This window comes from Phalacrocorax carbo, chromosome 3 (assembly GCF_963921805.1).
Source record: "Phalacrocorax carbo chromosome 3, bPhaCar2.1, whole genome shotgun sequence".
NCBI lineage: Eukaryota > Metazoa > Chordata > Aves > Suliformes > Phalacrocoracidae > Phalacrocorax > Phalacrocorax carbo.
The window spans coordinates 44,175,387-44,246,175 of record NC_087515.1 but is presented as its reverse complement, the minus strand read 5'-3'; the positions used below and the strand labels follow the sequence as shown (position 1 = coordinate 44,246,175).

The window sequence follows — 70,789 nt, the reverse complement described above, 5'->3', positions numbered from 1 at the left end:
TACATAGGAAGTTCATCAAACAATTGTTATTTGTTCAGCCAATTGCATAAAGGAATTCTTTATATCATTCCCTTCATCCCCAAAGTCTCTGAGGGGATAACTAACTAATCCAGGGGTCACGGGCCACACAACACACCGAAACAACAAAACTGACCTTTTGCTCTCAAATGTTCATCTCGCCACATTCTGTCCGGTTCCCACAGAGGTCGCCTGTGAAATGAAACAAAGTTTCAACAAAGTGTTGACTCGCCCTGCTTGGGCTTTGCACAGTTAAGATGAGGGGACAGTCCAGCGAGTGTTAATTTTGTGCTCCTTTGCCCAGGCATCTTTAGCCTTCCAGGCATGCCTGTTAAGGGGTTCAGCGAGTATGAGGGGAGCAGCCCCAATGGTTGGCATTTCTACCAACACTGTCTGTCCAGGGAGAAAGGTTGGTTCTCCAGGAACATTAGGAGCTTAAGGTTTTGGAATTAAAACTGGAGGTTTAGGGTAAAAGGCATTTAGTCGGGGGCATCCATTTATTCCCCACCGGTCATTGACACAGGTAACTGTGTCCCGGAGACGCTCCGCCCAATGTGGCTTACGAGGTTTCAGAAATTGTTTTAAGAGCCCATTAGTCCGCTCCACTAGCCCATTGCCTTGGGGGTAATCTGGGGTGTGGAATACCCACTTGATTCCCTCTCCCCGTGCCCACTCCTGTACTCTGGCAGCGGTAGAACGGCTGCCATTCTCCGACTGAATGGAACTAGGCTTTGGGAGGGAGCTAAACCAAACTTTCAGGGCCCGCACTGTGTTTTCTCCCGTTGCTCATGGAAATGCTTCGGCTTAGACTAGGCCAGAAATTACTTCCGCGCCGACTAGTACATATTGTTTTCCTTCCGACTTTCGGAAAGGCCCAATGTAATCTATTTGCTAAACTTCCCAGAGGGTCTTATTATCTCTCAAATGGAGTGGGGATTCTTCCATGGGGTGTCGCTCCAGCCGGAGTCCGTGTTGTTCACAAGCCGAGATACAGGTCCTGCAAGCTTCCCGAGTGACAGGCCAGCCTCCGGCACGCGCCTCCTCGTATAAATCATTGGGCCCTGCGTGGCCACATTTAACATGTAACAGGTCTAAGAGCCTACCCCAATTTTCTCCCGTTTGATTCTCCTCCTGCAGGGGGCAATTCTGGCCAACTCGCCCACCCTATTATTCCAATCACTTGTCGGAGCACTCCCTTCCTGGTGGGAGGGCACCCACGCTATTGTGAAATCCCCATGCTTGGCAATACCTAAGATCTCTTGCCACCTCTCCTTTTGCCACACTGGCACCCGATTCACCTCCCAGTTGTTCCGTTCCCAAAGAGGGAGCCATTCTGTGCACCCGCTGAATACTGCAAATGAGTCAGTGTGGCTACACACCGGAGTTCCCGCTCTTCCCTCGCTGTTGAACACACTGCATACTGCCACTAGCTCTCCCACTTGGGCACTGCCCTCGCCTTTGGTTATGATTTCCCTCTTGGTAGCCACATTAATAGCCACAGCCCGATACTTCCACTGTTTACCCTCTCGTTTGGCAGAGGCATCTGTGAACCACACATTTCGCAGCTCCTCTGGAAACGGTGGGGCAATTTTAACAGCAGGAGGCGGGGTATCCTCCTCCAAAAGGTTTGTCACTTCTTCCTTCATGCTTAACACCTTAGGGGCACCTTCAGTGACGGAAAAAAACAGCTACAATAATATTCACTTTTAGCATACCATTTTCTCACAGTATCCCTTTGGGCCACCCCGTCAGGGGTTAGCAGGAGTCCCTGCTAACACAGGCTTAATTACCTTAAAAGGTCCCCTGAAAACTATAGGTTGTTGGCGTATGGTTTGTTCAGCTTCTCTAAGGGCTAAACTCACTACAAACCAACCCTTTTTCCCAACTGGAGTATCGCTTTTCAGCATCCTTAGACCTTCTAGAATAAAACCCAGTCGGTCGAATAGGTCCTTCTGGTCCCTTCTGCCAGAGATGACTTGACAGTCCCCGTTCACTCTGAATCGGGTCGGTGGGGTGGATAGGGCCCAAAACTTGATGGGTGCTTACTTCAAACACCAGAAGGTGCAATACCTCATCACGGGCTAGAGCCCGTTCCCAAATCGCCCTCTTTCACGACAGGTCCTGTAAGAGGCGTGCAATTATTGCAAAGTCCAGGATACGTTTTCTCCAAAAGACCAACAACCCCAAGGCACGTTGCAGTTTCTTTTTACTTTCTGGGGTCTTTACCTGATCCAATGCTGAGAGGGCATCCCGAGGAATACAAACTGACCCTCCTTTCAACCAGATGCCCAAGAACTGAACTTCACTGGCAGGGGTTTGTATTTTTTCTTTTGGTATTTGGAGGCCTATTCCTCCCAGACAGTTAACAATTCAGTCCTGCATAACTTGCACCCAGATCTATGGTGTGTCCCCCTACTAGTATGTCATCAATATACTGGTAGACTTTAACTTCTTTCTGATGGGATTATTGACAATTCCTGTGCTAGGGCATGGTGGGCTAGGGTAGGTGAGTGTTTATATCCCTGAGGCAGGCGAGCGAAGTTATATTGTTGTCCTTCCCAAGTAAAAGCAAATTGATCTCAATCACGCTCCTGCAGTGGAACCATAAAGAACATGTCCTTCACATCAAGGGTTGCCAAGATAGGGCGGGCCTGCTCTTGAACGGTTGCAATTAATTTGGCTACGTTGGGTACTGCTGTACTCAGGGGACCAGTGTTTGCATTCAAACACCGATAGTCAATGATCAGCTGCCATTTTCCATTACGTGTGCGCACTGGCCACACCAGTGAATTGTACGGGAAATGGGTAGGCAGTAAAATACCCCGTTGTTTGAGATCCTCAATTCCTGGGACTACCCCTTCTCTCACCCCTAATGGCAACAGATAAGGTTTCACATTGTGTGCTGGTTTTGGCTGAGAAGGGGTTAATTCTCCTCACTGTGGGGGTCGGCTACCTTTCCGGCTTCCCGCGCTCTGCCGGGTGGCGGGGGTGGCTGGGAGGGGCAGGGCCATGGTGGGGGCGGCTGACCCTGACTGGCCAATGGCAGGTTCATTCCATACCATGTGACACCATGACCAATATATTGAGGTGGGGGCAGTTGCATCGTCAAGTGCGGAGGCGGCGCGGCGTCGGGTCGGCGGGCGGCGCGCGGCTGCGGCGCGGGCAGTTTGTTCCGGCGGTTCGTTCCCCCTCTCCCCTCCCTTCCCCCCCCCCCCCCGGGGCTTTGCGCCTCTCGCTGTTACATTGAATTTCTACTGTTGTTTTCTTTTAATTTTAATTATTAAACTGTTCTTATCCCAACCCACGAGCGTTACCCTCCTGATTCTCTCCCCCATCTACCGGTGGGGAGTGAGCGAGCGACTGTGTGGGGCTGAGCTGCCGGCTAAACCACGACAGTCTTTTTGGCGCCCAACGTGGGGCTCAAGGGTTGGAGATAACAACAGCTGCTGGTCACAGCACCATGTTGTCCTTTTTGCAGTTGGTGTTACAGATTGGTGTCTATTTGTTGAGTCTGCTGTGTTCTGCTGTGATTAGTAATGTTTTGCCTACAAGATTTGTTATACAAACACTCGTTTTCAGCTTTATCTGGTATTTGGGGTTTTTGTTGAAACCGTTACTGTACTTCGGATACCACCTTGTTGAGGCAATTAGTAATTATACCTCCTCCTCTGAGAGATTTTATATGGAGGAAATACAGAATAATACCTTTGCAACTTTGTTCTATGATGTCTGTGCCTTTGTTACAACAACGTCTTTGTATCTTGAACATCCTTGGGTGGTTAAGGTGCACTTATTGTTAGTTTTCGGGCAGGTTGTTTTGGTTTTGACTAAGCAACTTAAGAATATCACCCAGAAATCTGCCCCGAGGCTTGATAGTTACGAGTGGCAGGGCATGTGGGATAGCATGGGCAAATACCTAGGGCAGTGGGCACCCCCAGTGTTTTGGAGTTTCACCCCCGAACAAGTGCAGAATCCTAAAAAACTAGTAGAATATTTGGAGAAAGTATGTTGTTACGCTGGGAACTCCAGAGAGACACAGATAACTGCAGCATGCTGGGGTCTGGCCCATGCATACTGAGCCCTGCTCAACAGCATTCAATGCCCCCAGGGGGAAGAGAATGTCTCTGGATTGAAATGCAAAGTGACTGGCACTGTAGACAATCCAGCCCTTACGACAGGCACTGCAGCCACTCAAACCCCCACAACAAGTACCGGAGCTAGCTCAGAAAATAAACCCGTCCCAGTATCAGTTGCCCCCATACACAAGACAAAATATTGGAAGCAGACATCAACTCGTTTAGAACGGGATGATGAAGAACCAGGGCCATCGCGGGGAGAGGAGGGAGAAGTAATAAATGACAGGGATCGGGTGGTCTCTATTTCCTTAAGTGAGTTGCGAGATATGTGAAAAGATTATAGCCGTCGTTCAGGTGAGCACATTGCCACCTGGCTGCTCCGATGCTGGGATAATGGGGCCAGTAGCCTGGAACTAGAGGGAAAAGAAGCCAAACAATTGGGATCCCTTTCTGGGGAAGGGGGCATTGACAAAGCAATAGGAAAAAAGCCACAAGCCCTCAGCCTCTGGAGGCAACTCCTGTCTGGAGTGAAGGAAAGGTATCCCTTTAAAGAAGATGTTACATATCGCCCAGGAAAATGGACAACTATGGAGAAAGGCATCCAGTATCTAAGGGAATTAGCTGTGTTTGAGGTGATTTATGGTGACCTGGACGATCAACGGTCATCCAAAGATCCAGATGAAGCCGAGTGCACACGACCCATGTGGCGGAAGTTTGTACGGAGCGCACCATCTTCGCATGCAAACTCATTGGCAGTGATGTCCTGGAAAGATGATGAGACACCAACGGTGGCAGAGGTGATAGATAAACTCCGAGATTACGACACAAATATCTCTTCCTCGCTTGTCTCTGCTGTGGAGAAACTATCCCAAGAGGTCCAGCAACTCAAAGAAGATCTGTCCTACTCCCCACCTCGACAGAGCAGTGTCTCAGCTGTTAGGAATAAGCATCCTTTGGCTCAAAGAAGGGGATACACACCACGGGCCACCCTATGGTTCTACCTGCGTGACCACGGAGAGGACATGATGAGGTGGGATGGCAAGCCTACCTCGACCCTACAGGCACGAGTGCATGAACTGCAAGGAAGAACAGTCACTCAGGGGGGCTCTTCCAGGAAAGCCGCTGCTCCAATTTCCAGTGAACAAGTCCCCAGACAGAGGAGTAGAAGCGCAGATTTTATTTCTAAGTGTAATAGAAGGACTCCTGATTCACATTTACAGGAAGTGAGTTGTGACTGCCATGATCAGGACTAGAGGGGCCCTGCCTCCAGCCGGGTGGAGGAAAGGGATAACCGGGCTTACTGGACTGTGTGGATCCGATGGCCTGGCACGTCCGACCCACAGGAGTATAAAGCTTTAGTGGACACCGGCGCACAGTGCACCTTAATGCCATCGAACTATATAGGGGCAGAACCCATCAGCATTGCTGGAGTGACAGGGGGATCCCAAGAGCTAACTGTATTGGAGGCCGAAGTGAGCCTAACTGGCAATGAGTGGCAGAAGCACAGAGGCTCCGTGCATCCTTGGCATAGACTACCTCAGGAAAGGGTATTTCAAGGACCCAAAAGGTTACAAGTGGGCTTTTGGTGTAGCTGCCTTGGAGACGGAGGAAACTGAACAGCTGTCTACCTTGCCCGGTCTCTCAAAGGACCCTTCTGTGGTGGGGTTGCTGAAGGTCAAAGAACAACAGGTGCCAATCGCCACCACAACGGTGCACCGGCGGCAATATCGCACCAACAGAGACTCTCTGATCCCCATCCATAAACTCATTCACCAACTGAGGAGCCAAGGAGTCATCAGTAAGACCCACTCACCCTTTAACAGCCCCATATGGCCAGTCCGGAAGTCTAATGGAGAGTGGAGACTAACAGTAGACTATCGTGGCCTGAATGAAGTCACTCCACCGTTGAGTGCTGCTGTGCCAGACATGCTAGAACTTCAATACGAACTGGAGTCAAAGGCGGCCAAGTGGTATGCCACAATTGATATTGCTAATGCATTCTTCTCAATCCCTCTGGCAGCAGAGTGCAGGCCACAGTTTGCTTTCACATGGAGGGGCGTCCAGTATACCTGGAATCGACTGCCCCAGGGTGGAAACACAGTCCTACCATTTGCCATGGACTGATTCAGACTGTACTGGAACAGGGAGAAGCTCCAGAACACCTTCAGTACATTGATGACATCATTGTGTGGGGCAGCACAGCGGAAGAAGTTTTTGAGAAAGGAGAGAAAATAGTCCAAATCCTTCTGAAAGCTGGTTTTGCCATAAAACAAAGTAAGGTGAAGGGACCTGCACGAGAAATCCAGTTCTTAGGAATCAAATGGCAAGATGGTCGTCGTCATATTCCAATGGATGTGATCAACAAAATAGCAGCCATGTCTCCACCAACTAGCAAAAAGGAAACACAAGCTTTCTTGGGCGTTGTGGGTTTTTGGAGAATGCATATTCCAAATTACAGTCTGATTGTAAGCCCTCTCTATCAAGTGACCCGGAAAAAGAATGATTTCAAATGGGGCCCTGAGCAACGACAAGCCTTTGAACAGATTAAACGAGAAATAGTCCATGCAGTAGCTCTTGGGCCAGTCCGGGCAGGACAAGATGTAAAAAATGTGCTCTACACTGCAGCCGGGGAGAATGGCCCTACCTGGAGCCTCTGGCAGAAAGCACATGGGGAGACCCGGGGTCGACCCCTAGGGTTTTGGAGTCGGGGATACAGAGGGTCCGAAGCCCACTATACTCCAACTGAAAAAGAGATATTGGCAGCATATGAAGGGGTTCGAGCTGCTTCAGAAGTGGTTGGTACTGAGGCACAGCTGCTCCTGGCACCCCGACTGCCAGTGCTGGGCTGGATGTTCAAAGGAAACATCCCCTCTACACACCATGCAACTGATGCTACGTGGAGTAAATGGGTTGCACTGATTACCCAGCGGGCTCGAGTAGGAAACCCCAGTCGCCCAGGAATCTTGGAAGTGATTATGGACTGGCCAGAAGGCAAAGATTTTGGATTATCACCAGAGGAGGAGGTGACACGTGCTGAAGAAGCCCCGCTGTATAACCAACTGCCAGAAAATGAGAAGCAATACGCCCTGTTCACTGACGGGTCCTGTCGCCTTGTGGGAAAGCACCGGAGATGGAAGGCTGCTGTATGGAGTCCTACACGACAAGTAGCAGAAACTGCTGAAGGAGAAGGTGAATCGAGCCAGTTTGCAGAGGTAAAGGCCATCCAGCTGGCCTTAGACATCGCTGAACGGGAAAAGTGGCCAGTGCTCTATCTCTATACTGATTCCTGGATGGAGGCAAATGCCTTGTGGGGCTGGCTGCAGCAATGGAAGCAAAACAACTGGCAGCGCAGAGGCAAACCCATCTGGGCTGCCGCACTGTGGCAAGATATTGCTGCCCGGGTAGAGAACCTGGTTGTAAAGGTACGTCATGTGGATGCTCACGTCCCCAAGAGTCGGGCCACTGAAGAACATCGAAACAACCAGCAGGTAGATCAGGCTGCCAAGATTGAAGTGGCTGAGGTGGATCTGGACTGGCAGCATAAGGGTGAACTATTTCTAGCTCGGTGGGCCCATGACACCTCAGGTCATCAAGGGAGGGATGCAACATACAGGTGGGCTCGTGATCGAGGGGTGGACTTGACCATGGATATTATTGCACAGGTTATCCACGAATGTGACACATGCGCTGCAATCAAGCAAGCGAAGCGGGTAAAGCCTCTGTGGTATGGGGGACGATGGCTGAAATATAAATATGGGGAGGCCTGGCAAATTGACTATATCACACTCCCACAGACCCGCCAAGGCAAGCGCCATGTGCTTACAATGGTAGAAACAATGACTGGCTGGCTGGAAACATATCCTGTCCCCCACGCCACTGCCCGGAACACTATCCTGGGTCTTGAGAAACAAGTCCTGTGGCGACATGGCACCCCAGAGAGAACTGAGTCAGACAACGGGACTCATTTCCAAAATAGCCTCATAGACACCTGGGCCAAAGAGCATGGCATTGAGTGGGTGTATCACATCCCCTATCACGCACCAGCCTCTGGGAAAATTGAACGGTACAATGGACTGTTAAAAACTACACTGAGAGCAATGGGGGGTGGAACATTCAAGCACTGGGATACACATTTAGCAAAAGCCAGGTGGTTAGTCAACACGAGGGGATCTGCCAACCGAGCTGGCCCTGCCCAGTCAGAAATCCTACATACTGTGGAAGGGGATAGAGTCCCTGTAGTGCACACAAAAAGTATGCTGGGCAAAACAGTCTGGGTTCTTCCTGCCTCCGGCAAAGGCAAACCCATTCGTGGGATTGCTTTTGCTCGAGGACCTGGGTGCACTTGGTGGGTGATGCGGGAGGATGGAGAAATCCGATGTGTGCCTCAAGGGGATTTGATTTTGGGTGAAAACAGTCAATGAACTGAATGGCACAATGTGAACTGCTATATAATACTGTGTGTCACCTCTGTGTTGTATCAATGATATCAGAGTACGAGCCTCCCAACCCATGGAAGATCAACTATGAAACAAGCCATGCAGCAGTGATGGAACGATGACTGACTCGGTATGCAGCAACCCAACGCCACACACCATCTCTCCCACCCGGAAAGACTGATACAACAGATGGAGCCCAGAGTCATGGACTGGGTGAACTCAATGGACATTTTAATGGACATTTTACAGGGAAGGTCCATGAACTAAGGGAATGATGTCTGTGTATTATGTTAAAGGATGGGAAGGGGAGGGGTGGTGGTTGGTACGGTTGTATTGCATCATATGGGACCTGGGCATGGTGTAAATGGTATGGAATAAGGGGTGGAAAATGTGCTGGTTTTGGCTGAGAAGGGGTTAATTCTCCTCACTGTGGGGGTCGGCTACCTTTCCAGTTTCCCGCGCTCTGCCGCGTGGCGGGGGGGGCGGCTGACCCCGACTGGCCAATGGCAGGTTCATTCCATACCATGTGACACCATGACCAATATATTGAGGTGGGGGCAGTTGCAGCGTCAGCGCGGAGGCGGCGCGGCGTCGGGTCGGCGGGCGGCGCGCGGCTGCGGCGCGGGCAGTTTGTTCCGGCGGTTCGTTCCCCCTCTCCCCTCCCTTCCCCCCCCCCACCGGGGCTTTGCGCCTCTCGCTGTTCTCCTTTACATTGCATTTCTACTGTTGTTTTCTTTTAATTTTAATTATTAAACTGTTCTTATCCCAACCCACGAGCGTTACCCTCCTGATTCTCTCCCCCATCTACCGGTGGGGAGTGAGCGAGCGACTGTGTGGGGCTGAGCTGCCGGCTAAACCACGACACATTGGTAGTCTTGGAGGGGGCAAGGGCAGGTGCTGTTTGCAATAGGTGTACCTCCACCCAAGGCATCTCAGCTAATTGCCTGATCTGGGGGATACCAGAAGTCCACGAGTTCCCCTGGCTATCACACCACTGCCTTCCCTTTAAATACATCTACGCCTACAAGGTTCGCCTGGAAAGGTCCTATGGCCACCACGGTATTTATTGATGGGGGCTCCCTCTCCCGGTAACCATAGTGTCACTAAAGTCATGGGTGTCGACTGTGTTTTTCCCAGAGCATTTAAGATAACTAGATTTCTAGATGGGATCGAGGTCCCACACCGCTCTCCTTCGGGCCGTATCAATGCGGTGATTCGTGTCCCAGTATCAATGAGAAAAATTACTGGTCTTTTCCTTGGTCCTACAGCTACTGTGATTAATAAATCCCCCCCTTACATTCAAGGTGAGTTGTCTTAAAAACATCCATCCTCTGCACCCCCGCCTTCAGGGAACGGAGGTTCTAGTTTCCCACCTTTTCCCCAGTCGGCTCCCTCTCGATGTCAATCAGGTGTGGAGCATCGGGAACCGGCTCGAGAGCGGCTTTCCTCCCTGACCATTTCTGTGCAAGCTTTTCCAATTTTGGGGTCGGGAGTTCATCCATCAGGTCTCATGGAATACCCTTCTGAATTCCTAAAATGCCAAAACCCCTGTCGGCTTAGGGGTTTCTCTCTCCCCGAATAATTGCCCCAGAGTGGCTTCAAGTCTTGGTCCTTCCCTGTTGTCAGCTGCAGACTGTTTACTTGCTCAGCAGACCGTACGACCCTAGTTTTGTTTTTTCTGGAACGCTCCACCAGCAGGGCCGTATCTTCTCCCAAAATTCATTAACTCCTGCGCTACCTCCCCCCACGTCCACACATTCCTTCCCGACCACCAATGGTCGGGGGTTGTTATCCCTTCTAGAGCAGCCGTGGTTCTTTCTACCTCAGAGGTGTTTTGAATTTTCCCCTGTAATTGGATCCCAATGGGTTTCAGGGAATCAGAGAGTCCCTGCATCAGGGGAGTCATCCTCTCCAGGTCCACCGGCATCATCATCGGGGAACTCTGGTTAGGCTTGAGCTCCCGATCCTCCATCATTTGGACACAGGCCGCCTTCTGCACACTTTCCACTAACTGATCCACCGTACCTGTTAGGGCAAGGGGATCACCCCCTCTAAAGGGTTCAGCCCCCCAGCCCCAATATGCAGCCCTCTGAGTTAATGACCATGGGGATCGGTGATTACCTGTAGTTAGGAAGACACCCAAACCCCACTATCCTTCTGCTTCTTTCTCTGACCACAAAATTCCATCCCGCTGACAGGGACACTCTCCACACATATTCCGTCTCTGATTCCCTTGGAGCGCTCACCAAGTCCTTTCTCAACTTTGCTAGTTCAGTTGCTGTAAATGGGACTTCTTTGGTGAGAACTTGAGGACGGTCATCGTTATTGTCCTCACAAAAGTGCTCTGTTTTAACCAGTGGATACACGTGAGGGAAGCTTTCTACAGTTTCCCTTGCCTTCTGCAAGTCCCACCAAGGGGGAGACTACCTCTGCCACTGCATCCGCTTCCCTCAAGAATTGACTCCCCAATTCTTCCTTTAATGCGGAATATAGATTTCTCTCCTCCTCCAACAACTGCTTATTTTCCTTCAGTTGTTCCTGCAGTGACCTTATGGCCACCTGCAGTGAGCCTATTACGGCGTTGGCTTGACAAAGCCTCCGTTTCGTATCTTCAATTGCCACTGCCAGACTTGCTCCCAATACTGCACAAATCACAGCTTTTCCTTTCCCCGATCTAACCTTCGCTTCTTTCTGCAGCTCCCTTATCCTGTCTACTACACACTGTGGTTGAAACCAATGGCTTTTTGCCCGATCTTGCCCCTGGGGTGAGGGACGAGATCGGTGTGCCTCCAAAAGATCATATAGTGTATTTATCCCTTCCACTGGTGAAGGGACGTAATCGTGGGCAGCCCACTGCCTTCTGAGCGGCCATCTTATTTAACACAACGGGGCTGTATCATCCTGACGGGGCCACACCTTAGCATTCGAAATTGCCCCTATTCACCCCCAAGAGGTTACACGTTAAGATTGCACTTTCTGTTCTCTGAGAATCCTGCTGGCTACGCCAATTTAAAATGTCACGATCCACTGTTGGGATGAACAAGTTGGCAGAGGTTAAACCCCCTTGCTTTCCAACCGACCTCAGATAATTCTGGGAGGTGGGGGGCGGCTGGGTTTAACTTCTGATTGACTCCAATATTTTAGCGTGACTAGGTTCCGTCTACATTCTCGGGAGCCAAATTAAGTCAAGTGCCAAATCACTTTATTTGTCCAACAATAAATACGCGAGTGAAAAGGGGAAAAAAAAAGAAAATAGTGAGAAAGGGAAAGAGAGAGAACGAGCACGACAGTGTTGCAACAGATACCACCACGGATCTGCGGCGGTCCGTCCCTTTTGCTGTCCTTCCGGTCCGTCGGTCGGTCGGTGGGTGCGGTCCATGCATCTGCTGTAACTTCGAACCCAGTGCTGGAACGTTCCGGAATACGCCTGGTGGTCGCCGCTGGTTTCCCCTTTTTATAGGATTGTCGTGCTGCATAGTCAATGACTGTTTTCCATACCCACGCCTCCCACTCGGCGCTGGGGCGCATGCCCAGTACCGCCACTAGAGGGTGCCGGAAAGTTCTAGAGGGTCCGAGTCGCCCCCCCTCAGTCGCCCCTGGGCCCGGGCACGTGCGCAGAGGGCATGTACTCCAGAGGTACCAGGACACACACACTCCTGCCGGGCAGGACTCAACAGGCTGCCCCTGCGACCAAACTGTGCCGCTCAGTTGCCGTGGTGATTAAGCTTTGGTAGTGAAGCTTATCCTGCCAACAATGGTGAGACAAGTTTCTAGTCCCTTACAGATTGGTGATTGCCCAGCTCTCCAGCCTGTCCACGTCCCTCTGCAGGGCCTCTCTGCCCTTGAGAGTGTCAACAGCTCCTCCCAATTTTGTATCATCAGCAAACTTAATTGGTATTCTTTCAAGTCCTGCATCCAAGTCATTAACAAAGAGATTCAAGAGTACCGGCCCCAAGATGGATCCCTGCAGAACCCCACTAGTGCCTGGCCGCCGGCCTGATGTAACCCCATTTACTACAACCCCTTGAGCCCGACCCATTAGCCAATTGCTCACCCACTGCATTACGTGATTATCGAGCTGTATGCTGGACATTTGTCCAGGAGGAAACTGTGAGAGAAAGTATTGAAAGCTTTACTGAAATCCAAAAAGATCACACCGACAGGCTTCCCTTTGTCAGCTAGGTGGGTGACCTTGTCATAGAAGGAAAGTTGTTTTGTCAGGCACCGAAGTGAGACTAATAGGATTGTAGTTACCGGGGTCATCCCTGTTGCCCTTTCTTGAGGACTGGGACAACATTTGCCAGCCTCCAGCCGACCGGGGGACCTCTCCAGGAAGTGCGGAGGCGCCTTCCCTGACCTTTGCTCCCCGGTAGGGGCTGCCCTCGCTCGGGCTGCGGGTGTGCAGGGGCCAGCGGCGCTAATAACTGATCAGGCAGGGGCAGAGACCCCGGCTCCCCGCAGCGCCAGCCCGGCAGATACCGACACGGCGCCTATTTGCGAACCGACCGCGGCAGCCGTTTCCCCGCCGTCCACGGTTGCGTTGCCCGTTCCGCCGCGGCGACAGGAGAAACCCGGGAGAGGATCGGGGCGGGTTCTTTGCGTCCGTCCTGCCGGCCGCGGCCCCGCCGCCGTCGCTTAGCAACAGGCTCCCGCCCTCCCGGCCAATCGGCGGCGCCCTCGGTACCGACCGGCAACCCGGAAGCAGAGGGTGCTCATGCCCCCGCCCCCGCCGAGGAGGCGGGTCGGACGGCGGCGGGTCGGGACGGGACGGGACGGGGCGGGGCGCCAGTTCCGCCCCCCCCCCCCCCCGCGGGGACACCTGGCGAAGCGCCGCCACCGCGCAGCGCGGGCACTGTGTTACCCAAGCACCCGCCACACCTGTCCGCCCCGGCGGCCCCCCTTGTCCCCTCAATCCCCACACCCCTGTCCGCCGCGCCGCCGCGCTCAGTCTCCTCCCGGGCCGTGCGTCCTCCCGGCCCGGTCCGCCGGCGGCGGGCGGAGGAGGGGGCTGCTGAGTGGCGTCTGCCGGAGCCAACGGGCGGCGGGGAGGGGGGCGGGCCCTGCGGGGGTGTCGGGTTCGAACGAGGCGTGACCCAGCTGACGAGCGCTGTGCGGAGCCGGGCAGCAGGCGCGGAGCCGGAGGGTAACGGTGGCAGCAGACGGTGGCGCACGGCGTCGGTTCGCGGTCGGCTCTGGCGCGGCGTCTCGCCCACGCCCTCGTGAGCCTGGGGAACCTGCAGCTCAAAGCCGCCACCAGCCACACCGCCATGAACCCCGGCAACAAGCGGAAAAAGCTCTGGCGGGAGGAGAAAGGTATTACCGCCCTTCCCGGGCCCGGGCCCGCTTCTCCCGCATGTACCTCAGGGTCTTCCGTGAGGGAGGGCGCGGGGGGTGGTTCCGTCCCCTCAGAACCGCCGCCGCTTCCCGGCCCCAGGGGCTGAGGTGACGGGGTGGGGGAGGGGGGTGCTCCGCGCTCTCTGCCGTTGCCGCCTGGGTCTCCCACCTGAAACACCCCCAAATCTCGCACACCCGGGGTTCCCCCCACCCAGTCTTTCTCAGCCCTGAGGGCTGCCGAAAGGGGGGGGGGGGGGGGCGGCACACCGGGTGTGCGCAGTTTTCCTGTGTTCCCTCCCCATCTCAGTTATCGCTGACTAGCTTTCCCTGTGAGGAGAGGGGCCCTGGGGCTGAGGGGAGGGTGAGGGAACAGCCCCTCTCCCGAGGGCTTCCCGCCCCCAAGTCACCCTGTGGAAGTGTTTAAGGCCGAAAAGTTAAGCACGTGCCGTCGAAACGTGCCTGTGCTTATTTTAATGCGTGTGTTTCCCAGGAAAATGAAGGTTTATTGGTATCGGTGGTGTGATGCACCGAGTTTAGTTTCTAGGGTTGATCAGCCGGGGTGAAATGTTTTGGGGGTATGGGGGCTCTCAGAGTTCCCCCCCCTCCAATTTTTCGTCCTCTTTTTTTTAAAGTTTTCTGCACCCTGTGTAGTCTAGATTTGTAACACCCCGGTGTCAAACTCTAGAGCGTGAAAACCACGGGACAATCATTTTATGCAGATCTTGCCATTTTGATGCTTCATCACGTGGAGAGCAATGTAAAAATTAAGAGAAATGCACACAGTGGTAGTGTTACCAGAAAATGCGGTAAAATCAGAAACAACTGTTTAACACCAACTTAGTATTAAAGAGCAGGCATTCTTTATTCACGGCGCCGGATGCACGGGGGATCGCTCCTCCTAACGTGCATACCTTACATGCTTTTCCCATACAATTTATAGATCAAAAATTTACCTATTCATAGATATTCATTATTGTCCTTTCTACTGATCGGTACAAACTTGCTCGTTCCACACGTAAATTACTGTGCAAACTCAGTTGTCTTCTTCTATTGTTCTCTTTTGAGTAGGTGGTATTACTTGGGTCGGTGGTCCGTGAGTCAGTGGTCGCGATCTCCCCCTGCCGGAATTACCTTTTACCCTTTTGACTCTCAGTCCCGGCAATCCTGGCCAGTTTCCTCAGTCTACTACACAAAACTGCACTTTATCATTCCTTTTGACAGAAGTGCATTCTTCTAGTAACAAAACACATTGTCTATATATAAATGATTAGAAACACAAATTGTTCTTGATCACTACACAGATCGATGGATACGCTAATTCCTATACTCTGTGTTCTCATATAACAATTCTAGTTGATTTGGCTACATTTTCCCCCCTTTGGAAGTTTTGAAATAATCATTCTTTCAATACTTCCATATCAAATCATCCTTTCTTCCTCTCAATTTCTTTTCTTAAATAGTAATAGACTAGCATTATTACCAAAAATACTATCAACAAAAGGATTCCATTATTTATCAAGGATTTTATCCAGGAACTCACATTCCATCCCAGTTTGCCAAAAATCTTATCAAGCTAATTCTCCTGTATGTCGTGTTGTATTTTCGGAGTGTCTTTTTCTATTTGATCTAGTAATTCTAAATCATGTTCTACATCTTGGGTGACATTTGGAATATGGATACAACAATGATCTACTCTGTCTTTTAAATATCCACAGACTCCATGTTCCTTTAACAAGAGCAGATCTAAGGCCATTCTATTCTGCAATGTCATCGTAGAAGTCGCCTGTAATTACAAATTCAGTTAAGTCCTTTTCTTGTAACATTAGCTAGCCGTTCAACTTGGCCTGTTAGTTTATACAGCCAAGCTCTATTTCTACACGTAGATAATGGAGCTAGCAATGATTCTAGGGCCCAACCTATTTTTACTCCGGTCGATGGTTCATTCCAATTTTCATCTCCAGTGTGGGACTTGTTAACTCTTTTTAGTTTTAAATTCTCTAAGTTTCCTTTAAAAGGGGCCTCTTTCCAAATGGGACATAATGTAGGCATTCCTAATGTAATTTGTTCAATTTTGTCATCCAACTGTAAATGTGTGGTCCAAGTTCCATCACTCATTGCCCAAACTAAATGTCCTGGGCTAGGAATTGTAGATTTTTCACTACTCACTGTTATTCCTTTCTTAGGTTCATATTTGCCTAAGGTGTCCCGTTATGTTAATTTCCTTCCCCCCCTTTTCTTTGAAAGATTCCACTACAATTTTTGTACAAAAATCTTATTTTTACTCCTATATCCTTTTCTGCTCTTGTGGTATTATGCTCTAAGAATGCAAACAGGCTGTCCCTGAGGCATGTACTTACTGTGTAAATCCACAATAACTGTCCTTTTTAACAAATTAAATATTCCTGGATGTCACTTCATCCTGGTGCCAAAAATGCTTCAAGCATCTGGAAGGCAGATAACGACAATTAGCCAACTTCCAAATAACCCATGGGAACAGAGCTCGGGGTGTGTCTGTGCGTGTTGAGGAGAGGGAGGTTGTTCAGTCCCTCTGCCCCTTTCCTCTCAGCTCTTTTAACACGTTTTATTCATCCTGCAGGCATTTCCTGACAGAAGGCATTTCTGTGGACCGAATGGGTTATGTGAGAAAAATAGTTTCAGATAATATTGCAAAACTAAAGCCACAACATGTGCAATACCACCCCTACTGCCTCGCCAGCTCCCTCTACCTTTATGGTTTTCAGCTGCTTTCTTCAAGGTGCAATATGGATTTAGGGAGCAAGGCTTCCTGCTGGTGGTGAATTTAGCAGCAGTCTAAAATAAGTGGGGTATGCCCTGAATTGTGACTCTGAAAAAAATTGTTTCCCTCCAAGCCTGCTTGCCTGCTGCCTCTGCTTACTTAAAGTCTGGATGGTATGACATGATGGTCTCATGGCTTAGGTGGGTCTGATGTAATGACACTGGTCCTGACTGCAGTGTCCAGGGTCTAGTGGAAAACCAGAATAGATTAGTCCACTAGTCACGGAGCTTATTCTGCTGACTTTTAGGCTTCTTCAAGTATGTTGTTTTTATAGAGCAGCCAATCCCAAATACAGAAATAAGCAGTGAAAGCCTCAGTAAGGCTTGAAAAATAAATTGTGTCATATTTATAGTATCAGCTAAGCAGTAAATACTAAATTTCCTCTGCATTATTAGTAAACATAGGGAAGAATATGTCACTATTTGTGTCATGCAGTAACTTAAATCTGAAGTAGATAAAGGAGTTGCATTTTCAGAATGGGTGTGATATGTATGTCTATATACCTGAAATACCTTGAGCAGCAGTTCATCACTACTGACCTCAGGTGTTCATTCACTTCTTACCTGTTAACGAATCTTACTGGCCCAGCTCTAAGACAAGAAGGCATGTGCTAGCGTGCTTGTGAGTGAGCTTTTACTAGGAGCAAGACTGAGGGGAAACGATTATGTGGTGAGAAAACGATTATCCTTATTTGATTGGGAGGAAGAGGAAGACTTGCGGAACACGAGAAGAAACAACATTTCTTCTAAGCTTTGAAAAATGTTCTTGGATATCTGTATAAAGGTACGGTGCTGAGAACAGAAACCTTTAACCTACAGGAAAAAGGAAGGTGATCAGTTCTATTCAGGTAGGTATTTCTGGTCAAAAGTCTGTGGTGTTGCTAATTGCATTTAGGTGGTTGCTACAGTTATAGCAGCTAGCTGGCTCCCTTTAAACTGTACTTGAGTGCTGGAATCATCTCCTAATCCTCCCAAATTTGGGGACACACTGTCACTTTTTAAGGGGAATAATTTTTTTGTATGAGAAAACAAATGGGAAGTAAAACCTTACTCTGATAAATAGAGAAAAGAATTAGTGAAGAAGATAATTAATCAACTTTTTATGTCCCTTTTTTACTAACCTCTGATGCTCGGATTTAGTTACTGAACCTCACACTGCTCAAGAAGAGGTTTCCTGTATAGGAAACCATCTACATACCTGCAGTGAGTCGCTTCAGCTGGGATGCTGGTTTGGCAGGCACACGCTGCACAGGTTTCTTAGCTTCCTTGGCATGTTGTGCAGGGCCAGCCAAGTGAAGGTATGCAGAGGGGAAGATCTCTTAGTTGCTGTAAGAGGCAAGGGTGTTTTTAGGGAGAGAATTACTCCTCAGGCTTTTTAACAAATTTCTAAGAGTTTGAAACAGTTGTCCTGCTGTACCTCCCTGTCCTGGTACTGTAAGTGTATGGAATTGGAAAATGTTCTGTTTCAAATACACCGTGTTTGGTTCGCTTGTTGCAGGACTGGTTTCAACTGGAGCCTGTGCATGACTTGACTTAAAGGACAAAATAGTTGTTTTCATATTAATTCTCAACTTTCGCTCATGAAGTATGCCTCTCCTCCCTCAGGCTTCTGACTTCACAACTGTGGTGGAGTATTTTAGTGTAACAGCACTCTCTTTCTCCAGTTTTATTAGCTGGAGATAGCAACAGATTTTCTTCTGGACTGTTCTGTTCCTGGCCTTGACCTCAAAGTATAATCTGATTGTTTAATTTTATGAGGCATCCCGTTTTTCTCAAGTCCAAAATTACACATCAGGGTAGAAGTACTATGTATTGAAACTGGGAACTGAATATATTATCAGTGAATTATGCTTAAATGAGTGTGTAAGTGTAGATAGCGGCTGAACTATGCCTTTCCACGTAAACAGCTTGTTAATGCGCAATCAGTCTCTGCAGTTGCCTTGAACTTGGTGCTTAATGAACAGGTGGGGAAAAAGGATGGATTCTAATCTGGAACAGATCTGGATCTAATCTGGAACAGATTGCTAATCCGTTTTGTTTGGCAACTGAATTTATCACACACATTTTTCATTTTGTAGGGTCTGAAGTAGAAATCACTTCAGAAGTGGCCTATCTGAATATTATGGAGGTATTTGAGTCAGTTGCTGGGCCTAAACTAGTATTGTGCTTATACTTATTCTCTCCCTTTTTATTTTACAGTGATGAGTAGTTCTTACTCTGGAGCTCCTCGTTCACTATAAAAATAAGACACTTAACTCAAATGTTCCTGCTAGGGAAAGCGGAATCAACAAAACGTAAAATCTGCCCTTACGTTGCGTATAGGATTTTTGCATGGCATGTTTGCATTTATTAACATAGATTTTTTTTGTGTGTGTGTTGTTTTTTTTTTTTCCAGCTGAGCTAAACACAAATGGTTGCTTATGCTGGAAGCTTCTTAGTGAGTTTGATGTCTAGTAGCATGTTTTAAATGTTTTATCTCCAGTGTACAGACAGGGAAACTGAAAGCTTGTGTTGAAATCTCTTGCATGGAGTCATCTGGCATCTGCCTGTGTAACTTACACTGTTGTAATTTCCACTAGGAATAGCATTATTGGTTCTAACAAATTGTTAATTTGGTTTTCATCTTTAGTGTGAGCAGGCTGTGGTGTTAATCAAAGGTTTCTTCAGTTAATTTACAGTTGGTGCAGTAACACTTGTGTGTCAAGCCCCAGACTAATTTATATACAGTCCCCACTTACTCATCAGAAAAGTCAATGTTAATAGTTGAGGGAATCGGCCATTCTCAACCACAACATCTGTGAGTGGTGTTATTACTGCTTCTTGTGGAAAACACTTTAAGCGCAAGCTGGTGAGTAGTAGACATAGTTAAACTTGCCATCTGCTTTTGGTCTAATCTGATTTCATTGTAGTTCTTACCTTTAGTGCAATACTCATTTGGATGAAAACTAAAAATCTGTAAAGTGACAGTGGTCAAGAGAATGAAATCATGGTTTGAGAATCTCTGTATCAGCTCTGGGACTCCAGCACCCCTTCCCCTTTCACTAGAGTACTGACATGTACTTTTTTCTCTTCATCATCTGTGTTCATGTTCTACATTTAGAAGAACTGATCCAACTCTTCTTATGAGGCTGCACATACAGAACTGGCCTGACACTAGCCACATCCTGACATAGATTACAAGTGTGATTATCTAGTCATAATACCATGTTAAAAAAGGAAAAAAACCCTAATACTAACCCAGACAAAAAAAAGTAAGTTTTTTTTCTTGAAGTAACTTTCAACTCTGCTGCCATCCCTGTTTGAGCCAGTACTCTCAAAGCTACTTTTACTGAACGGCTTTGATATTTTACAGCAATGCATTTTGTCAAGGAAGCAGCCAACGGGAGCAAGTTCCTGTACAGACTCCTAACATAGCTTGCCACATTGTTGCTAGTATTTTCAATGTCCACACAACAAGAAATTGTTGTCGTGGTTTAGCCGGCAGCTCAGCCCCACACAGTCGCTCGCTCACTCCCCCACCGGTAGATGGGGGAGAGAATCAGAAGGGTAACGCTCGTGGGTTGGGACAAGAACAGTTTAATAATTAAAATTAAAAGAAACAACAACAGAAATACAATGTAAAGGAGAACAACGAGAGGTGCAAAACCCCGGGGGAGGGAGGGGGGAAGGGAGGGGAGAGGGGACACGAACCGCCGGAACAAACCGCGCGCCCCGCGCGCCGCAGCTGGAACCTGCCCCCTGCCGACCCCCACAGTGAGGAGAATTAACTCCTTCTCAGCCAAAACCAGCACAATTGTCCATTAAATTTATAGAGCGATTTTATGCGAAATGTGCTCATTACAATCTGTGAGGGAAATAGAAGTGTAACAACCCAATTACCTATCTTTAGAAATAAATTAGCACTACTGCTTATTTAGAATAATTTAATATGTCTGACTGTGCCTGTTCCAAGCATCCATTAATAAATGCTGGCTATTATTCGACTTCCCACTGCATTAAACAGACCATTTCTCCACACAAGACGAAGCAACTAACCAACTGGAGGTTGAAAATAAAAACGCAGGGAGCAGCTATACAAACTGCAGTGTTAAAATACATTTGTCTTATGCCAAGATTCATCTCATTGTAAATTCATCTCAAGTGTTATACTTACTAAGTCATGTTGATGTGTTTTCAAGACAGTTAACTGCTAGAAAACAAATAATATTTACAGTACTGTTAAATGGAGTAAGTTATTCAGCAATACTCAAAAGCAGAAGCTGAAAAGGTAGGTGTACTGAAGCATTTGTATGCTGCAGTACTCAGTACTGCAACATCTCACTCAGATCCTTTTACAGCTGAGGGACTCCGACTTCCATGGTCAAGATTTCCAAAATTGTGTGCAGTCTCTGTGTGACTGTTCAGAGGTCTAGGAAAGCTAGCATAAAAAAAGACAAGCTGTCCAGCAGAAAATACCATCACAGAGTGCAGAAACAGAGTTTATATTTGTGAAGAAATATTAACTCTCTGCAGGGAGCTGAACAGAGACACTTCCCTGCAGTTATGAAGCCTCTGGGTTAATAAACCTGAGTCCTTTCGCAAAGTGGAACAACTAAGTCTACTCCAAACATATCTGAGAGGCCTATAAATAATCATACTATTATCTTTTAATTCCCTATCTTTCAGATAGCTAACCACAGTTATAGAAGCTATACATTAAATTCTATCTTCTGAATGAGGGATAATTAACTCCCAGCTACCAAAAAGTACCAGCCACCATGCTATGAAGTGTCCTGAATATAGATGGCAATCATCCAATTAATTCGGTGTTCAAAGTTCCACTTTCCATAGAATAAAGATTCACTGAGCCGGGGGGGGGGTGGGGCGGGGGGAAACAAACAAAACAAAAACTCTAAGATACTATTTGGAAAGCTCACATACAAATAAAACAACAGATGTTTTTGTTTTGTGAAAGTTGGTAATTGAAGATCAGTCATCCATGCATCAAACAAGCACTCTGCATCTGTTGACAGAACAAAGCTGTGACAGCATTGCAGCTCCTCCTGAGAACACCTTCTAGGTTGACTCCTTATAGGCAAAATAATCAAAGGAATGCTTTGTTCGAGATGTGAATAATAAAACCTCTTGGCAGTAGCTTCATCCATGCTATTTTTTAGAATTCCAGAAATAACTGTAGGTAACTAAAGAAATTCACAGGCCAAAAAAAAAAAAAAATCAGACATGGATGGGATGTTATGCAAATGCACACTATGCAGATGCTAAGCTATGACCTTGGTTTATATTTTGAACCTGGCTACCTAGGAGGTCAGCATTAGCTACCAACTAGATCTTGCTACAGCCATTGCCTCAGAACAGCAATAGTACTCCTGTAAGGTAGGGCATTCTGCTGTTGATCAGGAAAGATACTGACTGTAAATATAGTGATCAAATCTAAAGTAGTACTTTATGGGAATTACATTTTTAATTAAAAAGTGAAAGCAACTCTGATAATGGGAAATAACATCAGAAGTCCTTTATCAAATGTCATTAAAAGTTCTGCATCATATTAAAGCAGTGAATAATTCTAACTAACAGATCTTCACAAAAACAGAATACATCATACAAGAAAAGAAGCAGGAGACTTAACATCCCTGAAGTAGCTTTTGGTAAGAATGGATGCTCCTGCCACCTAGATGCTACAGCAGTATATACTTTGTAGAAATGAGATGGAGGAGGAGCTACAAAAGGGCTGTTACATACATCCAACAGTAGCTCAGCTCGGGGAGGAAACAGATTACAGCAATTCCCTTATCAACGAAAATTCAAAGTTACTGCTTACTAGACCTGTTATCCATTAGATTCCCTTAGAAAATTGTTAATTTTGGATAGCTTCTCCACAGAATAAGTAATTTCTTAATATCATGGTACTTCACCTTAGAATTAAAAAGCATAAGAGAGGAGCTCCATACCGTTTAAAGTAATGCATATACTAAGTAAAATACGCAACTTTTTTAGGTTGTTCATTTGGCTAGGAACATGGTATTCTATACAGAAGAGATGCATCGAACGCATTTCTGTCCCTTTAGTTTTGTCATCTATGAACCCAGAAACTATGTTTGATGAGAAGTGTGAGAATTTTCATGGTAAACACCACATTTATTCACAAGGGCGGTTTTATTGTTTGTTTTCTCACTCACACAAACTCTGGCTGCAGTATTAGAAGAACCAGTCAATGATCAGAAGTCACACATAACATGCAGATCCCAACTTCAAGTTATACTTCTGCTTGTACAAAGTATCCCTACAGGATGCAGAAAAACAAATGCATGAGCTGCGATTCATCATTGTGGTAAAAATGAAACTTCCTTCTTTTACGCATTATCATTAGGAAACTGCTATAATGCGATACATTCTGGCATATCGTGAACACTTTGGAACCTTATGTTGGACCAGTGATGATGAATGCTGGGGAATATAACTTGGCCTCAAACAGAAACATTTTTTTCTGAGAAAGACTTTTGTCTCTTGCTTTGTGAATGTACCTCATGTTCCAAGGAATAGCTCCAAATTGTGGGGGGAATCGCATGGCCTCCCCTCGGCAAAAAAGCCTGGACAACATCAGCTTCTAAGATAGAAATATGAGTGCAACGTGTGTGAACAAAATATCCAAAACTGAGAGGGTGTTTGTTCAAAATCTGGTATGGCTGAAAATGAAGACAACCATCAGCCACACTAAAAAGAGTAACCAGGCAGTTACCAAGAGACCTTGGGTGGGAAAAAAAGCGTCAGCTTAAAACCACTAACAGTGGTTCTCACTACCAGTGAGAAGAGAGAAGCAGTCAAAACCTGGTCTGACACAGAGAAGATGCCCTGCTGGCACCTCTAGCTCTGTCAATGTCTGAGGGAACACCCTCCCCAGCAGCCAGGCATAACCTGCATGAGAGTACAGGGTGCATCAAGCACTGGCCGCTTCTGGGGTGCCTGCACATCACCCTGTGGGGTGCTGTCCCAAACAGGAGCGTGGATTAGTGGAGCATAGGGAACAGCACAGGTAAGCATGCAGCCACAGCATCCACATCTCCAGAGACGGACATAAACAGGGTAATGTACTCCTAGAAGAGTGGGGTCTTACAACCCAAACCTCCTGTTAAAGGGTTAGAGGTGAGCGTGTAACTGCAGGCTTGTGGGGGACTGTTGCAGAAGGGTGTTTAGATACCTGAAGGTGTTGACAAATGTTTTGTAAGGGTCTAGTACAGTCATTTATCTGTTAGATTGCTGCTATAAATCCTGCATGTATAGTTCACAGCTAATTACAAGCTATTAATAAATCAACAAACCACTAATTCTAACTTGATTTAAGCCACAAGTTGTTTTCCCCTACAACAAGTACATGCTCGCTCTCCAGTGTTTTCTACGTCACACTGACATGCACCCTTTGGCCAAAACTTACCCGTCTCAGTTCTGGGTTTGTTGGTTCTCCCCTCCCACCCTCTTTTTCCTTCACCTGAAGGCACCTAAGATATTCAGGAAATCAACCAACTAGCTATACAGGTCACACTGGAATCAGTCTGAGTACTGAAGCAAATCGAACTACTGTAACAGCTGTACTCCCCCAAAATAACAGCTCCAAACCCTCAAAAAAAAAAAGTTGCATCTTTGAAATGTGGATATTAAGTTCTCGAGTTAGACAAATGGAAATTTAAAAGGTTTCTTATTTGCTAGCTCTCTTCATGTGGCTTCTTGAACAAGATGCTCTAGTGACCTTAATCTGCTAGGTCAGATCTTTTAATCAGAAAATTCCAATTAAACACACATGAAAGACTGGTGTGTTTCTTCCCCCACAGCTGTCAAAGTTTAGCTTTAGCTCCCTTCTAGAAAGCACCGAAAGTGTCATTCATATTTATTTCTTTTTTTAAGCAGACTAAAATAGTTTAATTTTGTATGGTTCACTTCTGTACACTTTTATAAAGTCAGAGGTAATCAATAATCCTTTCCCATGTTTTAACTTCACAAATTCTCAGTGTCTTCTGAAACCATAGGATCTGCAAAATCTAATGCTTGGGTCACAAAATACAGGGCCTCATTGTCATCCCTATATCCTAAGCAGCCTTGCATAAAAAAAACAGGCACTGACAGATCCTGCAATCAAAGGCACCAAAGCATGCTCATTATTCTGTGACTCAGACTCTCAGAACCTTTTTGAGGCTCAAAAATACTAATGTTCATTAAGTGTAAATGTGCGGCTTCTAAACATTTCTTTTAAATTTATGGGCTCCTAACTTTTGGTTAGTCAAAATAATTATCTCCCAGAATTCTTTTTCCATTCTTCTGTAATCAGGAAAAAAACCATTCTGTATTATGCATAAAGATTTTTAAAACTAAGCTTACAAGAGACATTATGTCACCTTAGCAGCAGCTTTTGCAAAGTAACTTCTAAAAAGTAGATTTTTAACATGCACTTAGAGTTTAAAATAATTTCTAGATTAGCAACTGGCAACTACATTCTTCTCCATTACACTTTTAGAAAGCCATGAAGACCTAAATGCGAAAAAGAGAATTAAAATATAACAGACCCTTATGTGACAAAAACAGCTGTTCATAGTAAACTAACTGTTTTCAAAGATATTCATTCAAGTGCAAAAAAAAAAAAAAGAAAGTGACCAGTGGAAACCAGAGTAACCTAGAAATCCAAGAAGAAATACTACAGGGAAAAAAAAGAATTGCAGTTAAAGACACACATAGGCAGCTGTCATTCATATGTAGTCAGCCAGGGAAATGAACACCTTAACTGTCAGCTGCATGCCCCCTAATTCCAACCAACACTGCTCCAATGCCATATTTACTACTCCTCACTTCTATGCCCCAGCCCTTTTCCAAGTTAACAGAACATTTATACTTCCCCCTGCCCCCCACCAAGTGCTAGCAAGAAAATGACTCTTATGTTTCTCCCTATTCAGAAGGTACATTTCCCCATCACCAAACCACATTATCTACTTTACTGTTTACATAATCCATCCGTGGAATATGGCATCGAAGAACTGGAAATCCTTTCTTTCCCCTGCAACTTAATCAAGTGCTTCAAACAAGCACAGTAGGGGCATCTCTTTTTTTTTTACATTTACCCAGCACATTCCACCTCCTCATTCCCATCACACACCTGAGTCAACCACCAGCTCCAGTGACTATAAACTAACCTACTAAAGCAAAAATCCATAAGGTTACAGTCACCTGACACATAACTTCATAGAAACCTACATCTGGGAAACTGGAGAGATTCCCCTTGAAATAAGTGAATTTTATTGAAGACAGAGAAGATCTGTAGAGAGATACGGTATCTTGTATTAAATTCATTGATGCACTAAAAAATAAAAATAAAAATGAGGCTTTCAGAAAAACAAGCTCTTGTTTTAGACTTAGTCTTAAAACAAATGGCTATAAAGATTATCAGACCACTTACAGCCTCCCCTTCTTTCTCCAGGAGGGTTACTGTTCTTTTCTAAGGAAAATGACAGAAGAATTCATTCCCCTTGAATGATTTCTGATCGGGCTTGTGAGCAGAAGCAGGACAGGATGTTCCTACCCTCCTTATCACAATGTTTTGTACTTTCTCTGCCTGTTCCTTATTCAAATCCTGGTAGATATAATAAACCCTGAAATTAAGCCCTTCAATTGATCTTTTAGCCAGCTGAATACTGCATGATTCGTTTGGTTTTAAAAAGCATTTCTGTTATTTTGAAAACTGAACATTGGTTAAGCCGTAAGAGGTAACTTTAATATCTGTATCGGTCTCTGAATCGTAATTCAATAATCCATGACAAAATGTGAAGGCTTCTGCTTACCTTTGCTGTTTGGTTTGTGCCACACCATTCTGTCTAACTCCACCTGCTGGACAACCGTCTTACAACAAGCCTAGAGAAGCTTCCATTTCACCACTACTTATACAACACCTAGATACAATGATAAAACTGAATGATATATTCGATTACATATTTTTCATGCTTTTCCTTTCTATCATTCTCTATCAGTATTATCATCAAGTGAAACCACTGGGTAGATTATTTTTTCTACACACCCCATGTTAAATGGCTGTATTTGTAACTAATATAAATTTCTGGTAAAGCAGTTGTATACCAGGAAAGTCATAGGTCCACGTCACAGCTAAGGAGAAAACAGTATGCTTCACACTTTTCAGCCTCTCAGAGTAGAAAAGCAGAAAGTGATGTGTAAATGCATTTTTAACTAATATTTAGATAAAGTATCACCTTTAATTTTTCAAATGCTGTGAGATAAAAGAACAGGGAAAAAAGAAATGCAATGGGGTTCCAAAAGAGTACCAACTCCAAAGAACGCCAATTTTAAGCCACTTAAATAATTTGAAACGTACACACGCATCTAAGTGCTTGCTGCTCCTGTCAGTAAATTCTGTTAGAGCGACAATGAAGCATCCCGCTTTCTTTCTGGCTGAGCTCTAGTATTCACGTTCAGAAATATTTCTGGCTTTGGGGGCGGAGGGAAAAGTAATTGAATTTGAGGGCTGTAGGTGAAGGGTAGCAACCTGAGAGATTTTTATAATACAGAACTTACCTAACCACTTCCTTATACAGAAGTCAAACACTCAAATTTCAAACAATAACTGACAGAAAGTTTTTACCCATCATTTCCCACCCACAAAAACCATAATAATTTAGATCTGTGTATTTGCTGATATTTTCTCTTATAGGATTTTTATAAATACACTTGCCACCAAGTAGCAATTCTCTATTATGCTCTGCCATCCTTTAGGAATAATTAACAAATAATTCAGGGTGATATACACGTGAGACTTGCAAATCATACCTGGTGCAGTCTGTGATACAGAAATGCTGGAAGAGGTGTTACATTTGAGAAGAGTAATTTAATCAAAAGTTTGGAGAGCATGTATTCACTTAGAATATCACTCAAGTATTTCTCTAGAAACAAAAAATGAACACAATTGTACACAGCTGATGCCCAGCCAGTAAAAACACAAAAACCCTGCTGCGTGCAGATGATTATAATTTCAGAATGTTGTCACAAAATAAACACAAGACTATCTGCAAAGAGAAGTTTTATAGAAACTTCAAGACAACTATTATTTCTGATAAAGAACTATTTTTTTCCTCTTGAAAGGAGTACATCTATTTTTGCCAGATCTCCAAATGAAACTGTTGCAGAACCAATCTGGGCTGGTCTTGCCTAAGAAAAAGAAAGAAGGAAGAAAATTACATAGGGCTAATTTTAAGTTATTTTGTAAAAAGCTTTTAAAGCATCAGTAATTCAAAAAGTACCTCCGAAGAGAAAATAGTTCAGCTTCACATTACCTGTGATTCATGGAATTTCCAGCCAATCATGTAGTAGATCTGAAACGTGGCTGGTACTGAGCCATCGCTATTTCCATACATTTCTGTTAGGGCAGAAATGGAGAGAAAAAAAAAAGGTACACAGAACATCAGTTCTAAGAAATATTTAGTTCTCAGAACATTAGAGCTAAGTACGACATATTCATCACAGTGACTCTTGGTGAAACATTGGGGACAATAAAAATACCTCATCCTGGTGCATCAACATAGTTCAAATCCTGTCATTATAATTGTTAAAAATATCTGTATGATAATAGTATTTTGTTCTATTCCAAAATGTTGTGGGTTGGGGTGTTTTTGGGTTTGGGTTTGTTGTTTTTTTTTTCCCTGGTTTTTTTTTTTTTTTAAACACAGAAGTCAGAGAAAAAGACATAGAAAATATGTTCTTAAAGTAATTTCAGATTAACTCATTACCTCTCAAATACTTACCTCGGTATATTGCAGCAGCTGCCAACATGGTCTCTCGGTGTAGCAGAGGTTTTCTATTCCAAGAGCAATTACTCTCCCCCATACCTAAAAATACGTTTTAGCTTTAAGAAAAAGAAGATACAGCACATGCCATGAGTTAAGTGTCATGCACTAATGACAGCTTTTTACTAAACCAAAGCACAGAATCCTCTGAATCTCACTGGAAGAGAGAACGACATACCACAGATAATGTGGTGAGTTTCTTACCTACAAGAATCCAAGCCTTTTAATGCCAATGCTTTGCAATTTACAGTTTGTATCACTATGAATGATTTCAAAGTGTTACTTCTTCAGCCTGAGTCTTCAAACGTTTAGGTTTTCTAGTATAATTTATTTTAAGCACAAGTACAAAGTGTTTATTCAGGCACACCACTCATACATATTTTTGAGCAGACAAGCATCAAAATTACTATCCCAAGGGATTTTTAAGAAGAAATAAAACCACCACAATTCTGATCTCTTTAATCACTTACTGCGTCTGAATATTTCTGCAGATAATGGAAGTTTTATTTTCATTAAGGAATCACTCTAAACAACAGCAGCTGATCCAGAGCAAGATGCCCAGAACTGCTCTGTAAAAACTGACTGCATACAAATGACTACTTTACAACCCATGACAAATGCAGACAGAATACTAACTCAACTCTTAACCATCTCAACTGTTTTTTTGCGTTCCTCAGCAGACTCCAGTTTGAGGGTCTGTTTATTTTCATTCCAAAGCAGTTTCCTGATTGTCCTGATAATTAGGGTGGCTCACAGGAAAAGTTACTATGTGGGATATATGCTTCTGTCTCCCCTTCAGAGCTTTTCAGCAGCTTACACTGGACAGGCTCACAAAGAACGGGAATCCAAGGAAAGCAGAAAATTCATAGCAGCCCATGAATTAGCAAATCTTTGACTTCTGCCTCTCAACATAAGTCTGCTGACAGGCATAATCTCCTGACTCTTAACGAGAGAGGCGGGAAAAAGTAAATCTTCCAATAAGCTTTATTTATTTCTGTTTTTCAAGGAAGAAATTTTTTACCATGAGAGTGGTGAAACACCACCAGGTTGCCCAGAGAGGTTGTGGAGGCCCCACCCCTGGCAACATTCAGGGTCAGGCTGGAAGGTGCTCTGAGCAACCTGATCTAGTTGAAAATGTCCCTGCTCACTGCAGGTGGGGTTGGAATAGATGACCTTTAAAGGTCTCTTCCTACCTAAACCATTCTACGATTTGGAGTTAAGAAAAACACAGTGAAGCTCTTCCATGTCTGCATCACTGATACAGAAAACATTTGTGTTTCCATAAAGTATATACTTGCCTTGCAAGTCTTCCATAACCTCAAACAACCCTGGGTAGTTGACTTGAATTTCATCAGTATCCTGAAAGAATTGAGAAGCTCAGTTTTGGGGCATATAAAGCTAAACCTACGTAGCATTATGCTAGCCTTCAGAGCTGCTGATGGACCATTCATCTGCCACTTCTGAGAAATACGCAGTTTGAACAGAAGAACATACTGTCTTAACATTTCTCAAAAGTTTTGTTCTGTAACCCAAATGCAATAAAATTTTAATTGAAATGCCATTATTTTCTTCTTGCTTTTAGAAGAAACAGCAGGAGCGTCTAAAGCTTTTTCAAGCAGGTCTAGCATACTCTGACATTTCTCCAGGAAGACCACCCAAATTCTGCTGGGCCACCAGCCAGAGATACACTTCAGTTGGTTTCATTAATCACAGTGAAGCCAAGAACAGAGGCAGTCGAGGCTATTTCAGAAACTCATTTAGCAAGGTGCATGACAGAAGGAAGCACTACATTACCAATGCATTCATAAATAGTATTGCTTTATATACCAGCAGCTCTGATGTTCTGGATTGCTCTGTCTAATTGTTCCCTTATTTATAATTACCACAGTCAGGGTGTTAAAGCCAGCTCTCGACAGCAGATGTCCCAGATCAGAGACAGCGGTGAATGGTGATACGTGAGGAGAAAATCCCCCTTCCCTCTCCAATTCTGCTAGCTGCAGAGAGCAGCGAAGCTCATACAGAGTGTCCCCCCCAAACATTGCACCAATGAATACTCCATCTGGCTTAAGAACTTGGTGAATCTACAACACAGGAAAAAAAAAAAGTTTTTTGTTATTAAGCCTATGTAACTAAGAAGTTCTTAGGAATTTTTTTTTTATGAACTTAAAAGCAATCGTGTTATAATACTTGTAACCGGTTTTTAATATTGACTGTATTGCACAAGGCAAGCTGTGCTCAAGCTTTTGGTAACACTGCAAGATAAACAATCTGTCTGAAGAGAGACTAATTGTTCCTAAGAAAGAGGGAATCTCCAGAAATTACACTTAAGAGTCAGAAAACACAAAACACGCTGTGCAAATCTAGGGTAAAACTATTTTCAGTGGGATTCTCCTAAAACAGTATCCTTAAGTACCCTTAATTCATTTGCTTCTGAGAATAAGGTAGATTAAAACAGCTTCTTCTTACCTTTAGGTTCTCAGATGAGGGCAGCAAAAATACTTTTTAACGGCTTGCTCTAAGATAAATGGAGGCCTTAATTTCTAAATAGCAATCTTTGCACTTCTGAATGCACAACAGAGTAATGCTATTCTTATTACGTCTATTCCTACTTATTTTTAACTAGCCAGAAGAGCAACATCATGACTCAAACGTCAAGGTTGACAAGCTGCTTTCTTGCCTAGGTAAGCCCTAGCCCCCTTTCTACTGAGGAGACCGACAAGCGCTCATACTTTCTTTTTTCCTTACAAATTGGCAATGATCCCTGGTTTAGATGGCCTGATTATGTAATATGGCTCTTCTGGATAACAAGACAATAAAATATTTTTGTTTCAAACAAAAAAATGTTTGAAGCTTTTGAACTGTTTTCTAATTCAGTATTAACCAAGCTACCTTTTCTATGGTAATAAGGAAGCCTTTAATCGACAGGTAAAAAATTTAAACGGTTGAAGGCAGTTTCCATTAGTTAAAGCCAGTGGTCCCAAAGTAGGAAATGAGCATTTGCGATGAAAGTTAGCTAAGAACCCCAGTTCTCTCCCGTTTGTGGGACATTATAATGTGTCAGTTCTTTTTACTGTGGAGGTAAAATTATTTGACACTCCACAGAACACTTAGATTCCAGACAAAATTGTATGTGTCTTTCCAATCTTTTTTTTTTTTTAAAGGACTGAAAGCATTCCGATTTCTGTTTTTATTATTTCCATAACAGCAGGGTATTCGTACCAACAGGTGATAAAATAGTATGCTAATGACTGAGCAATTTGAAATAAATACAAAAACCCACAAACTGGTTAAAATATTCCTTGCTCTTGCTCCTAAGTCAGCTGACTTTAAAAAGTTTTCACCTGCAGGAAGGAGCCAAAATCATCCACAATCAGTTTTTTTCAGTAACAGTTTCAATTTTCTGTCCTAAACAAGTATTTGCTTCATTTAAAAACCAAAAAGCCAATATCCGATTAGAGTTGTATTTCAAAATAGATAGCTGAGACACAAAAATAATACAAGTTCCATAAACCAGTCCTGGAGAAGTTAGATTTAGAAAACTTTTGTACTAGAAGTTATAAGAACTAACACACAATAAAATCAATAGCATTGCCTCAGTTCACATTAGTTACCACGATCTCACCTGTTGAGACTATAAAATATTACACAAGCATGTTGTTCCAGTTTTTTTTATTCCAAATTTACTTGAGACAGTAAATTAGTAGAAATATCAACTGATGCTCCTCAAACTGCCAAAAACACTGCAAAAAATACTTTTGCGCAACATGAAGTATTCCTGTGCCTCTTATTTAAAGAGGATCTGGAAATACAGAGTACTCTGAATGCAAGTAATGGCAGGTGTTGATTTTTAACATTAAAAAATGGTTTCTTACCTCTCTAAAAGCTCTGGGAAGGTCATTCACCCAATGTAAACTGAAATAACAGAAGCACACATTTTTATAATTGCCTATTAAATAAAATTCAGGGAATGCAAACAATAGTTACATTATCTAAGTATGTTTCAGAAGCCAAAGCAACAAACTAGTTTCTCAAACTGCAAAAGTTCTGAAATGCCTGCCTAAATAAATGCTAAATTAAAATTAAAGTTCATACAAATAGCTTTTTTTGCCCCCTCTTTTTTTGACTGGGAAGATGCAAGTCCTGGAGACTAGTTTGTTATGTACACTCAAATATGCAAGTGCATTTCTTACTGCTGCTTAATGGACTCTCTATCTTTCTCCTTTTTTTTTCTTTAAAGTTACATTAGAACATTATTTAACATCTTTAATCTAAAAGTAATATGTGATTAACACATACCTTAAGCTGCTAACAACAAGATCAAACGTATCTTCTTTGAAAGGAAGGAATTCCTCATCAGCTACAACACTGACAGTAGGGATTTCAGATTCTACAGCATTTTTCTAACATTGGGTTAGAAGAAAAACAACATCAGAAACTCACTTCTTCTTTTGCTTTCCTGTATTATGGAATTAAAGTGCATCAGCATTCAGAAAGCTACTTACTAAAGCATTCTCTGCAGTATCAACCTGAATAAGTTTTTCAATGGTTTCCTAAAATAAAATTTTAAAAATCTATCAAATATTTAAGTTGTTTTACAAGTTGACGTTCGTAATTTCTTTCTGGAGTGCTTACACATATTGATAACGTGTTGGAAGGAATCTTTTTAACACGTGATAAAACTTCACATAAAGCAGAAAGCATTTTTCTCCCCAACATAATACTTCATAGCTGGTCCCACGAAAAACAGCTGAGGTAAAAGTAGTAACAGAAAACACATTCTTCATTTTTAGGTGTAAGTTCAGTCAGGTATAAACCATGGATTCAATGAAGTACCTTTACTTATGGCACAGTTCACAAAGAATAAACAAACTGTTCAGCATTTAGGAGTCTCCATAATCATACTTCTCTTTAACAATTAAGTGTGTCCAACAAAGACTGATAGTAAAACAAGACTAAAAGGTCATATAATAGATAGCTTCCCTTGCACTACTGTCTGTCTAGTCTTCAGTGATACTAGAGTAACCACATCTCCACATGTACCTTCGGACTGTAACTGCAGACACGAAATTAAAAAAAAAAAAAAGGAGTTACCTCATCAAGATTCAGAGGTTTAAGTTACAGCAGAGCCCTATTTGAAAACGGGAATAAATACATACTTATTTTAAGGACGTTGAAGTATGAAGAAACAGTACCTTAGTTAAATGTTGAGCTATGTAACCTCTTCCAGAGCCAACATCCAAAGCAAGAGGAAATGTTCTAAAGGATAAGTTTAGCAACATAAAACATAGCCAAGATTCAAGCTATTTCAATTTTTAGAGTCCGTGAAGTTTTGTCTGCTCGTTTCCGAACCAAACACCTGAGCACCCTCCCGTGGTTACCGCTATGGGGAAGCGCGGAGGACGGGGCTCACAAGCCCCGGGTCAGGTCGTCCGGGCGCGGCCCCGCCGCTGCAGAGGGGTGTGCGTGGTGGGGTGTGCGTGGTGGGCTGTGGGGCGCTGCCCCGCTCCCCCCCGCGGTGAGGCTCACCTGGTGATGTCGAACACCCTGTCCACTATCCTGCCACCGACCTGGGGAGTGGAGGGGAAAGCCGGCCGGTCAGTGTCGCGGGGCATCACCCACGCCCCCGGCAGTCCCCCCCGCTCCACGCCCGGCTGAGGGGCCGTCCCCACCTCCTCCCGCAGGTACTCGCACTTAGCGGGCTCGGCCTGCAGCGCCGCCCAGTTCTTCTGCTTCCGCTTCAGCCGCCGGTCGAAGGGGCTCAGTGCGCCAGAACCCGAGGAAGGGCCGGCGGAAGGCGAAGCAGCGGCGGCGGCGGATCCCGCTGACAGCGCCCAGAGCCAGCGGCACCACCCGCCCCAACCCCACCACCATCGCCGTACCCCCCTCAGGAGGGGGTGGCCTCTCAGGGATCGCGCCCCAACTACCGCCGCCGCACTCATGGCCTTCGGCGCATGCGCGGAAACACCCCAGCCGCCAGGTTCGCCCTTCCCCACCAATGCGCATGCGCCACCAGCCTTCCGCCGGTTGCTTCGTGTGATTGGTTGGAGGGGGAGGGAGTTCGTCCTTCCGGTGCGCGGTGGATTGTGGTTGTGGGTGTCCGCGTGAGGGAGTGCGCCCGGGTGTGAAGGGGAGACGGAGACTGTTAGAGGGTCGTTAATGGTTGGTAGGCTCAGGCGGGCCGGACGGTGCGAGTGGGGGTCCTCGCTGGGGTGTCTCTGTGGGATCCGGCCTGTCGGTGAGGCTGGGGAGGGAGCCGCGCCGTGAGCCCAGGCACTGCCGGTGGCTCCGGGCTGAGCTCAGCTCGTCGAAACACTCGCGGGCTTGGTGGCTTCGGCCCGAACTGGCGCTTTAAAACGTGGGATTCCCTCCCCCTGCAGGAAGTATAAGCCTGAGGGCTGGCTGACAGGGAAACTGTGAGGTCGCGTTCGGGACTCCGAGGGGATCATTTAAGGGTGTCTCTGCAGCCGGTACGGCCTCTATAGCTGTATATCTGCTACAAGAGGAAGCCAAGATGTGTGGTCAGGGCTGCGGTAGTTACAGGATTATTTGTGTCTCATTTAAGTTGCCATATGTGCTTTTTGGAAAGAACTTTTTAGGTTAGGTTGGAAATCTACCTTTGCTTAATTCTTCAAATTTTGTCAGTTATGTACCTACAGCTGTGTTAATGAGTTTTTTTAATCAGATGCATCTTGGGTTTTTTCCCATGTTGTAGATGTCCAAGTCTTCACCAGCATCGAAAATGTCATCCCAAGAGGAAATACTGAGCGATGGGCGGTTTAGCTGTGTTACTAGGGATCCCAGATTTTGGGAGATGCCTGAAAAAAAATGTAAAATCAAGATTGACAAGCGGTTCCGAGCTATGTTTCATGACAAGAAGTTTAAGCTGAAATATACAGTGGATAAAAGAGGTCGCCCTGTTAACTTCAATTCCACAGAGAACCTCAGGAAATTTTACGCCCTGTCAGAGTCTGACTCTGATCATTCAGAAGATGATAGTAAAGAACGTACTGAAAAGAAAAAAAAGGAAAAAAAAGCTAAACCTAAAGGAGAAGCAGATTCTGCAAAACTACTTGCCCATGGTGTCCCTAGGAAGGAGAGCAAAACCAGTAAACAAGGGGTGGACCAAACACATGAAGCAGTGGCAAAACTAGGTGACCTGCAAAACGAAGGACAAAAAACTACATCTAAATCAAACTTGAAAGAGAACTCTAAGAAAACTGCAACAGAAATTGATTGCTCTCGGGGAAACCAGGGCCTCTTACCCAAAGGGGAAAGCAAGCAAAGAGATGTGTCAGGAGGAAGATCAAGTTCAGTTCAAAACAAGCAAAAGTCTTCACAACCAAGTGGTGCTAAGTCAGTTAAAGCTTCCAGGAGGGACCATTCCCTAGGAGGAAAAATAAAAGAATCAGGTTAGTTGTTCAAATAACAAGTAGAATTTGGCTGTGTTTGCTTGGATGTTGTTGCTTCTGTTTTATCTGTGGAAGGTCTTTCACAAGATCAGTCATAAAATAGCTGACCGACTCCGATTCGGTGTTGCTGAAGAGTCAGAGTTGGTCAGCTATTTATAGAATCAGTGCTGATTCTTCAGTAAGACTCTGAACATCTGTGTCCTTTTAATTGCAGGAGCTGAAATTGTTGGTTAGGGTGGTTAAAAGAGTAAAATACAGTGTATTAATTATGTATCAAACTAGGTATAAAATAGAAGATCTGATACCACAAAGGCTTCAGCATGTCAACACTTGTTGACTGAAAGCATCAGGATGGCAGCACCAAGCCATTAGTGTAAGAGGCTTTAGAGAGAATAGGTGACTGGAAGAAAAAACTTTCCTTATATCCCTTGTGCATGCATGTAGCCTACATTATTGAAGTCTCTTTTCTACCTGTTGATCCTATACATATAAATAAAATAACAGTATAATATTTTCTCAGTGTTTGAGACTGATAATACAATTGTGGGCCTAAAGAGCAACAGATTAGACAAGAGCTGAAGAGCTGATACCAATACTTTGTTGTTTGCACTTCCCTGATGTGATTTGTTCCTGTGTTGTTATGCACTTCAGGGGTTCTGTAAGTCTGAGGGTTTTTCCTCTTTGTAAAGGATCATATGTAATTACAGCATAGAAATAGATAACTGATGTTTGTCTTTCAGTGACTGTATGTACAGACTGTCGTGATCCACGTGACATCAGTAAAAGCCAATTAGAGGAAGAAATTTCTGCAAGTGATGATTTTGAGTGTGCAGAATCAGAAGAGGAGCCAGAAGTTGACAGGGAAACAAGCCAGGATGAGAAGCCAGAAGATGATGGGGAAACAAGCAAAGAAGATAGTGATTCAGAAGATGAAGTCAGTGATAGTGGGCCTGATCTAGCTAGAGGCATAGGGAACATTGAAACGAGCTCAGATGATGACGAGGATTTAAATGAAGTATTTCCAAAGGAGCCAGAGATAGAGCATTCATGGCGTGAGCTAGATAAAGATGCCCCTCGTGCAGATGAGGTAACAATACTTCTGCATGCGAAAAGTTGCTACTTGCCAAACTCAGAAATGTACGCTGTTATCAGTTCATTATAGACCTTCATCTCTGACATGTTTTTTGAAAGTATTTTTTGTAAAGGTTTTTCAGGTTACAGAATGCAGGTGATGATGAAATTGGCTGAGAAGGGAGACTTGCAGCTTTCTAGTGTCTCCCTTTCCCTCTAAGCAGAGGCTTACCTGTAGGTAGATAAACTATTTATAAGCAAAAGACCAAACAGAATTGAGCTTTTCAGAAATTCCAGAGTTTAAATAGTACTGCTTTTGTTCACTACTGTTTTTTTTTCACTTTTTTAAAATCTAATTTTTTAGCTTGTGCTTTCAAAAATCAAGAAATCAGTGAAGCAGGACTTTAAAACCGAGCACAATTTGAGTATAAGAAATGACAGTACCCTAGTGCTGTTACAGTACTGTGATACTAGTTGCTATTGTGACTAACCATATGATGATGACAAAATCCTAAGCGCCAGTGTTGCAACTGCAGTCCTAAATCTGTGATTGGCGCAGTCTATTCTGTGGTGCTTCGCTACTTATGTCTTTTTTATCTGCTCTGGTGATTGCTGCTTCTGACCTTTGCTAGTTTAAGTGATACTGTCTTAACTCTGGAGGAAAATGCTTCTTTTATTTGTTCACTAGTTTGTTGCTGACTTCGATTTTTACCACGGATAGCTGCTAGAGAATCGTGTGTTCCCTGTAGCAGACAGGAAGTAAACCTATGAACTTTCTGTCCTTTTTTTCCCCCCTCTCTGTTCAGATTACAAGTAGATTGGCAGTTTGTAATACGGACTGGGATAGGTTGAAGGCTAAGGATTTGCTGGCTCTATTTAATTCTTTCACACCCAAAGGAGGAACGATATTTTCTGTTAAGGTAAGACCTGATTTCTAAAAGGAGTTTTGGCTTTTATTGTATTAAAAAAAAAAACCCTCCAAAAAAAGAACAACGTAAGATGGTTCTGTGGAGAACTAAAGGAGATATTAACATGATAAACGAGAAACTGTGTTGAAATTTAACTTGCTGTGTTAGAAATAAACATGTGCTGCTTTTAAGCAAAAGGCATGTATCTGGTAGAGTTAGACCCTGAAGCTGTTAACCTTTTGTGTTTGTGAGCTTGGCTCTAAGTGCTGTTTTTCTGAGACTAATAGTGAAGTTCTAAGGCTTAGTAGGCTGAGACTAGTTTAACTCTCAGTGGTCTTTATGGTACGTAACCCAACCCCTTAAATCTGGCTATTTCTAAATGCCTTCCAACCCCTTTTACAATTGCACAACACTTCTTGTTTTTCAGCACTTTTGAGTTATTAATAAACTGGTTGAATTCTGATGAGTTAAGCTGTATTTTTCCATTTTTAGTGTCTGCCTCCAGCCTTCTGAGAAATGTTAGTCAAATACCCCTTCCTACATAAAAAAAACCCCATAAAAATCTAAAAGGCCTGATGAGGTATTTTTTTCTTACTGTCTTAACTGTATTTATTCTTTCTGTCTTGGCGTATGTGATGCCGCTACAGTTAAAAATGTACTTTTGTGTTGTTGTACTTGTAGATTTATCCTTCAGAGTTTGGAAAAGAGAGACTAAAAGAGGAAGAACAAAAAGGACCTGTAGAACTATTTGACCTTCCAGAGAATACCACAGAGAACGACGGGTATTAACTTTATCTTCACATGAGAGCTATAATATGTCTAATTCTCAGTGAAAATCCTGATCGACTCCTGTTCCCAAAAGCTCATGTGTGGAAGCCTCCTCTGGATGCCTTAAATTTATAGCTTTTTCCAGGGATATTTTATAACTGGCCCTGGTTCATTGTCAATGCATTGAGTAAATACATTATGATGAAACTTGAGAAGATTTGCTTGTTGATGAGTTCAAAATTTTTATTATGTAGCTCATAGGAATAATAAATGGAACAAATATGTGGAGAGTTTAACATAGCATTTCTCCTCTACAAATTGCCATTTGTTTGTTGCTTACTGTCAAAATTTTTTATCTGCATGATCAACAGAGACTTTAACTTAGGCCAAAAATTCCCAGACTGAGATTTCTTGAATGCCACCAGCAGCAGCCCTGGCTTACTAGGCTGATCTCATCAGGCCTACCATTGTCCAGGCTTCTTAAGGCATGTCTTCTTTTTTTTTTTTCCTTTTGTTCTGCTTGAAAGTCTTGTCTGTATGGAGCCTGAGAGGTTTTGCTTTTATATTTTTCCAGATTTTCCAGATGTTTGGCAGCCTGGCTGGGGACACTTTTGTATAATACATCCTGCTGGACTGCCCTATATTTGGAAAACCTGGATAGTTTTAAAATAAGTGCAGATCCCTTTGAAGAAAGTCTCCAGTGCATCAGGGAAGCGTATGATGAACTTACAATGCGTTCTGAAGTCATCTTCACTGTGTGCATCAAGGTGCACCCTGAAGCGTTAGATTTATTGCTCAGTGGGCTCTGGAGCGTCTTGAATATGTGTATTGTAAGTGTATAATGTAGCAAACAACTTGATAGGAACAATTAAGTGCTACTTTCTGTGACCTGCACAGAAGGATACTGAGACGCTGCTCTGTGCCCTGCGCAGGGACTCTAACCTTACAATGCCTGTGGGAAGCAGTCTCAGATGCAGAAAGTGTACACTTAATAAACTGTGTGAGTTAGTCTTTTTACTTGAGTAAAAGTGAATAAATACTGGTGGAACTTCATGCTGTTTAACATCTGATCTTATTGTAAGATTAGGAGAGTGTTTGAATGGTGCATATTTTTAATGAATCAAATTAAAATACTTTGCAAATGAAAAGTTGTTAGAGCCAGCTCACTTGTTCATGCTGTTTTCCACTTTTGCAGGCTTTATAGGGAAAAACTGCGGGAGTATCAATTCAAGCGACTGAAATACTTCTATGCAGTTGTAGAATGTGATTCTCCTGAAACAGCCAATAAAATTTATGAGGAATGCGATGGACTAGAATTTGAAAGTAGCTGTTCTTTTATAGACCTGAGGTAACTCCAGTGGTGACTTTTTCACATGTTGGGCTGGGGAGGGAAGGGAAAATTAAAGCCAATATAAAAATATTTGGAGTAAACTATACTGTCTTTATTTTGTAATCAAAATGAGATATATAAATAAACTAGGCATCCAGTGAGTTGTTAGGTTTCCCTTTAATTCTTCTTTCCTTGTTTTTGAGCATTTTTACTGGAATATGGAAAGTTAGAGAGGATTTCTTCATCAATTATTCTCAGAGAAGTCAGGTAAAATGTTCTGGTTGCATCTTCAACCTTTTGGTACAATTAAGTAAAGTGGTAGGATTTAGAAAACAAAACAACATACTGCTGCTTTTTTTTCCCCTTTTCTTTTCCTTTTCTTTCCCAAAGGGTCCAGAAGTGGCTCTTTCTCAGGATTGCTCACCACAGGGCAAGAATATTGCGGCAGTTGTCATGAACCGGCAATAGATTACTGTGCTAGCCCCTATGAATGAGCTGGAAGCTCTAATATTTCAAAAGTTACATTTGGGAAAGAAAGAATTTTAAATTATAGTTGAGCTTTATTGCTTGTATTTCCTTTTATTAGAAAAAAAGCCTTATCGTCTGAGCAGAAGTTACTAAATCATAATAAATTTTGGCAGAAGTTGGTCTTGTCTGCTGGGGCCTGTGTTATGGGCACTCTTGGGAGTCAGTGAAAGATAAGTTTTTTTGCTTTGAATTACTTTCTAGAGGAACTTAGTTCATTTGCTTTGAACCATTTTGGAGATGATGATCTCTGCCAAATGAACACGTAACTTTTCATGCTTTTAAATATGGAAAGGTAATGGTTTGCTCTTTAAAATTCTTCAGTGCTTTTCCTAATCTTCTACTTTGTTCTATTTTAATGTTGAATAGTATTCATCGGATTACATTTGCAATGATTAAAAAAAAAAAAGAAAAAAGAAAGTGTAACTTCTGATGTAGTATATAAAGGGTTGGGTTTTTAAATCTAGCTTCTTCCATTGTTACACATGACTTTCGGCCTTTTAACATTTTTTCCCTACTAATTGTAATGTTAAAGATGTCCCAGGCTTCCCTAAAAGGTGGCTTTTAAATTCAGTGCTTATTCTAGATGTAGAATGGGGATGCTCCAGTTATTTAATGATTCTTTCTTAAGGTGATGGATGGTGTTGCACCATTGAATACTGTATGATACACATTATAGAAACTCCATTCTGTTCCTAGAGTAGGGTTCAGTTATGTTTGGTGGTTTTGCTGTACATTATTATGTTCAGTAACTTAGCTATATGTTGAACAGTAACACAAAATACTGAGCAGCTGCATGTTCATGTTCTATAGATCAACCAGTTAAGATCCTCTGGAAACAGTAGAATGTGATCATGTGATGAGAAACTATTGGAACAAATAGTTCCAATGAGAAAATATTGGAACAAATTTAGACTTATAAAAAGTCTAAATTAAAGATTTTACATACTTGTGCATGCAGCTTCAAGCGCTAGGCATTGAAACAGCGGAGGTCTGTGCTAATTTAATGTAAACCTAATTAATACATCCAAACTTAACTGTCTGATCTTGTTATGCAAGAACTATTTGGACAGATATGTTGCACTTCTGTGGGGTTTACTTTTCTAGGACCCTCAGAAAACTGTCATGCTCTGAAAGTAAAGAGGAAACTTCCTTTAGCAAAGAATTAGGCCACCTTTCCCAACTGTTGACAGGTCAGGAAACACAAACTTGAGGGCTTCTCTTACACCATACCCATAACAAAAGGATACAGAAGAGGTGCCGATCTGAGTTAATGTCTAACAGTTACAGTTCCTCACCGAATCTGGTGAGAGAATGGTACTATTCCCCTTTGATCTCTTGGTTCACAAAGCTGTTAAGTACAAAAATTACTTTTGGTAACTTCATATGCTAGCCAAATAAGAGGATGGCTTATTTCTCTTGCTGCTGCTTTTTTTTTCTTTTTTTTTTATAAATCTTGAGTTGTTACAATTTGAACTGGTAGTCAGTGATAACATAAAACATTCTTTCAAATTTATTTTTTGTTTCTTTGAGAGGCTGATATGTTTCGTGCAGTCTATGCCCTTAATCTCTGCTTCTTGTTAACTTTTTTTTTTTTTAAAAAAAAGCTTACCTTAGGCATCAACTCTGAATCGAGGTTTACTGTCAGACCAGGTGTGTACTGTTTTTTCATTTTAGATAGTTTTCTGTTGTTAAAGCAGACTGGTACTAAATAGCTTTAAAAGGCTAGATGACTTGAAAATAACTTGTGTAGTTTAACTTCATGCATGTCATGACATTAGTAAAAGATTAGTACCAGTATTTGGATGTTTATGTTTCCCTGTGCTTTCCAGTTGCAGATTTATTTTTACTTTAAAATCATTCAAATAATAGCTTATTTTTTCTCTTTTACAATGATGGACAAAAAATACACTGGTCATCACACATACTGCAGCATTGCCATAGTGTTATCACAGAGGCAAAGTTTCAGCAATGGAGGTGCTATAAAAGGCAACTTTACCATGCAAGCGAGGCATGCTGGTACAGCAAGCACCAGATAATCTCTCTGTGCGAAATGGAGAGCACCAGCTATAGAGGCTCAAGCCAGCTGTGAGATGACCTTATATTCTGATAGTGATTTAACATTTCAGAATCGTTGTCAAAGTCACTTCATCTTTTGTACTTCGTTTTGCCATGCACAAAAATGGGAATGACTGGACTGTATTTGAAGTGTTTTTGTGAACCTTAACTGATAATAGTAAGGTACATTAAATATAAGGGCTCTGTGTATGTCTGCTGTTGTAATTTTTATTGTGTTTCATCCTTAAAAAGTGGCATCTGTACACTGCACAGTCTAATGTCTGGAGAGGAGACCTTTCTGAGGAACAGCAAGAGTGTTGGGAACTAGGTATCACATAAGCAAGCTCTTCTTCTGACTTTTGTGCAATTTATTGCTAAAGGAATGTTTTATTTGGAAAAACACATCCTGTAAAGTGATTTTATTTAAAAAGATGTTGTCTTAAGCAGTATTTATGTTGTTTTCACAGACTGGTTTAAAAAACCCCTAAGTTTTATTTTTCAAAGGAGAAAAGAGTCAGATTCATCTCATTAACTTACTAGTTTTTGTTCTAGGCCTCAAAGAAACTGCTGAAGAAATGGTCAAAAACAGGTTGGAAGGAAAGGATAGCCTAACCCCATGGCAAAAGTATCTAGAGAAGAAGAAAGAAAAAAGAATTCTTAAAAAAAAGAGAAAGGTAATGTTTCCATTGGCCACGTAGGGGAGAGTTGTTTGTTTTCTTAAGGTGGTGTTATTTGTTTTGGATAAACTAAATAAGAAATTATAGCTTCCAGTACTATTGTGCAATGGTCACTCATGTGGAAAGACCGAGAGTGCCTCATCAAATTTACAGGGCAAAAGGCTATTCAGGGTAGTACTGAGCATACATATGCTTACACAAAATTTCATTTATCCACTTGTGTTGCTTTAAAGATAAATGAATCCTAGTAACAGTTGGTTTTTAATTTACATTTTTGATTGCATTAGGAAGGGTCTTTTTTCTACTGTATGCATATCCATTCAGAGTTGTTATGATAATGACAATTTTTGGCCTGAAGTAACACAGACTTGTTTCCCAAAGCTGTAATGTCAAAGAATAGCCGTGAAGAACTATTCAAATTTCAAATTGCAAGAGTAAATTTGATAAGTAGTTCTGTGTATGAATACCAGAATGGCCCTATAGTAACGAGAAAATGGCTGTTGCTTCATCTTTCCACACATAGAAAGTAATTGTGAAGTAGCTGACTCCTGTGGCAGTAATGTGCAGAAATAGGCAGATAAATGAAATGTTTGTGCATATGCTAGGAAAAAAGCATGTGGCATACGGAACCTAGCTTTCCTAAATTCTTACATTACTCTGAATGTAATTCATGTTGCATAGTGATGTTTTTAAGAGTAATCTCTGTAACTTGAGTTACACTGTGCATTGCAGTTAGTTTTAACTGGCATTTGATGAGTAACTTCCTACGCCTTACAGAAGATGAGTGCTCTGAATACACTAAGTAGCACTGTTAGGTAGTAGAGCAACTTTTGTTAGTGCAATATTCTTGCTCAGTCTGATAAATTAAGTCAAGGGGCAAGATGTATGACACAGTACTTCCAGTAATAAAATTTGTTCTTTTCAATCCCAAATAGGTCTTGTGGGAATTTTGGAGCAAAAAAATGAAGCTCCTTGCTCAAGTTTTTTTCCAAGTAGAGCTTTTGTGGAACATAAAGTAAGGGCATATCAATGCTGTTATCCTCTAATTTGTTGGTATGGTTACCTAATGCACCACAGTTTGTGGATACATCTAATAAAGGTCCATGGAATATGTAAATATCCCTTTTTCAGGTACACAGAAAGCTTTCAATCTGTGAAAGAGTTTTTAAATTGTTGATTTGTCTTTACTAGCAATTTTAGTGTATTCTAGTTTTATGATGTTCAGCATACAATATTTCAGTTTTCATGTTCACAGTTATTAACAAAAGGAACATCTAATTCCACTGAAACTTTAGTAGTCATTTATATGTTGATGGGATTAATGTTTGTGCTTTGTTACAGGCTACTGCCGAGAGAGAACTGAGTGAGGATGAACTTCCATCTGATGTTGATCTCAACGACCCATATTTTGCTGAAGAATTTGAGAAAACAGGTAGGTCAGGAGGGTGACTTCTGGAATAGATCTGCCCTTTCTTTAAATAATGAACTTTGGAAACAAAGTTGAGCTAGTGTAAATGCAGAAATAGCATGTTCAGAATTACATAAAGTAGGTGTCGTTTGCCTAAAATTGCAGGGGCTGTTCCTGTAAAATGATGAAAACTGTGATGTGTGGAATGGTAGGGAACACTGTTCTCCTAGCTTTCACCAGGGACCATTATGTAGCCAATTTCTGGGGATGGCTGTTAAAAACAAGCTGACCATCTGCTCCCCTAAGCAGTCCAGAGACAAGAACTTCACTGCCTTCAATGCCTGTTTCCTTTTATATAGGAGGACCCCAATATGTACGAGTCCCTTTGAAGTTTGAGTCATTTACGTAAATGTCAAATGTTTTTTTGCATTGTAAACAAAGTTGTCTTTCAGAAGAAATAAATTTTCTTTTCTCTTAGTCCAATACACGTTTTTACTACTGTACGCTGGCTGCCTAGAAACGTAAATAGAGTGGGGATTAGGTGGTAGGTGAAATCTGAGAGCTTGGAGTCAGTTGGAGCGGACTGTTATCACAGGTTTTACATTTGTACGTGTGCAAAAGGTGGGGGGCACTTCCAGAATGTATGTGGGGAGAGGGACTATGTCAGGAGAAGGAGAAAATCACGTATTTGTGAATTCTAAAACAAAATTATTTTCAGCACAATGCAAAGTTTTTAGTGGTCAGAGTGATTTCAGGTACCAAGCTGTTTTTACTAGCTGCATAGGGTCACAGTAAGAAATAAGTAGTTTGATACTAGTGCTTGGTTCACCCCCATCTGCAGCAGCAGAAGTCTCTGAAGGCCTGAAGATAAGCGATCTTCACTTCTGTGATCCTACAGATAGTGAAAGACAAGGGAAGATGACTTGAGGGCCCTTCTTCAGGGGATGGGTGGAAAGTCTTAAGAGATTTACTGATTTACCTTCTAGAATACTTGTCTTCACTTCGCATTTCTGTGCCCTGTTTCCTCTTCTGTAGTTTAGCCAGTTCTGGGAAGATAAAAAAGATCTCATAGTTGCTGAACTCTTACAGAAGACATTTATTTCTCCCTTCTCCACTTTAACATAAATTGTGTAGGTTAGGTAAAAATATTATATCTGAATCTGATTTTCCTGCACGTTTTCTGGAACTACTAAATCAACGATTTAGTTCTTGAGCTGATGTCATTGCGCACCTGGATAGTTTATTTTTTGGTGGTGGTTTCTTTCTTCTAGAAATCCATTTCCAGCTTGGAATCCATTCAGAACCAGTCAAGAGAATAGTCCAGGGAGGAAAAATTTTTCTTCAAGAAATGTGTCCTGTTCCAGAGTATACTTAGTGATATAACTTGACATTTTTCTGGCATGCTTGTATTTCTAGTCTGACTTCAAATCTGGCTTAAAAAAAATGGAGGCAAATATCTTCCTTAAGAGTACTCCCAGTGGACTGTAATAAATTGCCTGGGACTGTAATTCCAAGCTCAAAGGGCAGAGTATGTGGTTCAGGTCAGGAAACCTGCTTTTCTTGCACCTTCTTGATCAAGGTCTACAGGCATTCCAAAGAGAATAATTGGATTTATAAATGGGGTATGTTTTCATTAAAATTTACGTTTGACTAATGCCTTATGCTGTTAGAAATCACTATGTATGTCTGTCTAATCAGCACTGTGTATCTAAAGTAAATTCTAAGAGAATAAGAAGGCTTCATCAGAAGAATACTCAATTCAGTCTGAACAGAGTCAACCATATTTGCCTTCCCATTATTCTGTTCAGGCTTTTTTTGCGCTAGCATGGTTAACAGCACAATATGGTCTTTTAGCCATGCACGTAAGTTTTAAAAACTGTTTTTTTGGGGTTCTTTGTTTGGGGTTTCCTTGACTGATGGACTCTTATTCAGCTGGCAGACTTGTCTGCTGGACAGAGAAGAGATGCATATTTGCTTTTTATTTTGAAGTATTTACTACATTTAAGAACTGCAGGACACTTCAGTTACATTTATGAGTATATAAACTAGTTTCTCTTTACTCCACTCCCAGGGTGTTTTAATGTCATCTGTTTGCCTGCACTGTTGTGATACTTCTCTCTACTGCTCTATGAAAAATACAGTAGAACTACTTTTTCTAACCGTTCTTTTTTGTTGACTTGCTTACACCGCTTGAATATTTCTGCCTCCTTAAGTTAAACAAAGAGTCAGTGGATTTTTATTGCTTTAAGTCTAGCTGGTTTATCTTTTCACCCTCTCTCCACAGCTGATGTTTAAGTATTGACTACAATATGCACTTAGAGGTTCTGTTCATAGGTAAATTATGTTCTCATGCATCAGCTTGGATAAATGTGTGCATGCCTTATATTTGCATTTAGATTTAAAGAAGCAGCCAGAATTGGTTGAAAGTACCTCAGAAGACGAGGTTGAAAAACAGAAGGTAAAGTGGCTTAAAATGTTACGAAACACATATGTTGCATTGCCTCGACTCTGCAAATATCTGTGTTGTGTGTTTGTGAGTGGAACTACTAAAATCCATAGGCCAGCGATAGAAGGAAACAGTGTAATTTTAAAAGTGAGAGCTTTTGGAACAAAAATTACCCAAGAATAATAGTAGAACATCAAAGCATGGACCATGTAAGATTACGCCATGATATCGTTCTGGAAGGTTGTAGTTGAACACAGCTCAGCTGGATGAGGTAACACTGAAATGTAAGGGCACAGAAGCCATTCTGGTTGAGCTGATTGTCCCTGTAGCTTTAAAGCTACCCCAGTACATTTGCGTGTCGGGCAGTGCTGTATGTTTCCTTTTAACATTTGTGTGTTCAAACCTAGTCCTGTAGACTTTTAACCTTGAAGATTGAATGGTTTGCTCTTGCATGTTTGCTTTTCACCCTTTCTCAGAACAAGTTAACTGAATGTATTAAATTCATATATGTTAATTTTTATTTTGTTATATAACTATCAATATAAAATCATATCCGTTTGAGATTTCTGAGTTATGATATAGTTTTCAGATTAGATTATTTGTATGTTTGTGTGTGGATATTTGCATTTTTATCTAACGAAAAGGATATAAAGTATCATATTTAATACTACACCTCAAAATGTTAAAAGAGTGTTAAGGATGAGATAATACTGCCCTGACAACCCTATTTCAACCCATTTGTATGTAGACTCAGAGACTTCATTAATGGGCTACTGTATTTTCCATCGAAAACTTAATTTCATTGTCTATATGGATTTTCTTATTTTGTAACAGGCTGAAATGGCCCTACTTATGACAGATGATGAGGATGATGCCAGAAAACATTTTAATTATAAAAAGATAGTAGAACAACAGAATTTGAGCAAGAAGAAAAAGAAACTTTTAATGAAAAAGAAGGAATTACTGGAAGATGACTTCCAGGTAATGATATACTCTTGATTTTGAGGCTCACCTAGAACCTTTTGGTAACATGAATTATTTTCAGGACAAATTTGGTGTTCTTATATCCTTCTCCTCCCTTATTCTATCTGAAGAACAATGTGGATCTACCTTTCTAGGGAGTTACAGGCAGTTTTCAAAAACAACTTTTTGTTTTAAACCTCTTCAAAAACAGCTGGTTTTGTTTTCATAAAAAGAAATATTCTGATACAAGGTTGAAGGGGCATAAATTGTGTGCGAGGTAACAAGACGCTATTTTTGCAAGGCCTTGAGGAAACTCATTGCCTCAAATACTTGTTGGTATGTTTGTTCTGATTGTTACCTGCTGCTTCTTTCATCCTGGTCAGTTTTCAACAATATTGTCTGTCTTACCACTAGTGTCTTCTGGTGCTCTGCTTGACACTCACTGGGATTTTGTGAGTGGAGCAGTTCCAGGAATGGTGAACAATCTCGTGAGCTATAACTCCTTAAGCAACTCCCATTTTATTGTGTTTAAGAGCTTTGCTATCGTGGGTCAAGGCTACCTAAAATACTCCTTTTCTGCCTTCAGGTAAATGTTGCCGACAGAAGATTCCAAGCCATGTTTACTTCTCCCTTGTTTAATTTGGATCCTTCAGATCCAAATTTCAAGAAGACAAAAGCAGTAGAAAAGATCTTGGAAGAGAAAGCTCGCCGAAGAGAACAAAAGGAGCAAGAGCTTACAGAGGCAAGCAAGGGACAGGAGAGCAAGGCAGCAAAGAAAAGAGATGTTCCTAAGAAAGCCATAGATCCTGCCTTGTCAATGCTAATAAAATCTGTCAAAAGTAAAACCGAAGAGTTTCAGGCAAGGAAGAAGCAGAAGATGAAATAACCGAACTTTTACTCAGACTTTACTTTAGTCCCAGTTCTCCTAACATGGTGACATCTATTAAAGTTACTACAGCTTGCTCTGATTCCTATCCACCTAAAAGTCACTTAATTATAATGGTGAGTTTTGAAGCAACTAGACTTATAATCACTCTTTCCTTCTGTAACAAAAAAAATACTGTTTTGTCCTATTATTGAAGAACTACACCTTGAAAACATGTAAGGAATCAGTGGTTTTGGGGCCGTTTGATTTGTATCATGCCAGCTGTTACAGATAATAGAAGTGGTAAAGATGGCTACAAAAAGTAGTTGCAATTATGATTGTATTTATAAATAAGAAAAACACTTCTGCAGAGGTTTAGAGCTGAGACTAAGCAGCCTTAATGTCTTCAGTTCCACGGAAGTCTGTAAAACCTATCTCTGTTGCTAAAGAAGGGAGCAATATAACTAAAAATTGAGATTTTGCGTACAGGTGTTTTGTATATTTTTATAAGAGTTCATGTATGCTTCATTAATTTCTCCTTCAAATACTTGAAGACTTCCTGGATAATTTTTAGATCTAACAAAAAATTTGCCATTTAGAAGTGTTTCATTAATATATACTGGAAACAAATGGTTTAAATTGGCCCAAAGGAGTTTTGGGCACTTTGCTGCATTTTGTTTTTCTGTGCCTCAGTGAAATTATGTTAAAATGAAACTTTCTCCTATTACTGTTGTGTTCCCATTAGTACAGTTCCACTTACACAAAGTCTTCCGGCATTGCAAATTTTTTTTTTAAAAAGATATTATTAGAAACCCTGTTGGTTGGCCATGTTAGCATTAGTGTCAGTGATGATGGTACCAACAGTGGAGGGAAAATACAGTGGGTAGAAAATGATACTTCTTCCCTGCAGCATGGGAACTGATTTGTCGAAGTTCTGTTTTGTTTTGGGTTGTTTGGGTTTTTTAGGGTTTGGTTTCTGTTTTTTTTTTTGTTGGTTGGTTGGTTTTTTTTTGAAGTGTTTGCTGTATTAGCTGTAATGGAAATACATTATATCAAAAAAGAACGAAAATGTTAGGAACAAGAACTGAAAGGCGATTTGTAATTGTAAAGAAGTATTGTTCATTTCTAAGCGGTTAGAAACTAGATAACCGAACTAGTGTTTATAGGAAAGAAATATATGTGACTACGTGAAGGAGATGACCGAGTGAGATTTAGCTCATGAGAGGCTGTTCAAGTAGCTAACACAAAAAGCTGAGATATCACAGTGTCTTTCATACATAACTTTGTTCCAGCTGCTGGGCATTTTAGCCTTTTAAGCAATATGGCACGATCCATCAAACCCATTTCACAGTTAGAACTGACCAGCTGCGATGGCGAACAAGGAAAACTTATCCCACAGGAAGTGGCAGGAAGCTTCTGAACATGGGTGTACAGTGGGGAACAACACAGTGATATTCAGCAACATACAAACTCACAAAGAAAGAGAGGAAAGAACGATGCTTTGGGAAACAGCATTTCCACCAGGGGAAGTGTGCCTGCATCAAACAGGAGAGACGATGGTAGCTACGTATGAAAATGTTAAGCATCATACAAAAGCGATGCAAGTGTACATATATGCTTCTGATAGGGATGGTGGGTAAGGTGACGAGCTTCTCCCATAATGAAAGGTCATAAATTCTATAATAAAATTTGCAGCATGGAAAATGTAGTTGTCTTTAACGCTGTTTCTGAAGACTGGCACATACAATACAATTTCCAGGCACACAGCAGTGACGCCAATCTGAAAGGGTAAAATTTAGGCATACCATGTACTGGTACAGATTTTTCTTAAGTGTGGTTCATTGTATGGGTTACATATTGTAGGCATATGAAATGCAGTAGGGGCAGTAGCTGGAATTGAATGAGATTTAGAGATTGGCTATGCTAGAGTAACCGGTGATGGAAGGGCAAGTGTTTGTGTGTAAAGCATGTGGAAAATTGGACAACTGAGAACAAAAGCAAAATGAACAGAAACAGAAGTCAAACGAAGGCTCCACCAAACCCAACAGCTGGTTTCTAACATGGACCGGTAACGGGCGATACTAAACGCGCACTTAAAATATTACACCTTCTCAATAGGGAAGCTGTAAGTTCAAAATTGTTTTAACTGCTTCTGTCAAAAATACAGCTTGGGTAGAACTAATTGTTGTAGGTACTTACTTTGTAACAGCACCCTTTTATAGCTGTAGGGACAAGCGTGTTTTGTTCTGCTTTGGTGCACTTACAAATTCTGTTTTAATTTCGGGTCCACAGACAGATAGTCTCCCATGACTTCACTAAATAATTTGTATGGGAAAGCAAATCTGCTGGGGGATAAAGGTAAGAAACCACTGTCCCTTGAATCCTCTGACCCTGCCCATTTCTACAAAATACGTTTTGACACATTTGACATGCGTACCCTTACAAAGGAGTGCTCCTTGTTTGGGCACTAGCAGTAGGTATCACCTGCTGTATTTGACTTCCTGGCAGTAGTTGAGTAGAGTCACTTAAATTAGAAGTGCTTTGCTTTTTGGCTCAGTGCTTTTATAACCTTACTGGAAGACAATGTGTGGCATCAGTGAATCTCTGCTCATCCGGGACGCCCAGATATGCTGAATGACTCACTGGTACAAAGCTCTCCAACAGAACTTCTGTACTTCTGCAGTGCACCTATCCTTTACAGTAACTTTGCTGGAGAGCTAATCTGAAAAAAACAAAGTTTTAAAAACAAAAAAAAAATCCCCAAACAGCGATGACTTCTTAATGAAATTAGATGGTGTAAGTTATGTTGTGCCTTTTCTTCACGTGTACCGGCTACCTTCTTCAGTGGCAGCATCTGAGTGTACTCGGACATGTCCACTCAAGAAACCCAGCCTGTACTTGGAAGTCACAGCAAGGCAAAATGCATAAAACCAAAAGGGCAGACTTTCACATAGGTTTTAACTACTGGTTAAAAACATATTTTCCCGTGTGGTGATGTGTACTTGATCTAGTGTCAATGCTTAACATATGATAATTCTATCTAGTTGGACGTTAAGAATTTTTTCTGTTGTTCACGAGTTGCTGAGTCCTGAGGGGGCATCTTGGTTGGGAAGAACTGTAAGATCTGTTCCAGTACGCATCTTAGATGGGAGTTTTGGGTCTGTTTATAAAACCTTCAGGTGTAAATCCACTTTTTTTTTTTTTTTACCTCTTTCTTAAAAATCAAGTTAGTAACTACTAAGTGTTACTGGCTCAAAGCCCATCATCTAATCCCCAGATTTCTAAAATAATGCCAAAAAAATCTGGGGTTATTTTTTCTGTGTTTGGCAGAGCGTATCTCAGAAGTCTGGTAAGAAGTGGTCATGGCTCATCTAGAATTCTTTGCAATTCATTACCCATGGTGTAAACAAAACAAAGCGTGTTTTTGAGTATCTCATCCTCTTAAACATGAAAATAAGATCCAGAACTTTTAACCTCTGAACTTTGAAATGTGGTTTATTTTTCCCTTTCACTAGGTGTCATGTAACCAGCAGAAGTGACAACAATTAATTAAATAGCACATTAAAGAACAGGACTGTTAGAAGTGAGTGTCATGATCCGCTGTTAACAATTCAACCCTGGGCCTGGGCGCATGCGCAGAGGGCATGTACTCCAGAGGCAAAAGGACACACATTACCGCCTAGCAGGACTCAACGGGCTGCCCCTGCAACCAAACTATCCTGCTCAGTTGCCGTGGTGAGCAAGCTTTGGCAGTGAAGCTTGCCCCGCCAACAATGTTGAGACAAGTTTCTAGTCCCTTATGCCACTCCGTGGCTCAACATTGGTGGCAGATATAGAGACAGCGATGAGAGAAAGGATAGAAGGCAGAAAGATAAAATATCAATAACAAATATTTCAGCTATAAAGGCCAAAACATTGTAATGATATCAACTTTAAACAAGGCCAATGCCTACCATCAGTAACAATTCAGTTCCCATACTACAAAAAACCCCAAAGGAAACATATTGCGGAGACACAAGCTGACATGGAGCTCTAATTTGTTTAATTCCATCAGGTGACACAGAGGGTACAAGCTGCAGATTTGCATCGACACATTGGATTAACTGAATGAAACATGGGATGACATGTGGCAAAAACAGTGACGTTTGCTAGACCACACAGTAGGTAAAATAAGATTCGTTTAATCCAAGGGCCTCCTGGAAGCCAGGAGAACAGGTCAACATTCCAGCCTTCCCAGGTTTGCACGGGAACATGGGCTGATCTCTGTATTCCAGCAGTGGTTTGTTTAACGACCTTGCCACTGTCATGAATTTTTAAACAGCAATTATGGTCATTCAGTTTCCCGCAGACGCCACCTTCTTCAGCTAGTAGGTAGTTGAGAACCATTCGATGCTGGTAAATTGCAGTTCGCATTTGGGTTGCCTGATCTGCCAATAGGTCAAGGGCCTCAACTGCCTGATTGGTAATAACTTCTACTACGGCTTGCAGCCGGATAATGCGATTTAGGTTGTAAATGGGTTCTCGAGCACCACTAACCCCTTCGTTGGGGTTCCACGTTGTGGGTCCATAATGTCGTATGATACGTTGGGGGGTCCACGTGTCTTTACCCCAGGACCGGCCACCCCCATCAGTGAAGGAGGTATCAATAATTTTGGGTCGTTTTTCCCACTTCAAATACGTTCAAATATTTGAACAACCAAGTGGTCTCCACCTGTTTCTGGGAGTAAGAAAAACAAGGGACAGATCACCCCACGTAACATATTCCTGACCAATTTGCTGGCAGCGCTTTATATGCATGGTTTCCACATATCCAATAGTGTCCCTTAAGGGCTACTGACCCATTAGCAAAGGGTCCTCTCTAACATTCTGTATGAGGTGAGGGGTCAAAATAAGGGGTGGGCTCTAAACCAAATGGGTCACTTCCAACACGACAATACAGCGATTACTTTGTGGTGTTTTCACAATAGGGTATGTCTGAACAAAGTTCTTCCCATGCTGTCCTCCAACGGGGCCAATCTACGCTATTAAAAGATTTACAGTTGTAAGCTCCTGCTTCCTGGTCCCAAATACAACCCTGGCCTACACTGTCACCTCAACTTGCATTAAGCGTAAGAGACCAAAATCTGGGAAATGCGCTTGTGCCTCCCTCATCCTTCACCCAGGCATAGGTATATATTAATTCATCCTTTTTATGCAGCTCTTCCCCCACCTGAACGGCTATGCTTACGTTCCGATTCGTCCACTCGCACGCGCTGTTGCCCACAGAGGGGCCATCCTTTTGCGTTCTAGCCAAGCAATACTTACCTTTCTCTGGAAATTTTATGTGCCACGGTGAATCATGTGAGCTTTCCCATGTTTTATTCCCTTTTGCTTCACTGTATCTGCTCACCAACCATTTCGGTAGCAAAGGCATAGCTACCCGGGGCCAACTTGATAGACCAACCGGTCCTCCACATATCCAGCATTTTGTGATATTATAAACACTTGTTATTTGTTCAGCCAATTGCATAAAGGAATTCTTTATATCATTCCCTTCATCCCCAAAGTCTCTGAGGGGATAACTAACTAATCCAGGGGTCACGGTCCACACAACACACCGAAACAACAAAACTGACCTTTTGCTCTCAAATGTTCATCTCGCCACATTCTGTCCGGTTCCCACAGAGGTCGCCTGTGAAATGAAACAAAGTTTCAACAAAGTGTTGACTCGCCCTGCTTGGGCTTTGCACAGTTAAGATGAGGGGACAGTCCAGCGAGTGTTAATTTTGTGCTCCTTTTCCCAGGCATCTTTAGCCTTCCAGGCATGCCTGTTAAGGGGTTCAGCGAGTATGAGGGGAGCAGCCCCAATGGTTGGCATTTCTACCAACACTGTCTGTCCAGGGAGAAAGGTTGGTTCTCCAGGAACATTAGGAGCTTAAGGTTTTGGAATTAAAACTGGAGGTTTAGGGTAAAAGGCATTTAGTCGGGGGCATCCATTTATTCCCCACCGGTCATTGACACAGGTAACTGTGTCCCGGAGACGCTCCGCCCAATGTGGCTTACGAGGTTTCAGAAATTGTTTTAAGAGCCCATTAGTCCGCTCCACTAGCCCATTGCCTTGGGGGTAATCTGGGGTGTGGAATACCCACTTGATTCCCTCTCCCCGTGCCCACTCCTGTACTCTGGCAGCGGTAGAACGGCTGCCATTCTCCGACTGAATGGAACTAGGCTTTGGGAGGGAGCTAAACCAAACTTTCAGGGCCCGCACTGTGTTTTCTCCCGTTGCTCATGGAAATGCTTCGGCTTAGACTAGGCCAGAAATTACTTCCGCGCCGACTAGTACATATTGTTTTCCTTCCGACTTTCGGAAAGGCCCAATGTAATCTATTTGCTAAACTTCCCAGAGGGTCTTATTATCTCTCAAATGGAGTGGGGATTCTTCCATGGGGTGTCGCTCCAGCCGGAGTCCGTGTTGTTCACAAGCCGAGATACAGGTCCTGCAAGCTTCCCGAGTGACAGGCCAGCCTCCGGCACGCGCCTCCTCGTATAAATCATTGGGCCCTGCGTGGCCACATTTAACATGTAACAGGTCTAAGAGCCTACCCCAATTTTCTCCCGTTTGATTCTCCTCCTGCAGGGGGCAATTCTGGCCAACTCGCCCACCCTATTATTCCAATCACTTGTCGGAGCACTCCCTTCCTGGTGGGAGGGCACCCACGCTATTGTGAAATCCCCATGCTTGGCAATACCTAAGATCTCTTGCCACCTCTCCTTTTGCCACACTGGCACCCGATTCACCTCCCAGTTGTTCCGTTCCCAAAGAAGGAGCCATTCTGTGCACCCGCTGAATACTGCAAATGAGTCAGTGTGGCTACACACTGGAGTTCCCGCTCTTCCCTCGCTGTTGAACACACTGCATACTGCCACTAGCTCTCCCACTTGGGCACTGCCCTCGCCTTTGGTTATGATTTCCCTCTTGGTAGCCACATTAATAGCCACAGCCCGATACTTCCACTGTTTACCCTCTCGTTTGGCAGAGGCATCTGTGAACCATACATTTCGCAGCTCCTCTGGAAACGGTGGGGCAATTTTAACAGCAGGAGGCGGGGTATCCTCCTCCAAAAGGTTTGTCACTTCTTCCTTCATGCTTAACACCTTAGGGGCACCTTCAGTGACGGAAAAAACCACTACAATAATATTCACTTTTAGCATACCATTTTCTCACAGTATCCCTTTGGGCCACCCCGTCAGGGGTTAGCAGGAGTCCCTGCTAACACAGGCTTAATTACCTTAAAAGGTCCCCTGAAAACTATAGGTTGTTGGCGTATGGTTTGTTCAGCTTCTCTAAGGGCTAAACTCACTACAAACCAACCCTTTTTCCCAACTGGAGTATCGCTTTTCAGCATCCTTAGACCTTCTAGAATAAAACCCAGTCGGTCGAATAGGTCCTTCTGGTCCCTTCTGCCAGAGATGACTTGACAGTCCCCGTTCACTCTGAATCGGGTCGGTGGGGTGGATAGGGCCCAAAACTTGATGGGTGCTTACTTCAAACACCAGAAGGTGCAATACCTCATCACGGGCTAGAGCCCGTTCCCAAATCGCCCTCTTTCACGACAGGTCCTGTAAGAGGCGTGCAATTATTGCAAAGTCCAGGATACGTTTTCTCCAAAAGACCAACAACCCCAAGGCATGTTGCAGTTTCTTTTTACTTTCTGGGGTCTTTACCTGATCCAATGCTGAGAGGGCATCCCGAGGAATACAAACTGACCCTCCTTTCAACCAGATGCCCAAGAACTGAACTTCACTGGCAGAGGTTTGTATTTTTTCTTTTGGCATTTGGAGGCCTATTCCTCCCAGACAATTAACAATTCAGTCCTGCATAACTTGCACCCAGATCTATGGTGTGTCCCCCTACTAGTATGTCATCAATATACTGGTAGACTTTAACTTCTTTCTGATGGGATTATTGACAATTCCTGTGCTAGGGCATGGTGGGCTAGGGTAGGTGAGTGTTTATATCCCTGAGGCAGGCGAGCGAAGTTATATTGTTGTCCTTCCCAAGTAAAAGCAAATTGATCTCAATCACGCTCCTGCAGTGGAACCATAAAGAACATGTCCTTCACATCAAGGGTTGCCAAGATAGGGCGGGCCTGCTCTTGAACGGTTGCAATTAATTTGGCTACGTTGGGTACTGCTGTACTCAGGGGACCAGTGTTTGCATTCAAACACCGATAGTCAATGATCAGCTGCCATTTTCCATTACGTGTGCGCACTGGCCACACCAGTGAATTGTACGGGAAATGGGTAGGCAGTAAAATACCCCGTTGTTTGAGATCCTCAATTCCTGGGACTACCCCTTCTCTCACCCCTAATGGCAACAGATAAGGTTTCACATTGTGTGCTGGTTTTGGCTGAGAAGGGGTTAATTCTCCTCACTGTGGGGGTCGGCTACCGTTCCGGCTTCCCGCGCTCTGCCGGGTGGCGGGGGTGGCTGGGAGGGGCAGGGCCATGGTGGGGGCGGCTGACCCTGACTGGCCAATGGCAGGTTCATTCCATACCATGTGACACCATGACCAATATATTGAGGTGGGGGCAGTTGCATCGTCAAGTGCGGAGGCGGCGCGGCGTCGGGTCGGCGGGCGGCGCGCGGCTGCGGCGCGGGCAGTTTGTTCCGGCGGTTCGTTCCCCCTCTCCCCTCCCTTCCCCCCCCCCCCCCCCCCGGGGCTTTGCGCCTCTCGCTGTTCTCCTTTACATTGAATTTCTACTGTTGTTTTCTTTTAATTTTAATTATTAAACTGTTCTTATCCCAACCCACGAGCGTTACCCTCCTGATTCTCTCCCCCATCTACCGGTGGGGAGTGAGCGAGCGACTGTGTGGGGCTGAGCTGCTGGCTAAACCACGACAGTCTTTTTGGCGCCCAACGTGGGGCTCAAGGGTTGGAGATAACAACAGCTGCTGGTCACAGCACCATGTTGTCCTTTTTGCAGTTGGTGTTACAGATTGGTGTTGATTTGTTGAGTCTGCTGTGTTCTGCTGTGATTAGTAATGTTTTGCCTACAAGATTTGTTATACAAACACTCGTTTTCAGCTTTATCTGGTATTTGGGGTTTTTGTTGAAACCGTTACTGTACTTCGGATACCACCTTGTTGAGGCAATTAGTAATTATACCTCCTCCTCTGAGAGATTTTATATGGAGGAAATACAGAATAATACCTTTGCAACTTTGTTCTATGATGTCTGTGCCTTTGTTACAACAACGTCTTTGTATCTTGAACATCCTTGGGTGGTTAAGGTGCACTTATTGTTAGTTTTTGGGCAGGTTGTTTTGGTTTTGACTAAGCAACTTAAGAATATCACCCAGAAATCTGCCCCGAGGCTTGATAGTTACGAGTGGCAGGGCATGTGGGATAGCATGGGCAAATACCTAGGGCAGTGGGCACCCCCAGTGTTTTGGAGTTTCACCCCCGAACAAGTGCAGAATCCTAAAAAACTAGTAGAATATTTGGAGAAAGTATGTTGTTACGCTGGGAACTCCAGAGAGACACAGATAACTGCAGCATGCTGGGGTCTGGCCCATGCATACCGAGCCCTGCTCAACAGCATTCAATGCCCCCAGGGGGAAGAGAATGTCTCTGGATTGAAATGCAAAGTGACTGGCACTGTAGACAATCCAGCCCTTACGACAGGCACTGCAGCCACTCAAACCCCCACAACAAGTACCGGAGCTAGCTCAGAAAATAAACCCGTCCCAGTATCAGTTGCCCCCATACACAAGACGAAATATTGGAAGCAGACATCAACTCGTTTAGAACGGGATGATGAAGAACCAGGGCCATCGCGGGGAGAGGAGGGAGAAGTAATAAATGACAGGGATCGGGTGGTCTCTATTTCCTTAAGTGAGTTGCGAGATATGTGAAAAGATTATAGCCGTCGTTCAGGTGAGCACATTGCCACCTGGCTGCTCCGATGCTGGGATAATGGGGCCAGTAGCCTGGAACTAGAGGGAAAAGAAGCCAAACAATTGGGATCCCTTTCTGGGGAAGGGGGCGTTGACAAAGCAATAGGAAAAAAGCCACAAGCCCTCAGCCTCTGGAGGCAACTCCTGTCTGGAGTGAAGGAAAGGTATCCCTTTAAAGAAGATGTTACATATCGCCCAGGAAAATGGACAACTATGGAGAAAGGCATCCAGTATCTAAGGGAATTAGCTGTGTTTGAGGTGATTTATGGTGACCTGGACGATCAACGGTCATCCAAAGATCCAGATGAAGCCGAGTGCACACGACCCATGTGGCGGAAGTTTGTACGGAGCGCACCATCTTCGCATGCAAACTCATTGGCAGTGATGTCCTGGAAAGATGATGAGACACCAACGGTGGCAGAGGTGATAGATAAACTCCGAGATTACGACACAAATATCTCTTCCTCGCTTGTCTCTGCTGTGGAGAAACTATCCCAAGAGGTCCAGCAACTCAAAGAAGATCTGTCCTACTCCCCACCTCGACAGAGCAGTGTCTCAGCTGTTAGGAATAAGCATCCTTTGGCTCAAAGAAGGGGATACACACCACGGGCCACCCTATGGTTCTACCTGCGTGACCACGGAGAGGACATGATGAGGTGGGATGGCAAGCCTACCTCGACCCTACAGGCACGAGTGCATGAACTGCAAGGAAGAACAGTCACTCAGGGGGGCTCTTCCAGGAAAGCCGCTGCTCCAGTTTCCAGCGAGCAAGTCCCCAGACAGAGGAGTAGAAGCGCAGATTTTATTTCTAAGTGTAATAGAAGGACTCCTGATTCACATTTACAGGAAGTGAGTTGTGACTGCCATGATCAGGACTAGAGGGGCCCTGCCTCCAGCCGGGTGGAGGAAAGGGATAACCGGGCTTACTGGACTGTGTGGATCCGATGGCCTGGCACGTCCGACCCACAGGAGTATAAAGCTTTAGTGGACACCGGCGCACAGTGCACCTTAATGCCATCGAACTATATAGGGGCAGAACCCATCAGCATTGCTGGAGTGACAGGGGGATCCCAAGAGCTAACTGTATTGGAGGCCGAAGTGAGCCTAACTGGCAATGAGTGGCAGAAGCACCCCATTGTGACTGGCCCAGAGGCTCCGTGCATCCTTGGCATAGACTACCTCAGGAAAGGGTATTTCAAGGACCCAAAAGGTTACAAGTGGGCTTTTGGTGTAGCTGCCTTGGAGACGGAGGAAACTGAACAGCTGTCTACCTTGCCCGGTCTCTCAAAGGACCCTTCTGTGGTGGGGTTGCTGAAGGTCGAAGAACAACAGGTGCCAATCGCCACCACAACGGTGCACCGGCGGCAATATCGCACCAACAGAGACTCTCTGATCCCCATCCATAAACTCATTCACCAACTGAGGAGCCAAGGAGTCATCAGTAAGACCCACTCACCCTTTAACAGCCCCATATGGCCAGTCCGGAAGTCTAATGGAGAGTGGAGACTAACAGTAGACTATCGTGGCCTGAATGAAGTCACTCCACCGTTGAGTGCTGCTGTGCCAGACATGCTAGAACTTCAATACGAACTGGAGTCAAAGGCGGCCAAGTGGTATGCCACAATTGATATTGCTAATGCATTCTTCTCAATCCCTCTGGCAGCAGAGTGCAGGCCACAGTTTGCTTTCACATGGAGGGGCGTCCAGTATACCTGGAATCGACTGCCCCAGGGTGGAAACACAGTCCTACCATTTGCCATGGACTGATTCAGACTGTACTGGAACAGGGAGAAGCTCCAGAACACCTTCAGTACATTGATGACATCATTGTGTGGGGCAGCACAGCGGAAGAAGTTTTTGAGAAAGGAGAGAAAATAGTCCAAATCCTTCTGAAAGCTGGTTTTGCCATAAAACAAAGTAAGGTGAAGGGACCTGCACGAGAAATCCAGTTCTTAGGAATCAAATGGCAAGATGGTCGTCGTCATATTCCAATGGATGTGATCAACAAAATAGCAGCCATGTCTCCACCAACTAGCAAAAAGGAAACACAAGCTTTCTTGGGCGTTGTGGGTTTTTGGAGAATGCATATTCCAAATTACAGTCTGATTGTAAGCCCTCTCTATCAAGTGACCCGGAAAAAGAATGATTTCAAATGGGGCCCTGAGCAACGACAAGCCTTTGAACAGATTAAACGAGAAATAGTCCATGCAGTAGCTCTTGGGCCAGTCCGGGCAGGACAAGATGTAAAAAATGTGCTCTACACTGCAGCCGGGGAGAATGGCCCTACCTGGAGCCTCTGGCAGAAAGCACATGGGGAGACCCGGGGTCGACCCCTAGGGTTTTGGAGTCGGGGATACAGAGGGTCCGAAGCCCACTATACTCCAACTGAAAAAGAGATATTGGCAGCATATGAAGGGGTTCGAGCTGCTTCAGAAGTGGTTGGTACTGAGGCACAGCTGCTCCTGGCACCCCGACTGCCAGTGCTGGGCTGGATGTTCAAAGGAAACATCCCCTCTACACACCATGCAACTGATGCTACGTGGAGTAAATGGGTTGCACTGATTACCCAGCGGGCTCGAGTAGGAAACCCCAGTCGCCCAGGAATCTTGGAAGTGATTATGGACTGGCCAGAAGGCAAAGATTTTGGATTATCACCAGAGGAGGAGGTGACACGTGCTGAAGAAGCCCCACTGTATAACCAACTGCCAGAAAATGAGAAGCAATACGCCCTGTTCACTGATGGGTCCTGTCGCCTTGTGGGAAAGCACCGGAGATGGAAGGCTGCTGTATGGAGTCCTACACGACAAGTAGCAGAAACTGCTGAAGGAGAAGGTGAATCGAGCCAGTTTGCAGAGGTAAAGGCCATCCAGCTGGCCTTAGACATCGCTGAACGGGAAAAGTGGCCAGTGCTCTATCTCTATACTGACTCCTGGATGGTGGCAAATGCCTTGTGGGGCTGGCTGCAGCAATGGAAGCAAAACAACTGGCAGCGCAGAGGCAAACCCATCTGGGCTGCCGCACTGTGGCAAGATATTGCTGCCCGGGTAGAGAACCTGGTTGTAAAGGTACGTCATGTGGATGCTCACGTCCCCAAGAGTCGGGCCACTGAAGAACATCGAAACAACCAGCAGGTAGATCAGGCTGCCAAGATTGAAGTGGCTGAGGTGGATCTGGACTGGCAGCATAAGGGTGAACTATTTCTAGCTCGGTGGGCCCATGACACCTCAGGTCATCAAGGGAGGGATGCAACATACAGGTGGGCTCGTGATCGAGGGGTGGACTTGACCATGGATATTATTGCACAGGTTATCCACGAATGTGACACATGCGCTGCAATCAAGCAAGCGAAGCGGGTAAAGCCTCTGTGGTATGGGGGACGATGGCTGAAATATAAATATGGGGAGGCCTGGCAAATTGACTATATCACACTCCCACAGACCCGCCAAGGCAAGCGCCATGTGCTTACAATGGTAGAAACAATGACTGGCTGGCTGGAAACATATCCTGTCCCCCACGCCACTGCCCGGAACACTATCCTGGGTCTTGAGAAACAAGTCCTGTGGCGACATGGCACCCCAGAGAGAACTGAGTCAGACAACGGGACTCATTTCCGAAATAGCCTCATAGACACCTGGGCCAAAGAGCATGGCATTGAGTGGGTGTATCACATCCCCTATCACGCACCAGCCTCTGGGAAAATTGAACGGTACAATGGACTGTTAAAAACTACACTGAGAGCAATGGGGGGTGGAACATTCAAGCACTGGGATACACATTTAGCAAAAGCCAGGTGGTTAGTCAACACGAGGGGATCTGCCAACCGAGCTGGCCCTGCCCAGTCAGAAATCCTACATACTGTGGAAGGGGATAGAGTCCCTGTAGTGCACACAAAAAGTATGCTGGGCAAAACAGTCTGGGTTCTTCCTGCCTCCGGCAAAGGCAAACCCATTCGTGGGATTGCTTTTGCTCGAGGACCTGGGTGCACTTGGTGGGTGATGCGGGAGGATGGAGAAATCCGATGTGTGCCTCAAGGGGATTTGATTTTGGGTGAAAACAGTCAATGAACTGAATGGCACAATGTGAACTGCTATATAATACTGTGTGTCACCTCTGTGTTGTATCAATGATATCAGAGTACGAGCCTCCCAACCCATGGAAGATCAACTATGAAACAAGCCATGCAGCAGTGATGGAACGATGACTGACTCGGTATGCAGCAACCCAACGCCACACACCATCTCTCCCACCCGGAAAGACTGATACAACAGATGGAGCCCAGAGTCATGGACTGGGTGAACTCAATGGACATTTTAATGGACATTTTACAGGGAAGGTCCATGAACTAAGGGAATGATGTCTGTGTATTATGTTAAAGGATGGGAAGGGGAGGGGTGGTGGTTGGTACGGTTGTATTGCATCATATGGGACCTGGGCATGGTGTAAATGGTATGGAATAAGGGGTGGAAAATGTGCTGGTTTTGGCTGAGAAGGGGTTAATTCTCCTCACTGTGGGGGTCGGCTACCTTTCCAGTTTCCCGCGCTCTGCCGCGTGGCGGGGGGGGCGGCTGACCCCGACTGGCCAATGGCAGGTTCATTCCATACCATGTGACACCATGACCAATATATTGAGGTGGGGGCAGTTGCAGCGTCAGCGCGGAGGCGGCGCGGCATCGGGTCGGCGGGCGGCGCGCGGCTGCGGCGCGGGCAGTTTGTTCCGGCGGTTCGTTCCCCCTCTCCCCTCCCTTCCCCCCCCCCACCGGGGCTTTGCGCCTCTCGCTGTTCTCCTTTACATTGCATTTCTACTGTTGTTTTCTTTTAATTTTAATTATTAAACTGTTCTTATCCCAACCCACGAGCGTTACCCTCCTGATTCTCTCCCCCATCTACCGGTGGGGAGTGAGCGAGCGACTGTGTGGGGCTGAGCTGCCGGCTAAACCACGACACATTGGTAGTCTTGGAGGGGGCAAGGGCAGGTGCTGTTTGCAATAGGTGTACCTCCACCCAAGGCATCTCAGCTAATTGCCTGATCTGGGGGATACCAGAAGTCCACGAGTTCCCCTGGCTATCACACCACTGCCTTCCCTTTAAATACATCTACGCCTACAAGGTTCGCCTGGAAAGGTCCTATGGCCACCACGGTATTTATTGATGGGGGCTCCCTCTCCCGGTAACCATAGTGTCACTAAAGTCATGGGTGTCGACTGTGTTTTTCCCAGAGCATTTAAGATAACTAGATTTCTAGATGGGATCGAGGTCCCACACCGCTCTCCTTCGGGCCGTATCAATGCGGTGATTCGTGTCCCAGTATCAATGAGAAAAATTACTGGTCTTTTCCTTGGTCCTACAGCTACTGTGATTAATAAATCCCCCCCTTACATTCAAGGTGAGTTGTCTTAAAAACATCCATCCTCTGCACCCCCGCCTTCAGGGAACGGAGGTTCTAGTTTCCCACCTTTTCCCCAGTCGGCTCCCTCTCGATGTCAATCAGGTGTGGAGCATCGGGAACCGGCTCGAGAGCGGCTTTCCTCCCTGACCATTTCTGTGCAAGCTTTTCCAATTTTGGGGTCGGGAGTTCATCCATCAGGTCTCATGGAATACCCTTCTGAATTCCTAAAATGCCAAAACCCCTGTCGGCTTAGGGGTTTCTCTCTCCCCGAATAATTGCCCCAGAGTGGCTTCAAGTCTTGGTCCTTCCCTGTTGTCAGCTGCAGACTGTTTACTTGCTCAGCAGACCGTACGACCCTAGTTTTGTTTTTTCTGGAACGCTCCACCAGCAGGGCCGTATCTTCTCCCAAAATTCATTAACTCCTGCGCTACCTCCCCCCACGTCCACACATTCCTTCCCGACCACCAATGGTCGGGGGTTGTTATCCCTTCTAGAGCAGCCATGGTTCTTTCTACCTCAGAGGTGTTTTGAATTTTCCCCTGTAATTGGATCCCAATGGGTTTCAGGGAATCAGAGAGTCCCTGCATCAGGGGAGTCATCCTCTCCAGGTCCACCGGCATCATCATCGGGGAACTCTGGTTAGGCTTGAGCTCCCGATCCTCCATCATTTGGACACAGGCCGCCTTCTGCACACTTTCCACTAACTGATCCACCGTACCTGTTAGGGCAAGGGGATCACCCCCTCTAAAGGGTTCAGCCCCCCAGCCCCAATATGCAGCCCTCTGAGTTAATGACCATGGGGATCGGTGATTACCTGTAGTTAGGAAGACACCCAAACCCCACTATCCTTCTGCTTCTTTCTCTGACCACAAAATTCCATCCCGCTGACAGGGACACTCTCCACACATATTCCGTCTCTGATTCCCTTGGAGCTCTCACCAAGTCCTTTCTCAACTTTGCTAGTTCAGTTGCTGTAAATGGGACTTCTTTGGTGAGAACTTGAGGACGGTCATCGTTATTGTCCTCACAAAAGTGCTCTGTTTTAACCAGTGGATACACGTGAGGGAAGCTTTCTACAGTTTCCCTTGCCTTCTGCAAGTCCCACCAAGGGGGAGACTACCTCTGCCACTGCATCCGCTTCCCTCAAGAATTGACTCCCCAATTCTTCCTTTAATGCGGAATATAGATTTCTCTCCTCCTCCAACAACTGCTTATTTTCCTTCAGTTGTTCCTGCAGTGACCTTATGGCCACCTGCAGTGAGCCTATTACGGCGTTGGCTTGACAAAGCCTCCGTTTCGTATCTTCAATTGCCACTGCCAGACTTGCTCCCAATACTGCACAAATCACAGCTTTTCCTTTCCCCGATCTAACCTTCGCTTCTTTCTGCAGCTCCCTTATCCTGTCTACTACACACTGTGGTTGAAACCAATGGCTTTTTGCCCGATCTTGCCCCTGGGGTGAGGGACGAGATCGGTGTGCCTCCAAAAGATCATATAGTGTATTTATCCCTTCCACTGGTGAAGGGACGTAATCGTGGGCAGCCCACTGCCTTCTGAGCGGCCATCTTATTTAACACAACGGGGCTGTATCATCCTGACGGGGCCACACCTTAACATTCGAAATTGCCCCTATTCACCCCCAAGAGGTTACACGTTAAGATTGCACTTTCTGTTCTCTGAGAATCCTGCTGGCTACGCCAATTTAAAATGTCACGATCCACTGTTGGGATGAACAAGTTGGCAGAGGTTAAACCCCCTTGCTTTCCAACCGACCTCAGATAATTCTGGGAGGTTGGGGGCGGTTGGGTTTAACTTCTGATTGACTCCAATATTTTAGCGTGACTAGGTTCCGTCTACATTCTCGGGAGCCAAATTAAGTCAAGTGCCAAATCACTTTATTTGTCCAACAATAAATACGCGAGTGAAAAGGGGAAAAAAAAAGAAAATAGTGAGAAAGGGAAAGAGAGAGAACGAGCACGACAGTGTTGCAACAGATACCACCACGGATCTGCGGCGGTCCGTCCCTTTTGCTGTCCTTCCGGTCCGTCGGTCGGTCGGTGGGTGCGGTCCATGCATCTGCTGTAACTTCGATCCCGGTGCTGGAACGTTCCAGAATACGCCTGGTGGTCGCCGCTGGTTTCCCCTTTTTATAGGATTGTCGTGCTGCATAGTCAATGACTGTTTTCCATACCCACGCCTCCCACTCGGCGCTGGGGCGCATGCCCAGTACCGCCACTAGAGGGTGCCGGAAAGTTCTAGAGGGTCCGAGTCGCCCCCCCTCAGTCGCCCCTGGGCCCGGGCACGTGCGCAGAGGGCATGTACTCCAGAGGTACCAGGACACACACACTCCTGCCGGGCAGGACTCAACAGGCTGCCCCTGCGACCAAACTGTGCCGCTCAGTTGCCGTGGTGATTAAGCTTTGGTAGTGAAGCTTATCCTGCCAACAATGGTGAGACAAGTTTCTAGTCCCTTACAGATTGGTGATTGCCCAGCTCTCCAGCCTGTCCACGTCCCTCTGCAGGGCCTCTCTGCCCTTGAGAGTGTCAACAGCTCCTCCCAATTTTGTATCATCAGCAAACTTAATTGGTATTCTTTCAAGTCCTGCATCCAAGTCATTAACAAAGAGATTCAAGAGTACCGGCCCCAAGATGGATCCCTGCAGAACCCCACTAGTGCCTGGCCGCCGGCCTGATGTAACCCCATTTACTACAACCCCTTGAGCCCGACCCATTAGCCAATTGCTCACCCACTGCATTACGTGATTATCGAGCTGTATGCTGGACATTTGTCCAGGAGGAAACTGTGAGAGAAAGTATTGAAAGCTTTACTGAAATCCAAAAAGATCACACCGACAGGCTTCCCTTTGTCAGCTAGGTGGGTGACCTTGTCATAGAAGGAAAGTTGTTTTGTCAGGCACCGAAGTGAGACTAATAGGATTGTAGTTACCGGGGTCATCCCTGTTGCCCTTTCTTGAGGACTGGGACAACATTTGCCAGCCTCCAGCCGACCGGGGGACCTCTCCAGGAAGTGCGGAGGCGCCTTCCCTGACCTTTGCTCCCCGGTAGGGGCTGCCCTCGCTCGGGCTGCGGGTGTGCAGGGGCCAGCGGCGCTAATAACTGATCAGGCAGGGGCAGAGACCCCGGCTCCCCGCAGCGCCAGCCCGGCAGATACCGACACGGCGCCTATTTGCGAACCGACCGCGGCAGCCGTTTCCCCGCCGTCCACGGTTGCGTTGCCCGTTCCGCCGCGGCGACAGGAGAAACCCGGGAGAGGATCGGGGCGGGTTCTTTGCGTCCGTCCTGCCGGCCGCGGCCCCGCCGCCGTCGCTTAGCAACAGGCTCCCGCCCTCCCGGCCAATCGGCGGCGCCCTCGGTACCGACCGGCAACCCGGAAGCAGAGGGTGCTCATGCCCCCGCCCCCGCCGAGGAGGCGGGTCGGACGGCGGCGGGTCGGGACGGGACGGGACGGGGCGGGGCGCCAGTTCCGCCCCCCCCCCCCCCCGCGGGGACACCTGGCGAAGCGCCGCCACCGCGCAGCGCGGGCACTGTGTTACCCAAGCACCCGCCACACCTGTCCGCCCCGGCGGCCCCCCTTGTCCCCTCAATCCCCACACCCCTGTCCGCCGCGCCGCCGCGCTCAGTCTCCTCCCGGGCCGTGCGTCCTCCCGGCCCGGTCCGCCGGCGGCGGGCGGAGGAGGGGGCTGCTGAGTGGCGTCTGCCGGAGCCAACGGGCGGCGGGGAGGGGGGCGGGCCCTGCGGGGGTGTCGGGTTCGAACGAGGCGTGACCCAGCTGACGAGCGCTGTGCGGAGCCGGGCAGCAGGCGCGGAGCCGGAGGGTAACGGTGGCAGCAGACGGTGGCGCACGGCGTCGGTTCGCGGTCGGCTCTGGCGCGGCGTCTCGCCCACGCCCTCGTGAGCCTGGGGAACCTGCAGCTCAAAGCCGCCACCAGCCACACCGCCATGAACCCCGGCAACAAGCGGAAAAAGCTCTGGCGGGAGGAGAAAGGTATTACCGCCCTTCCCGGGCCCGGGCCCGCTTCTCCCGCATGTACCTCAGGGTCTTCCGTGAGGGAGGGCGCGGGGGGTGGTTCCGTCCCCTCAGAACCGCCGCCGCTTCCCGGCCCCAGGGGCTGAGGTGACGGGGTGGGGGAGGGGGGTGCTCCGCGCTCTCTGCCGTTGCCGCCTGGGTCTCCCACCTGAAACACCCCCAAATCTCGCACACCCGGGGTTCCCCCCACCCAGTCTTTCTCAGCCCTGAGGGCTGCCGAAAGGGGGGGGGGGGGGGGGCGGCACACCGGGTGTGCGCAGTTTTCCTGTGTTCCCTCCCCATCTCAGTTATCGCTGACTAGCTTTCCCTGTGAGGAGAGGGGCCCTGGGGCTGAGGGGAGGGTGAGGGAACAGCCCCTCTCCCGAGGGCTTCCCGCCCCCAAGTCACCCTGTGGAAGTGTTTAAGGCCGAAAAGTTAAGCACGTGCCGTCGAAACGTGCCTGTGCTTATTTTAATGCGTGTGTTTCCCAGGAAAATGAAGGTTTATTGGTATCGGTGGTGTGATGCACCGAGTTTAGTTTCTAGGGTTGATCAGCCGGGGTGAAATGTTTTGGGGGTATGGGGGCTCTCAGAGTTCCCCCCCCTCCAATTTTTCGTCCTCTTTTTTTTAAAGTTTTCTGCACCCTGTGTAGTCTAGATTTGTAACACCCCGGTGTCAAACTCTAGAGCGTGAAAACCACGGGACAATCATTTTATGCAGATCTTGCCATTTTGATGCTTCATATTCATCACGTGGAGAGCAATGTAAAAATTAAGAGAAATACACGCAGTGGTAGTAGTTACATCGGCTAGGAGGAAAGGCTTCTTGCCTGGTGTGTTTACAAATATTCTAGAAATATACAGGGAGGAGAGGAAGAAAATGAATGACCCCCTGGTGTGTTTTATTTTAAGTTTTCTTTCTTGTCTTTCACACCCCACCACACCCCCCCCCCATGACTGTGTGTGTGTTTCAAGCTAAAAAGGCAGAAGCCTAGTTTGAAGGGTAGGTTTCATCCTTTTCACAGGTGGCAAAAATCAAGTGCATATTTCTAAGGAGAAATTGTTAAAACACAAATAAATTGATCTAGAGTAGCTGCTCCTCTTAAACTCTTCTCCAAGGAAGTGAGTTTTGTTGCATGTTTTTTCTTTCCAAAGGATGTTTCTGTAGTTAAGGTGAGGCAACAAATTTCTACCAGACATCTAAGCTTCTGTTTTCAACAGAGAAGATACAGTTAAATCTTCTCAGGCATTGCTTATGTGTGGTCAACTATAACTGACTTTCCCTGTGCAAGTCCTTAATGCTGTATGTTGTTACCTTCAAAAAATGCTGGTTTTGTGCTGGGGGCAGATGGGGAAGTGTTTCTTGTAGGCTCTGGTCAGTGTTCCCATTACTCCCACTTGTCTCTTCCAGCTCTGCTGCTGTCTGTGCAAATTCATAGCCTGCTGTGTGGACTCAAAACCTTGGTAAGGAGGGTTGAGTCGAGGGGCTTGGAGGGTAAGCTGTAAACCTGAGATGCAGGCACGCTTCTGTTGCCTTAGCTGTGAGGATAGCGGTCTCCATCAGTACGGTGTTGTTACTGAACGCAAACCAGGGCTTACAGCTGCTGGTGAGATTTTTCTGTCCAGGGAAGCATGTTTGTGAATTATAGCTGGCATCTGTTTGCCTAGTGAGAACGAACGGCATTTGCCAGTCTTCTGCTCCACTAACTGCTTTCCAGCACCATGTTGGCCCCGGTGTTTTGAGTGAGGAGGCATTGCTCTTCAGCTTGTAGCCCTGTGTGACTGTTCTTGCCAAGGACCCTCTTTAATAGAAGGAAAAACTATGGAAGCCCAGCTTCTTTCCTTCCTACCCAGATGGTGCTTTTGAAACCAAATCTTTTGTTAGGTCTTCATTTGCCTTTCCCAGGTGCTCCCGCCCCCCTCTGAAGCTGGCTGTGCTCTGGCTTCTGAAGCTCTGAGTGCAGTCGTTCTCAGCCTTTTATACTCTGAAGAACCTTAAAAAGAAAAAGCAGTCATTGCTAACTACTGAGTTCAAACCCACTGACAATGCCCTTGCTTTTCTTAATTACTTTCTTGGTAATTAAGGGTTGGTCCACATTCTCCCAGGGTGGATCTTGCTTGAGGACAGCTGAAACAGAGTAGGAGTGGGACTGAAGCTGATTTCAGTGTGTTGCACACAGGACTGGTCTACCTGCAAACTTTCAAAGGCAATTCGTAAGGCTACACGCAGAAAACTCTTCTTGCAGCTAAGGCTGTTGGAACCATCTTCCAGGAGGTTTGTGTATAGCTAAGACTTGGTTTAAATTCTCACTACGGACTCGCAAGAGCAAAGTTTTCTAAAACCTTCTTATAGAGAGGAGTTTGTGTTTTGAAGGCACAGAACTGGCTCTGCAACCTCTTCAGCAAAAGGCAGTCGAAGTTCCTCTGCTTGTCAGTCCCTCAAACCTGACCCACACAGAAATGTGCACTCTCATGTTTGCCTTTCTGTAGTACTTCTAATGTGCACATTAAATACTTGGTGT

The 70,789-nt window shown here is 44.9% G+C and overlaps 3 protein-coding genes across 12 annotated transcripts in view; 2 read left to right on the top strand and 1 right to left on the bottom strand.

Moving 5' to 3' along the window:
- Positions 1-27,513: 27,513 nt before the first annotated feature.
- LOC135312537 (arginine-hydroxylase NDUFAF5, mitochondrial-like) lies at positions 27,514-34,504 on the bottom strand. Of its 3 annotated transcripts, none has more exons than XM_064446746.1 (11): positions 34,158-34,503; positions 34,015-34,055; positions 33,681-33,744; positions 32,991-33,038; positions 32,785-32,888; positions 32,361-32,400; positions 30,372-30,569; positions 29,787-29,847; positions 28,447-28,530; positions 27,979-28,061; positions 27,514-27,853 (listed from the first exon to the last, which is right to left on the bottom strand). In XM_064446746.1, the coding sequence occupies exons 1-11, from the start codon at positions 34,425-34,427 to the stop codon at positions 27,767-27,769; spliced, it is 1,080 nt and encodes a 359-aa protein (XP_064302816.1). In that variant the 5' UTR covers positions 34,428-34,503; the 3' UTR covers positions 27,514-27,766. The 3 variants fall into 3 exon arrangements, with proteins under 3 accessions (XP_064302816.1, XP_064302819.1, XP_064302818.1); XM_064446749.1 differs by having other exon boundaries at positions 34,368-34,500; XM_064446748.1 differs by lacking the exon at positions 29,787-29,847 and having other exon boundaries at positions 34,158-34,504.
- Positions 34,505-34,511: 7 nt separating this feature from the next.
- On the top strand, positions 34,512-52,490 carry LOC104052231 (ESF1 homolog). The gene is made up of 13 exons (XM_064448545.1): positions 34,512-34,647; positions 35,201-35,897; positions 36,638-36,984; positions 37,775-37,888; positions 38,558-38,658; positions 39,840-39,992; positions 40,561-40,667; positions 42,793-42,885; positions 43,110-43,231; positions 44,576-44,666; positions 47,039-47,100; positions 47,923-48,069; positions 48,638-52,490. Exons 1-13 carry the CDS (start codon positions 34,645-34,647, stop codon positions 48,935-48,937), a joined length of 2,337 nt encoding a protein of 778 aa, XP_064304615.1. The 5' UTR covers positions 34,512-34,644; the 3' UTR covers positions 48,938-52,490.
- A 15,504-nt stretch (positions 52,491-67,994) lies between these two features.
- The window catches only part of LOC135312536 (ADP-ribose glycohydrolase MACROD2-like), a 914,210-nt gene continuing 911,415 nt past the window's right edge, over positions 67,995-70,789 (top strand). For 6 of the 8 annotated variants that reach the window (XM_064446745.1, XM_064446742.1, XM_064446740.1 and 3 more), the window contains exon 1: positions 67,996-68,247. In XM_064446745.1, coding sequence (XP_064302815.1) covers positions 68,202-68,247 — 46 coding nt within the window. In that variant the 5' untranslated portion in view covers positions 67,996-68,201. Of the gene's footprint in view, positions 68,248-69,688; positions 69,732-70,789 lie in introns of those variants that run through there. The other 2 variants (XM_064446741.1, XM_064446743.1) reach the window with 2 other exon arrangements.

What these genes read in the sequence shown, in the direction of transcription:
- LOC104052231 (XM_064448545.1), top strand. An exon ending in GGGCACTCTTGGGAGTCAGT is followed by an intron (nt 40,668 to 42,792) that starts GAAAGATAAGTT and finishes AATTTTTATTGT; the next exon opens with GTTTCATCCTTAAAAAGTGG. An exon ending in TACTGGAAGATGACTTCCAG is followed by an intron (nt 48,070 to 48,637) that starts GTAATGATATAC and finishes TTCTGCCTTCAG; the next exon opens with GTAAATGTTGCCGACAGAAG.
- LOC135312537 (XM_064446746.1), bottom strand. Translation starts at nt 34,427, where the DNA reads ATGAGTGCGGCGGCGGTAGTTGGGGCGCGATCCCTGAGAGGCCACCCC. An exon ending in AGGGTGTTCGACATCACCAG is followed by an intron (nt 33,745 to 34,014) that starts GTGAGCCTCACC and finishes CTTATCCTTTAG; the next exon opens with AACATTTCCTCTTGCTTTGG. An exon ending in CTTGTTGTTAGCAGCTTAAG is followed by an intron (nt 32,401 to 32,784) that starts GTATGTGTTAAT and finishes CTGTTATTTCAG; the next exon opens with TTTACATTGGGTGAATGACC.